Below are 71707 nucleotides of genomic sequence, written 5' to 3' on the forward strand. Positions count from 1 at the left end.
GACTAAATCTTGGTTTGCAGAGCCTCTAAGAATGACAAAACACTTCTCCCATGTGATAGAAAGCCTGGTGGTATTAATCAAGTGTCTGCATCTTCAATGATTAAGGTGTTAAGCTCACCCCCCAGCCACTCTCACTTGGATCTACTACATCTATTTTTTTTAATATATATATATTTATATAATGAAGGGATTACACTAGGCAGTTGGCCTACCTTGTTCACAGGTGTTCCACAAGCATCTTTTTAAACACATAGTTGATAGTCACTCCCAGACTAATATTAACCAGTGCCACTAGTGACTAAAAGTGTCAACATAACAACAACCATGAGGAGATACCTCCCAGCAGCAAAAAGGCTCTTTTGATGCCAGCAGTTTTTCAAACCTCTCCAGCTGCAGCTTTGAATTCTACACCTGCATAAAAGTTGCCAACAACTCCTTAGTAGAAGTCTTGAAGTACAGCATTATCATTGTGTTTCAATGCACTGTGGGCAAACCTCATCCTATTTACAAGAACAACAAAATAAAAAGTGTCTAAATGGATGCATAATAAAGCTGAGGGAAAGATTATTTCCAAATCAAGTCCACAGGTTGAAAAACCCAAACCAAACCAAACCAATCCTCACAGTGAAGTGTTGAGATGAATTTAAAACGAGAAATAAGTGCTTGATTAGCAGCTAAAGCTCAAATCCTGATGCCACACTCGGCCTTCCCTGAAACCATCGAGGCTCTGCATCATTGGTTTCTGCCAAAAGCAGAAATATTCCCTGGGAAGACAAAGGTTTGTTCAGCTCTGATTATTTGTACTCCAATATTCAAAGCCTGCAGAAGCACTTCCTCCCCCACCCCCCCAAGTGACAAGCTCCTATTTTCCTGCCAGCACCACAACAGGGATCTATCTCCTCCACAAACTGCTACCTCTATCAATTAAGAGAAGACTATTGAGGCAGCTCTGTGAGTGAACTGATTTCAGTTTTCTAACTCAAAATACATTCTTTCCAAAACCAAAAAGTGTCTGTGGCACTGTGAAACTGTCACTGAAGCCTGCCATGGCTTTTCACCTCTGCAGGCTTTCCAGGGTCAGTGATTCTACATCATGCTGCAAGTTACTTAGGGCAGCAGATGAGAGTAAGCAGCAAAAATAAGGACCACTTTGCTATGCTGGCCCTGCTTTTTAACTGTTTTCTTCATGCAAAGATGCTCCAAAGACTTAGAGGAAAGGAAGCACTTTAAGAAAAACAAACCCAAACCCAACCAAAGCCTCCTGTTCTCATTTTACTCTGAATGCATGAAGGAAACGTTTCCATTGAGCAGATGCCTTCTGTTGCTAGGATATGCTCCATTTGCATACGCTGCCTATTTACAAAGAGCTGCAAATATGAAAGGTTTTGCTGATTTCCAGATCTGTGAGACCAGCTTTCTCCTCCTCCCTCCACAGCTGCTCTATTTCTCTGGGAAGCTGGTAAGCAATCACAGCAGTTTTCTCGTCTCTAACATGTTTCTCACAATACTGTACCTTTGTCTGTACTGCTGGAAAGCCAGGCTGTCAACAGATAGAATTGAGTGTATTTTCCTGTCCTGGACTGTTAAATCCCTCAATCAAGTTTTTGTTACAGTCATCTAGGCTAATGGTATCACTGGACATCTTGGAGTAGGTAGCTTGGCCTGTGAAATCCAAGAGATCTTCAAGAGCCTTCGCGTTACTGGTCCCGTTTTGGTCCAAAGAAACCCCAGGCATGAGTTCATTCATGGGTGAATATTCAGGGATGGAGATAAGTTCTTCTTTTGAAACTGGGCTGTACAAAAGAGAAACAAAAGGAAGATGCAGAGTAAGAGCTGTGCCACTTCTCATTCAGCACAAACAATTTTCTCACTGGCCATAAACCACTACTACTGTGAAAGCCAGCTGCAACAAACCTTAGGGTATGTCCCAATGCAAACAGAGAGGTCATACCTAATTTATACTCTTTAAAGATACAGGTTTGTGGTAGCTGTGTGACGCGAGCACTCATCTCCTAAAAACAATATCTGAAAGCTTACTGCCAACTCAATGTCCCTCCACCACCCCCTTGCTTAAAAATCACACAATCGCAGAATGTTAGGGGTTGGAAGGGACCTCAAAAGATCATGGAGTCCAACCCTCCTGCCAGAGCAGGAGCACCCAGGACAGCTCACACAGGAACACATCCAGGTGGGTTTGGAATGTCTCCACAACCTCTCTGGGCAGCCTGTTCCAGGGCTCTGGCACCCTCACAGGGAAAAAGTTTTCCCTTCTATTCCTGGGGCACCTCCTCTGCTCCAGCTGGCACCCAGTGCCCCTAGTCCTGTCCTTGCACATCCCTGAGCAGAGCCTGGCTCCATCCTCCCCACACTGCCCCACACATCTTTATCCCCAGCAATGAGGGCAGCCCTCCTCTCCAAGCCCCAGCTCCCTCAGCCTGTCCTCACAGGCAGATGTTCCACTGCCTGCAGCAGCTTTGTAGCTCTGTGCTGGACTCTCTCAAGCAATTCCCAGAGCTCCTACTGGAACTGAGAAACTCTTGAAATATTTATTGTCTTGCAAATAAATTGTCCTGACCTTACAAACATTTACCCAAAGCACTTCACTATTCACAAGTAATAATAAAAAAAGCTATTTCTTACAACCTTATGCTATACTTTGAATATTAAGAAATCCTGGAATGAAGTTTAGGAAGTGCTGCTACCAGCTGACATTTTGCCAAGCCTAGCAATGCATTTCCAGTTTGCAGAAGAGAAGGCACAGGAAGGATTTCAGAAGGATTTCCTAAACCTACCAAAGAATGGCAAGGAAGTTGAGAACAAAGCTATTGTGCATCAAGTCCTGCAACACAAAACCGAGGGGGGTGCCCAGTGACCCTAGCAAGAGACTAATCACCCATCAAATAATGTCATTTGGACCTTGCTGCAAACATCAGCAGCAGGAAAATGGAGTTGGATAAAGTCTTGGGCAGCAGGTCCATCAGTGGTTGTATCAAAGGGCAAGGCAAAGTCCTGCCCTTCAGCATCCCTCATGGAACACTTCTGTGTTGTCTTGGATTGCACACAGTGGAGGGCTCAGGTGTCTCCCCTTACTAGGTTTTTTCTTATTGATATTCTCTGAGACCAAATAATGGTACTAGAAGGGCTTCTGGTCTGTCCCAGCAGGGCATTCCTTAGGGATTGGTGCAGATTTGCTGGAAATACTGAATCAGTGTGAGAGGTGAAGTTGTCTCGCTGATGAAAGCAGCACTGTGTGAAAAATTCCATGTTTCAAATCCAGAGCTAGCTTTCTCATAGCAGCTTTAAATTATCAACTTCCTTGTTTCCTGCAAGTTCTCCCATGAAAATCCAACAGTACTTAATCCACACTCAGTTATTTACCAATTTCTGTGTATTGGCTCCAGCTAAATACTTCAGGTCATGAATTCTTCTCTTTATTCTGTTGGTGTCCAGGGACAGAAGCTTGTGCAGTCTTGACACATGTTAAAAGGTGGAGGAACATCTACAGTAGCTACTTTCACACAACAGAATGAAAGGTTTGGGCAAACTTGTATGGAATCTCTACCTGAAGACCACAGAGGGATTTCAGAGCTCCCCCTCCCAGCCCCTGGCCAAATATTTGAGAGGGAGAAGAGATTCTGTTGACTCTTGTCTGAACTGAGCAGTCTGCAATATTGATAGGAGTGGAGTACAGCACAGTCTGCCCCACTGTGAGGAAGGTGAGAAGTAAAGCAGTGAAGTATCAACAAATGAGACAGAAAAACTTTGTGTCTCCAATATGAATCCCACAGAATTTCTCTTGGTGGACATGGTCCTTACCTCACATCCATGGACTGAACCTCATCTGCTGAATCTTCCATGCTGCTACATTTCCCATCAACAGCTTCTAGCTGAATAAGTCCTGGAACTGATTTTAGTCCATTAGCAACTACATCTTGGGAAGGGAATACAGAGGCAGCACCTTCTAAGCTTTTATTTTTCAGGCAGCTTGCCAATCCATTGATCTCTATAAAAGAAGGTCAGAAATTACCACAGCAGCAACTTCTGTATTGAAACAGTTTCCAAAAAATGCTTTTAAGTTACAGAGCAGGAAGAAGAAAGGAAGATGACAATGCAGTAGGACTGAGTTTTATCTCTGACTCATCATACTGTACTGTCAACCCTCTTTTCCACTCTAAAAGTGCTCTCTATGCTACACCTTTTTAAACCTGAAGAAAGAGGAAGAGAATCATAAATATCAGGTTGGAAGGGATCTCAAGGATCATTTGCTTCAACCTTTCCAATCCCACTCTGCTTCCCACCTCTCTGGGCCAGGCTCTGCCACAGATTCCTGAGAGCCCAGGACTAGGACAGGAACACCCTAGGCACTGGGAGACTGTCCTGCTAGTGGAATGATTGGTACCAAAACATACAGCCCAGGACACATCCACAGCCCCACCAGATCTGCTCTCCCCTTCCACAGCAGAGCAGAGTTGTTTGGAAAGACAGCACAGAACAACCACAGGGGCAGAGGAACATGGGAGCAAGGAGAGAGTGTCCCTCCCCTACAACCTGCTCAAGGCTTGTAGGGTCTGCAGCTCCTGCACTCAGAGCTTCTCTCCTACCCCTCTGGCCTCCATCAGCTCCAGCAGAAACACTTTAGTATGTTACAGAAAAGATAAAACCAAAGTAACCAAAGGAAGTAACCAAAACATAGCTAAATGGCAGCTATGTTTATTTGATTTAGTAAGTCTTTAACTACACTTTCTCTGTAAAAATGAGGGAAATGTAAGATTTAAAGCAATGCTAGAAAAAAAACTCACAAGCTTGCTTCTGTGCAAAAATGATCTACCTGCAAAACTCAAAGGTAGATTGCAGCAACCAACCCCACTGTCAGGTTGGGGCTTCTCATTTCCAGAAATGCTATGTCAGGTACTCCAGTGGAGGAGAAACTTCTGCTTCTGTGGCACCACAAAGCCAAGTCTCTGGTTTCTAACATTTCTGGCTGTGCTTTTTGAGATGAAAGTTAAATGTGTTATGGCCCAGAGTGCTCTGCCTTGAATTAAGAAGCTCTGAAGAGAACTAACCTGTGAAAACAGGTCAGAAGAACATAGAAGAGTTTGGGCTGGAAGGACCTCCAAGGCTCATCCAGGTCAACCCCCCTGCAGTCAGCAGGGACATCCTCCACTAGATCAGGTTGCCCAGAGCCTTATGCAGCCTCACCTTGAAGATCTCCAGGGATGGGACCCCAACTACCTCCCTGGGCAACCTGTTGCAGTGTTGCAGCACCCGCATGGTGCAGAACTTGTTCTTCACATCCAATCTAAATCTCTTTTTCTTTCATTTCTAACTGTTGCCCTTCATCCAATCCCTGCAGGCCTTTGCAAACAGTCTCTCTCCATCCTTCTTGTTGTCCCTCTTCAGGTACTGGAAAGCCTCTCTAAGGCCTCCCCAGAGCCTTCTCTTCTCCAGGCTGAACAAACCCAGCTCCCTCATGGCAATTTTTACCTGGCTGGTTAAGGACAAGGGCCTTTGGTTGCTTTTCCACATTCAAGGTTGATGGTACCTCCAGTTTTGGTTCTTCCTTCTGTAATTAAGTAATGTGTCAACTGCATTAGACAAAGAAATGTAACCTTCATGGAACCAATTATACTTCAAACTTGTAGGACTGCCCAGGGCCATGGAGTGGTCAAAGGATATCAAGAGCAAGACAGGATTTTGTTTTCCTGTATATTTAGGCATATGATGACTTATTTTACTTTGAAAAGAAACCATTCCCTGAAGGTAACTGAAGAAACACTTTCTTTAGTTGGAAACTAGAAGAGCAGAAGTGACAACTTGACTCTATCACTTCCTAGGTGGACACAACTGCATTGTTCTCATCCTGTATTAACATGGAGAGCTCAGGGACTGATTCAGTGCCTGATGCAAAGCAGAGGATTCATCACAGCAGCAAACACTACAGCTCCAGCATCCAGGAATAGGCTCTTACCACCTTGCTAGATACCTAGGCAGGCAAGTCTGTAACGGCTGCATAAAACTCTGTCTGTAGCAGTGGCACAGCAGTAACTGCAACACAGCAGCAGTCATTCTCAGATCCAGGTACACTCTACATCCAAATTTGAGTTGCATCTATAAGTAACCCTACTGACAGGAAACTACTCTAAAGTTTAATTTTCACATCTGGACACTAACCCAAAAAAGCCTTGCCCACCACACACTGGTTCATACCTTCATTTCTGGCGTTTCACTCCTCCTTGTTCTCTTCATTATTTCTTCTATTCTCTAGAAATCAAAACAAATTGGAAGATGAGAAGGCACCTAGAATATTTCATAGAATCAACAGGGTTGGAAAAGACCTCAGAGATCATCAGGCCCAACCTATTACCCAATACCTCCTGACAACTAAACCATGGCTCCAAGTGCCACATCCAAGCCTTTTTTTGAACACCTCCAGGGATGGTGACTCCACCACCTCCCTGGGCAGCACATTCCAATGGCCAATTACTCTTTCTAGGAAGAACTTTCTCCTCACCTCCAGCCTAAACCTTCCCTGGCACAGCTTGAGACTGTGTCCTCTTGTTCTGGTGCTGGTTGCCTGGAAGAAGAGACCAACCCCCACCTGGCTACAACCTCCTTTCAGGAAGCTGTAGAGCGCAAGAAGGTCTCCCCTGAGCATCCTATTCTCCAGGCTAAGCAACCCCAGCTCCCTCAGCCTCTCCTCACAAGGCTGTGCTTTGGACCTCTCCCCAGTCTTGTTGCCCTTCTCTGGACATGTGCAAGTATCTCAATGTCCTTCTTAAATTGAGGAGTCCAGAATTGGACGCAGGACCCAAGATGTGGCCGAACCAGTGCTGAGTACAGGGTAGAATGACTTCCTTGCTCCTGCTGGCCACATTTAAACACAAAGAGACTGAGAAAGGAGTAAAAAGGGATGAGAAGCTTCACTAGTGTCAAGATGTCAACTCTGCCTATCTTGGAAAAGGGACAACAAAGAAGAAAATCAAAGAAAACCAGTGGTAGGAAAGACTTGAGAGCTGGCTGTCCTGTATCAGAGCCCTCAGAACACAACCTTCCCCTTGGATACAATTCACAGACAAACACTTCAATATGAGGCATTTGCATTTATGAGATGTGCTCAGCTCTGGAACAAGATATTTATTTTAAACCAACAAGCATTATTTTCATCTTGTTGCTTTACCACCTACTTGACAATAACCCCTTTAAAAGCAGTTAAGCTTTTTGAAATGGAGGAGTTGTCAGGTGATGAAAAACTCCCCATGAGCATTATCTGCACTGCTGTGCTTATGCAAAGATTTCCTGAAGCTGAAATGTCACAGAATCAAAGAATGCTGGAGGTTGGAAAGGACCTCTACAGATCATCCAGTCCAACCACCCTGCCAGAGCAGGAGCAGGTCACACAGGAGCACATCCAGGTGGGTTTGGAATGCCTTCAGAGAAGGAGACTCCACAATCTCTCTGGGCACCCTGTTCCAGGGTCTGACACCCTCACAGGAAAAAAGTTTTTCTTTCTGTTCCCATGGCACCTCCTCTGCTCCAGCTTGCAACCCAGTGCCCCATCACTGGACATCACAAAGTATCACACAAACCACACAGATCAGGCTGCTTTCCCTTGCCTACATTAGGCAGAATGAGGGAGGTGATTCTGCCCCTCTGCTCTGCTCTCATGAGACCCCACCTGCAGCCTCCAGTTCTGGTTGCCTCAGCATAAGAGGGACATGGAGCTGCTGGAACAGGTACAGAGGAGGGCAAGATGATGATCAGAGGAGTGGAAAGCCTCCCCTGTGGTGACAGACTGAGAGAGTTGGGGCTCTTCAGCACGGAGGAAAAAAGACACTGGGGAGACCTTTAAGAGACCCTTCAGTACCTGAAGGGGGCTACAAGAAAACTGGAAAGGGACTTTTGACAAGGGCTTGTAGTGATAGGATGAGAGGGAATGGATTAAATCTTAAGGAGGGCAGATTGAGACTTGAGATTAGGAAGAAATTCTTTGGAGTGAGGGTGGCAAGACAGTGAAACAGCTTGCTCAGGGAGGTCATGGACGCCCCCTCCCTGGAGGTGTTCAAGGCCAGGATGGATGAGGCCTTGAGTGACCTGCTCCTAGTGGAAGGTGTCCCTGACCATGGCAGAGGCTTTGGAACCAGGTTAACTTTAAGGTCCACTACAACCTAAATCATTGTATGAACCTGAAGCTGTTCTTGAAGGAAATGTGTCAGGCATTGCTCTAAAATTATTTTTTTCTTGCGTTCATTAAAAAAACTTCTCCCAACAAATCTTGTCTCCTTGCACTGCTGTGAAACTAATTCAGATTTAAAGACACTTCTGTTTGCCATTCTAATCTGCAACATGCCTCCAGCTCTGTGGTAAGCAGTTAAAAATAACATGTTGGAATAGTAAACATGGCAAGACAACTTTTCAGAACCAGGCAGAGGCTCTGCAGCTGCTCTGTCTTTTCTGCCACAGAGCTGTGGAGAAAGCTAATTTATGCAGCTCCAGCCATTTCCTTGTGCAATAGTGTCCAGACAGCCCTGCTGCCACTGCATAATGCAGCCACAGGCAAGCCAGGTGGGAGAAAACCTGTATGGTAATGACTTTGACTTCCTTAATTAAGGACATGGAGCTTTTGTTGAGTAGATCTTAAAGTCACTCATGTTCATAGATTCATAGAATGGTTTAGGTTGGAAGGGACCTCAAACATTCTCTAGTTCCAAACCCCTGCCACTAGACCAGATTGCTCCAGGCCTCATCCAACCTGGCCTTGAACAATTCCAAGGAGGCGGCATCCACAGTCTCCACAGGCAACCTGTTTCAGTGTCTCACCATCCTCACTGGATGGTATCTCCAGTCTCAATCTGCCCTCCTCAAATTTCAATCCATTCCCTCTCATCCTATAACTCCCAGCCCTTGTCAAAAGTCCATTCCTAGCTTTTTTGTAGGCCCCTTCAGGTACTGGAAGACTGCCCTAAGCTCTCCCTCAAGCTTTCTCTTCTCCAGGCTGAACAGCCCCAACTCTCTTAGCCTGTCCCCACAGGCAAGCTAAGATCCCTGATTATCTTCATGGCCCTCCTGTGGACCCACTCCAGCATGTTCCTCAATAGTCTGTCATGTCCTAGGTTGGGCAGGTTGTATCCCTCACTAACCTGTGATGGTCATTCTGCCCCTGTACACTGCACTGGTTAGGCCGCACCTCGAGTACTGTGTCCAGTTCTGGGCCCCTCAGTTTAGGAAGGATGTTGACTTGCTGGAACGAGTCCAGAGAAGAGCAACAAAGTTGGTGAGGGGTTTGGAACATAAGCCCTACGAGGAGAGGCTGAGGGAGCTGGGGTTGCTTAGCCTGGAGAAGAGGAGACTCAGGGGTGACCTTATTACTCTCTACAACTACCTGAAGGGAGGTTGTAGACAGACGGATGTTGGTCTCTTCTCCCAGGCAAGCAGTACCAGAACAAGAGGACACAGTCTCAGGCTGCGCCAGGGGAGATACAGGCTGGATGTTAGAAAAAAGTTCTATACAGAAAGAGTGATTGCACATTGGAATGGGCTGCCTGGGGAGGTGGTGGAGTCACCATCACTGGAGGTTTTTAGGAGAAGACTTGACGGGGTACTTGGTGCTGTGGGTTAGTTGCTTGGGCGGAGTTGGATTGGTTGATGGGTTGGACGCGATGATCTTGAAGGTCTCTTCCAACCTGGTTTATTCTATGTATTCTATGTATTCTATTCTATGTCCTGGGTTGGGCAGGTTGTGTTCCTCACTAGCCCGTGATGTCCTGGGCTGGCCAGCAATTGATGTTTGTCTCAGGAGTTTAACTTAATGAGTAGAGGCTAATTCTGTGTTTGCTTGGTATGTAGTAGGAAGCTGTTTGTTTGCCTCAGGCAATTCCACCTCGTCACAAATTGTGAGGTCCGCATTCCTCTAGTGTGAGAGTAGCAGCTCCCCAGTTAGGCCTAAATATCCACCTGTAATCCCTCAAGATTATTATTTTGAGCTACTCCTAGAGTATTTCCTGGGTTATGTATGGGAACCAGACATGAAACCATGAGCTGCAGACACCAATACTCACCTTCTTCCGCTCCAGTCTTTCTTGCTCAATTTGCTGCATGATTTGCTCCCTTTCCAGGCGGAGTTGTTCAGCTGCCTCACGGGCTTTGATTTCTGCTTCTTCCCTCTAATTGAAATGTGTCAAATAGGATAGGATCAATTCTTTATCTCAGGTACATTACCAGGTACTATGAAGCATTTATTTATATGTATTACTTAGCTATACATATATATATATGGAATCAGAGAATGGTTTGGGTTGGAAGGGACCTTGAAGATCAAGCTCCAACCCCCCTGCCAAAGATCATCCACTTTCAACCCTCTCCTCTGCCATGGGCAGGGACACTTTCCACTAGCCCAGGTTGCTCAAGGCCTCATCCAGCCTAGCCTTGAACACCTCTAGGGAGGGGCCATCCACAACTTCCCTGGGCAACCTGTTCCAGTGTTTTACCACCCTCAGTGTAAAAAATTTCTTCCTAATCTCCACTCTGTATCTCCCCTCTTCCAGTTTCAATCCATTGTCCCTCATCCTATCCCAGCATCAGTTCTGGAAACATATCCTTGGCTCCAGGATCCAGAGATCCCTTTCTATTGGCTAGAACAGGTCAGGGTATGTGCATCTGGATCTATTCTATTCTGCAGCTGCTCTGTCTTTTCTGCCACAGAGCTGTGGAGAAAGCTAATTTATGCAGCTCCAGCCATTTCCTTGTGCAATAGTGGCCAGACAGCCCTGCTGCCACTGCATAATGCAGCCACAGGCAAGCCAGGTGGGACACTTTCATACTTGGAAATCATTCCATACCCTTCACTTTCTCTTTGCCTACAGAAGGATAACTATTGCCTGGGATTTGGTATCCACACACTACAATAAGGTTTATTATGGAGAACACAACACCACCATTACACTAAACACAGACTAAGCTGAATATTCATAATATATTTTATAGGAAGAAAAAAAAATAGCCACATCTTTTAGTTCAGAAGAAGTTCTCTGTGATTTTTATAAAGCTTTTTACCCATCAAGATTTAAGTTTCCCATCAGAGCACTACAAAAAAAACCAACCCAACCTTTAAATGCTGGTGGGATTTTGGTGGGTTCCCATTTGTCTTTGGCATGATACCTGCTTTTCAAGTTTAGCCTGGAGCTCTTTTTCTTGCTTTTCCTTCAGCATTTGTTCTTCCTCAGCTCTCCTCCTGACTTCCTCTTCTGCCTTTTTCCTAGCAGCTTCCTCTTCACGTTTTCTTTCCTCTTCCCTCTTACGAGCCTCTTCTTCTAGACGAAGCCTTTCTTCTTCAGCCTTTCTTTTCTGTTCTTCTCTTTCAAGCCTGCAGAAAAACCATCACAGAGTTTATACAGCCTGTATCCTGTTCAGTATGAACCCTATTGCATGCATGGCACACACTCAGCAGGAACTGATCACAGGTGCATCAGGGCATATTTTCATACACAGTTCTCCAAGATACAGCCAAGAGGTTGAGCACCTGCCCAGAATTCAGGTTGCTATCAAACTTCTCTTCCAAAGTTCAGTTTACTGCTTAAGCTATTACAGAGAAATTATAATGTCTGTTGAAAATAAAACAAGCAGGTGTGACCAACTCCCATGACCACTAAACCATATCCTGAAGCACCACAGCTACAGCTTCTTCCACACCTCCATGCATGGGGACTCTACCACCTCCCTGGGCAGCCTGTTCCAACCCCTCACCACTCACTCACTCAAGAAGTTTTTCTTCATCTCCAACCTAACCCTCCCCTGGCACAACTTCAACACATTTCCTCTTGTCCTGTTGCTGGCTACTTGGTAGAAGAGACCAACCCCAGCCTCACTCCAACCTCCTTTCAGGGAGCTGTAGAGAGCAATAAGCTCTCCCCTCAGCCTTCTTTTCTCCATACTAAACACCCCCAGCTGCACCTCATATGATGCCTCCAAACCCCTCCTCAGCTTTATTGCTCTTCTCTGGACACTCTGCAGCCCCTCAATGTCTTTCCTAAGCTGTGGCACCCAGAACTGAACCCAGTGCTCAAGCTGTGGCCTCACCAGTAACTAGTACAGGGGTACCATCACTGCCCTACTCCTGCTGGCCACACTGGTTTTGATCTAGGCCAGGATGCCCTTGGCCACCTGGGCCAAAATGAAAGAAATTAACACTTATATGTAAATTGTCACCTTGATTCTAAGACTCCTAATTTCCAGTACCTTTGGTGATACAGGTTCAGTTAGAAGGTAAGGATTTCCACAAATCAATACAGATACCTCTCCCGTTCTTCTCTCTCCTGCCTCTCCCTTTCTTCCTGTTCCTTCTGCAGGCGAGCCTGGCGTCTCTTTTCAGCCAGGATCTTTGAAGCTTCTTCCGCATCAGTTGTTCCTGCTGTGATCTTCCCTAGAAGGTGACCAAGGTTTGGAAAGTTAGGCAGGAAACAAAAAGAGTGCCCAGCACTTCCACACTCCCACAGAAGCTGAAATGGGCCCAGTTCAGACTGGGATGACATCTTTTGTTTTTCAAAAGCATATCTCAGCCTTTTTAGCAGAGTATAGGATAGACTTAGGAGAATCATTTCACTTGGAAAATGAGAATCATTTCATCTGGAAAAGACCTTTAAGATCAAATCCAACCACTATCCAACTCTACCAAGCTAAACCATGTCCCTTAGCACCATATCTATGCTAAAAACCTCCAGGGACAGGGATTCAACCACCTCCCTGGGCAGCACATTCCAGTGGCCAATCTCTCCTTCCTACCATCCAGCCTAAACCTCCCCTGGTACAGCTTGAGACTGTGTCCTTTTGTTCTGGTGCTGGGTGCCTGGGAGAAGAGACCAACCCCCACCTGGCAACAACCTCCCTTCAGGGAGTTGGAGAGAAGAAGATGGTCTCCCCTGAGCCTCCTCTTCTCCAGGCTAAGCAATACCAGCTCCCTCAGCCTCTCCTCACAGGGCTGTGCTCCAAACCCCTCCCCAGCTTTGTTGCCCTTCTCTGGACAAATTCAATTGTCTCAATGTCCTTCTTAAATTGAGGAGCCCAGAACTGGACACAGGACTTAAGGTGTGGCCTAACCAGTGCTGAGCACAGGGCAGAATGACTTCCCTGCTCCTGCTGGCCACACTGTTCCTGATGCAGGCCAGGAGGCCCTTGGCCTTCTTGGCTACCTAGGCACACTGCTGGCTCATGTTCAGCCTACTATCAACTGTTACTCCCAGGTCCCTCTCTGCCTGGCTGCTCTGCAGCCACTCTGTCCCCAGCCTGTAGCACTGCATGGGCTTTTTGTGGCTAAAGTGTAGAACCCTGCACTCAGCCTTATTCAATCTCCTGCCCTTGGACTCTGCCCAGCTATCCAGCCTGGCAAGGTCCCTCTGCAGAGCCCTCCTACCCTCTAACAGAGTGACACTTAACACAAGTGTGGAAGGGCAGGTCATCACTGTTCATGGCTCAGAGCCCCATGTCCTGCAATATACTCTCACAGCAGGGCTCACCTTCACTGCTTTCAGCCTTCCCTGCAGAGGACCCCTGCTTCTCAGGAGCCGGCTGGCTCGCCTCCTCGGTGCGTGCCCCTGCGGATTTCTGATGGCTGACGTTTTCTTTCTCCTTGTCTGCTTTCTTTTTAGGAGTCTCCTGGTTGAGATGAGAAGGGGCACGATGCTTCACTGGAGAAGCTGGATATTGTTTGGCATTTTTAGGAGACTGAGGATAAGTCTTTGCAACTGTCCTGATGAGGGGAAGGAAATCATAAGAAAAGAAAAGAAAAGAAAGACAATATCAAGAGAGGTCACATGACACAGCTTGGAATCTTCACAGATTGTGTTTCTCTTTCTTGTCTTGGCTGATTTGCACAACACTGCACAGATATCACCTGGATGCAAGACATCAGAACCTGAAAAGCAGGGAACTGGGATGCCAAGTGCAAATGACTACAGAAAAATCACATTTAAAAAGACCAGTCCCACTGCTCAGGTTGTAAGCAAGGGACAGGAACTCATGGACTACCTAAAGCAGTCATTTTAGCAGTGGCCATTTCATAACATTATTGTCACACTATCACAGAATGTTAGGGGTTGGAAGGGACCTCAAAAGATCACACAGTCCAATCCCCCTGCCAGAGCAGGAGCACCCAGGGCAGGTCACACAGGAACCCAGCCAGGTGGGGTTCGAATGTCTCCAGAAAAGGAGACTCCACAACCACTCTGGGTAGTCTGTTCCTCTGGGTAACCTGGCACCCTCACAGGGAAAAAGCTTTCCCTTCTGTTCCTTGGCACCTCCTCTGCTCCAGCTTGTACCCAGTGCCCCTTGTGCTGTCCTTGGACATCCCTGAGCAGAGTCTGGCTCCATCTTCCCCATACTGCCCTGCACTTCTTTATCAACAGGAATGAGGTCACCCCTCAGGCTCCTCTGCTCCAAGGCCCAGCTCCCTCAGCCTGTCTTCACAGGGAGATGTTCCGCATCTTTGTGGCTCTGTGCTGGACTCTCTCAAGCAGTTTCCTGAATTCATTCTTGAACTAAGGCCCCCACCCAACTGTTTGTTAGCATCATCAGCGCTGCAACCACCAATCCTTCTCAACATTTAAAGCACAGCCATGGTTGCTTTCTGTCTGCGGAAATAATAAGTTGTAGTGCACTGCTTTCATCTGCAAACCACATTACCAACTGCAGTCTTTTTCTGATGGAACCTGACTTTCCACAACAGCACCAAATATTACTAGGCATGAAGGCAAAGCTGAGTACCATAAAACAGACAGAAATGACCAAATTATTACAGAACCATAGAATCACTATGGTTGGAAAAGACCTTTAAGGTCATCAAGTCCAACCATAACCCAACTACCATGACCCAACTATATCCTGAAGCACCACAGCTATAGCTTCTTCAACACCTCCAGGCATGGGGACTCCACCACCTCCCTTGGCAGCCTGTTCCAACCCCTCACCACTCCCTCCATCAAGACCTTTTTCCTAATGTCCAGCCTAAACCTCCCCTGGCACAACTCAAACCCACTTCCTCTCATCCTGTCTCTGGTTACTTGGGAAAAGAGACCAACCCCAGCCTCATTCCAACCTCCTAATAAGATTCCCACTCAGCTTTCTCTTCTCCAGATTAAACATCCCCAGCTCCCTCAGCCACTCCTCATATGATGCCCTTCAAACCCCTCCCCAGCCTCGCTTCTCATCTCTGGACACTCCCCAGCCTCTCAATGTCTTTCCTGTCCTGTGGCACCCAGAACTGAGCCCAGCACAGTACTGCACAGTCAGCTCAGCTGTTTAAGGCAGTGGTTTAATCAATACCAACACAACAGATTCAAGGCTCAAAACACAACCCCTGCAACCTTTTACACAGCTGCAGTTGTGGTGGTTGTCAAGGCCAGGCTGGATGTGGCTGTGAGCAACCTGATCTAGTGTGAGGTGTCCCTGCCCATGGCAGGGGGGTTGGAACTGGATGCTCCTTGAGGTCCCTTTCAACCCTAACAACTCTATGATGGCAAATGCACAGCAGCAATGCAGCTGATTGCTCCTTTAGGTGCCATGATAACCTTGGAGTGAGTTCTGGGAAAGCAGAAGAGTAAAGATACTTGATCTACTCTGAAAACAGGTGGACATTAAAGAGAACAGATAACCAGGAAACATAAAACTACACCCCAACACCATTCATTATTTATGTAACACCAGTAACTAGCACTAAATACTTGTACCATTAAGAAAGGTTGGGCTGTATGGCATGGAAGAGATGACAATCTTAATCATCTGTGTGATCCTCATTGCAAATAAAATCCTACAGGAAAGTGGAAGTTACATGTCTGGTTTTATCCTTCCTTGTGAGGACAGGCTGAGGGAGCTGAAGACATTCAGCTTGGGGAAGAGAAGGCTCTGGGGAGACCTGAGAGCAGCCTTCCAGTACCTGAAGGGGCTACAAAAAGGCTGCAGAGGGACTGTTTCCAAAGGCCTGCAGGGACACGACCAGGGGCAACGGTTTGAAATGAGAGCAGAGCAGATTTAGATTGGATGTGAGGAACAAGTTCTGTACCAGGAGGGTGATGGAACACTGCAACAGGTTGCCAGAGACACAGTCGAGGCCCCATGCCTGGAGATCTTCAAGGTGAGGCTGGACAAGGCTGTGGGCAAGCTGACTTAGTGGAGGTGTCCCTGCTGACTGCAGGGATGGATGACAGGTGGAGGTCCCTTCCAACCCAAACCATTCTGTGATATGCAATTATGATATAAATGCACTTCCTCCTATCAGTTTCTACAGTCTCATACACTGTAAGGTGGCTTTTGGACTACACACTTATTCTAGCAGACCACAAACATGGACAACAGCTGAAAATTAATGGACTGGAGTGGCAACTTTTGGGTAGATTTAACCACAGTATTGTGAGGCCAGAGTCTATGACAGCCAGAACAACATCTGTATTACAGAGTAGACAATGAAAATTAAATGTCTTTCAGCTTCCTCCCCACCCCCAAATGCCTGAGGTCAGGAGAAGAAAGGATTCTCTTCCACCACATTATGTTGCATTTCAAAGAGGTCATCACCAGAAGGCAGGGAGCTCATTCAGAGCGCTCCAGTATGTGGGGAGGAAAAGACTGCAGAGTATTGCACCATCTGCACTTCCTTACTCCCACTGAAGAGCCATCACTGACTCCAAAAGCCCTTGGGCTGGTGGAACAACAGCACCCAGCTAAATCTGAAGTTTAGCTCAGGTAGCCTCTGCCTGCAGGCTCAGGAGCTCCTTGTAAACTCAGGTCCTCGCCTTAACTAAGCTGTAGGTAGGTCTGCTCCTGGCCTCCTAACCTTCTGATCCTGACCTGATATCCTGGCATGTCCTTGGATCTGCCTCACTGAGGCCTTAAATAACCTTGATCACAATCACCACAACTGCCCTGGTCACTTCTGCTGTGGGATAGGGTTCTGTGGGTGAGGCCTCTGTCCTTGCCTGCCCTGCTGCCACCCACAGCTCCTGGCTCACCCTGACTTGCAGGGCAGCCTACTCCTGCTGGTCTCTGACAGAAACAGGCTTTGGAGGATGTGGACAGGCAAGTTTGTTTCAAGCTCTTGGGAAAAAACAACAATGGAAGAAGCCAATGAGATTGGTTGGTGATGGCTAAATCTGATTTTCAATCATAGAAGGGCTCAAGTTGGAAGGGGCCTTAGAGACGATCTCCTCCAACCTCCCTACCATGGGCAGGGACACCTCTCAACTAGACTCAGCTGCTCAAGGCCTCATCCAACCTGGCCTTGAACATCCACAGGGAGGAGGCAGCCACAGCCTCCCTGAGCAGCCTATTCCAGAGTCTCATCACCCTCACGCTGAAGGACTTCTTCCTCAGTTCCAGTCTGCCTCTGCTTCCAAGCATTCCCTCTTGTTCTGTCTCTAGACACCCTCAGGAAAAGTCCCTCTGCAGCCTTCCTGCAGGATCCCTTCAGGTACTGGAAGGCAGCATAGTCTTTAGTTTTCTCCTTAGGATGTAGATGGATTCCCAGGCCCTCCTGAAGACAAAGGCAGAGATTTGAAGGTCCCACCTCCATTAGTGTGTCTTTTTCATGTCTCACCATTACAGTCATTTCCAACTACAACCCATAAAAATGTAACACAGACAAAAAAAGCAAACCACCTTTTCTTCTCATGTCTCTCTGCAACACAGAGGATGCCTTTTGCCAATTAAGACACTTCTTCAAAGCATAGTCCCCCTTCTTGCTGCCTTTGGTTTACATTTCCAACTTTACCACACGCTCCTTGCAATGCCTTTTATTTAACTTGTTGTGACAGGAGCAGTAAAACAGTCACATAACCAAGGCTGAATCACTTGCAGTGTTAGCACAGAAGTAATTGTTCTCTAATAAAGAGATGACAATCAAATCAAAGAGGTTGGTAGGAAGGAGTCTAGTCCTGAGAGTGACATACCTTGCACTGCATACCAATCAGAGAAGACTGGCTGCAGGACTTACCAGTTGGACTAGAAACTTGTGCTGGGTGGATTACTGAAGTAATGCAGCTTGACTAATTTAGACCTAGTGACATCTTGTTCTTACAGCCCTTTGGCCAGAAGAAGAAACAACTATGGCTTTGCTTCTTTTAAAGCCATTAAAAGAGGGAGAAGCATAGAAAAGAGTGACTACAGCTAGGATGACACCACTGCAGTCCAAGGAGTGAAAAGCTAAGAAAGACCATCAGGGGTATCAGCAATTTCTTGTATACCAGCAGTAAGTATGAAATGAGCACTGGGTTTGTTTAGCCAGATATGGTGATGACAGAGGTTCTTGGAATCAATACGGCTGACCAATATGATCGGGTATTGATCCTTTATTGTTCCAGTATTGCAGGCCTGTGGCTCAGGCCTATGGTGAAAGCATGGCACAGTAAAGCATGGAAGGAGAGGAGACAGGACAGGCAGGAAAAGAAGAAGTGTGTAGCAAGGAAACTGCTACAATTTATATAACCTTGGTGTGCCTTGTTGGCATGGACTCATTGGTCCCCTATGAGTGACCACACATCACACTACTATAGATTATTGGTCCAGCTATGGATGACACGCGAGGTTTGTTGATGCAGGTGCATGTCCTGTTGTCCCGAGATAACTCACTATGTTTCTAGCTACCAGCATCTTGTTTTAGTTACAGTGCTGCAGGCACAGCACTGTTCTGGCATTACTGGTAGCTGGCTCTGCACTTACGCTGAGCATGGCCTACCGCCATGTCAGGCTCTAGGCCTGCACTGCCAGATTGCTCACACCGCTCGTCACTGGTGTTCCCACAGGTTTGCCCTCGTATTTTTAAAACATCTTGTCAGCATCTTTAACACCACTACATGCAGGCAGAACTGTTACCAGGAAAAACACTCCTCCTGAAGAAAAGGCCTTTGTGGTGCTGGTGGATAAGCTCAACATGAGCCAGCAGTGAGCACTTGCAGCCCAGAGAACCAAGCAGAGCCTGGGCTGCAGCAAGAGAAGTGTGGCCAGCAGGGCCAGGGGGATTGTCCCCCTCTGCTCCACTCTGCTAAGACCCCACCCGGAGCACTTCTGGAGCCTCTATTACAGGAAGGAGGTGCTGGAAGGTGTCCAGAGAAGGGCCATGAGGATGAGCAGAGGGCTGGAGCTGCTCTGCTATGAGGACAGACTGAGGGAGTTAGGGTTACTCAGTCTGGAGAAGTGAAGGCTCCATGGAGACCTTCTTGTGGCCTTCCAGTATCTGAAGAGGACCTACAGGAAAGCTGGGGAGGGACTTTTGAGGGTGTAAGGGAATGATAGGACTTGGGGGAATGGAGCAAAACTAGAAGTGGGCAGATTCAGATTGGATGTTAGGAAGAAGTTCTTCCTTATGAGGGTGGAACTCTGGCACAGGTTGCCCATGGGAGTGGTGGAAACCTGATGCCTGGAGGTTTTTAAGGCCAGGCTGGATGTGGCTGTGAGCAACCTGATCTAGTGTGAAGTGTCCCAGGCCATGGCAGTGGGGTTGGAACTAGATGATCCTTGAAGTCCCTTCCAGCCCTGACAATTCTATGATTCTAAGATACTAGTACTTAAATGATGCTACTTTGCACGAGAAAGAGCCAAATTTGGTTCTGAAGACAGAAAAAAGGGATTATTAAAAGAAAACATAAGCATTTCCATGGGGTCTGCTTGGGTTTTTGCCTTGGGAGAAAAGGAAAGGGATGCAATATAACCATAGTGAGAATGTGGGAACACAGAAGTATGCCTGATGAGGATAAGAGACTCCAAAATGCAAGCAGTGGTAGCATGCTAGGTGTCTGAAAATTCCCTCATCTCAGTTAGTAGGTGTTACAGGGCAATACAGAAGTACAGGATCCATCTTTCCTTCCTCCAGGAGGTCTTTGTTTTCTCACCTCTCTATCCTGTGTCAACACGGAGCAACAGCTTGTAAGAAACTATTCTCATCATGACCCCTATCAGGGCTGCGGATGCACAGGCCCTTCAACTATGGTGTCTCTCATTTAAAAGAGAGATAGCCTATACTGCAGAAGAGCACCTCAGGAAGGGTTCAAGAGGATTTCTGAGCTTACTTTTGCTAAGCAGAGGAAATAAAGTACATGCAGCACATGAATCAGAGGTCACACTCAATTTTGTCCCTAAACAGCAAGGCAGAACACAGTATGGTCTCTTGAAAAGCCAGGCAGGTATGTGACAGGTCATAGTTTCAGCACCTCAAGAGGCTGACTACAAACCAGAGCCCTCAGAGCTGCCTTACTTTTTCCCCTATTTCCCTGAAAGTTCTGTGTGGTGGTTTTAGCTCTCTGCTATTGCTCCAATCCATTAACATGCTCCAATCCATTGAACTTCCATCTCTGTCAACTGATCAGCACTGGATTCAAAGTAATAGTTTTGAGTTTCTTTCTTGTTTGACATTTTTGTTGCATTTCAGGTTTTAAAGAAGGACACAGAGCTGTTGGAGCAAATCCAGAGGAGGCCACAAAGATGATCCAAGGGCTGGAGCACCTCTGATATGAGGACAGGCTGAAGGAGCTGGGTGTGTTCAGCCTGGAGAAGACTCCAGGAGCTGCTCCTTAGAGCTGCCTTCCAATATTCCCCTATCTCCCAACAAAAGCTCTGCTGAAACCATACCAAGGACTTGCACATTTCTCAAGCCTGCTTTCTGAGATTGCTGTCATCAAAAGCTATCCATGGGCTCTGACATTTTTGCTTTGCTGTCTGTGATACCTTCTCAGGAGCAGTTTTCTTTCACTGTTGGTTTTTGATCTTTGCTAGCCAGGGGGAGATTCATTTTGCTTTTCTAGTTCTCCAAATAGCAGCAGCTCAGCACAGGTCTGCAGAGGAGCTATTTTGCTGGCTGCATCATTACAGAGGTTCACAAACTCTTCAATGGTTCATTCTCTAGCTGGCCCTCAAAACCAGATTTGATCCAACATTCTACCCATTTTTTTTGCCTAATCTTTCCAAGGCATAAGAGCAAAATGCAGCACACATCAAATAAAATCTAAAACTAGGTCACTGCAGGACACAGAAGCTACTTTTGTGAGCAACTCACCACATGCAGACACCTTTCTAATAGGACACTTAAACCAAACCTTTACAGGCTTGGGCTTTTTTGTACTATTTTGGGCTCCTGTTTCATTATCATTCTGTAATTTGATTGAGCATTAGCACTTCTGATGTCACTGTGTCCTAATGGCTTGTGGGATGCTGGCCATAAGAACCACCAAGTTACAGGTTTTTAGTGAAACTGTGAACAAGGGACAGAGACATGGAGTGGGAAATGAAAATGAACCAGGAAGCACCACCCACCTGCAGGGCTGCAGTCCCTTTTTCCTTCCCCCTTTCTCCTTCTCATATGAGGTAATGCCTGGGCAAAACCTGAGCTTGCAGGGTGCCCAGGCAGCCATGAAGGCCAATGGCATCCTGGCCTGTATCAGGAACAGTGTGGCCAGCAGGAGCAGGGAGGTCATTCTGCCCCTGTACACTGCACTGGTTAGGCCACACCTTGAGTTCTGTGTCCAGTTCTAGGCTCCTCAGTTCAGGAAAGATGTTGAGTTGCTGGAAGGTGTGCAGAGAAGGGCAACAAAGCTGGGGAGGGGTCTGCAGCACAGCCCTGTGAGGAGAGGCTGAGGGAGCTGGGGTTGCTTAGCCTGGAGAAGAGGAGGCTCAGGGGAGACCTTCTTGCTGTCTACAACTACCTGAAGGGAGGTTGTAGCCAGGTAGGGGCTGGTCTCTTCTCCCAGGTAACCAGCAGCAGAACAAGAGGACACAGTCTCAAGCTACACCAGGGGAGATTTAGGCTGGATGTTAGGAAGAAATTCTTCATAGAGAGAGTGATTGCCCAATGTAATGTGCTGCCCGGGGAGGTGGTGGAGTCACCATCATTGATAGGGTGCTTGGTGCCATGGTTTTGTTGATGAGATGGTGTTGGATGATGCGTTGGATGTGATGATCTTGAAGGTCTCTTCCAACCTGGTTTATTCTATTCTATTCTAAAATAATTGCCATAGGGGCCTGTCAGACCTTTCAATTTTTCACTCACTGGCTTATGCTGAGGCTTATCTGAAGACACTTTAACTAAATCCTGCTTCCTTGATACAATCAGGTCCCATTGACTTCCAAGACAATATTTACCCAAAGACAGGTGAAGGACACAGGCTTTATTGCTTTGCTGATCTATAAGATATGACATTTAGCTATTCCCTGAGGGACACTGCAAGAATAAACCTATATATATGGTACATATATATAATGTATAGATCTCTGAAGATGAAGCATCAGAACTTAACCAAACCCCAGGTATCATTGATCTTGTGAAAGATCTGAAGAACAGGAGCACTTCACACAATCATTATCCACTAGCAATTGTAAAAATCAGAAATCATTTATCAATTAGCCCAGCTCCTATCCATTAAACTTTCATCTTTGTTAACTGATCAACACTGGATTCAAAGTAAGAGTTTTGGGTTTCTTTCCTGTTTGACATTTCTGTTGTATTTCAGGTTTTAAAGAAGGACACAGAGCAGTTGGAGTGAGTCCAGAAGAGGCCACAAAGATGATCCAAGGGCTGGAACACCTCTGCTATGAGGAGAGGCTGAGGGAGCTGGAGTTGTTCAGCCTAGAGAAGAGACAGCTCCTGGAGGACCTTAGAGCTGCCTTCCAATACCTGAAGGGATTCTACAGGAAGGCTGCAGAGAGACTTTTCCTGAGGGTGTCTAGAGACAGGACAAGGGGAAATGGTTTTAAGCTGAAGGACAGCAGCATTAGACTGAATCTAAGGAAAAAGTTCTTCAGTGTGAGGGTGGTGAGAATCTGGCACAGGCTGCCCAGGGAGGCCATGGATACCTCCTGCCTGGGGGTGTTGAAGGCCAGGCTGGATGAGGCCTTGAGCAGCTGAGTCTAGTTGAGAGGTGTCCCTGCCCACGGTGAGGAGGCTGGAGGAGATGAGCTCTGAGGTCCCTTCCAGCCATTCTTGGATTCTTACCTTGCTTTTAGTTATTGCTCAGTATACATTTTTCTCCCCTTTTCTTGTTTATGGGTCCATATTCGTCCACTCATCTTGCTTTGGACATGATGTTTTGGGCTGAACTTGGATTTCTCAGTAAAATTTTCACCTTCAAGCACAGTACTTTATGCAGTTACCACAAATCTATTCTGCCACTCACTCTCTTTTTCGGTTGAAGTTTCATTGTTTTGTTTCACTGTTTGAGTTACTTTATCATGATAAAAGGAGCTTTCTAATTAATAAGTAATGAAACAGCACACAAAGTGGACAAGCAACTACCACTTAACAAACCAGCATGATAAATGTGAGGAGCTAGTAAGCAGAACAATACCAAGGGAAACTTGAACATCAAGTGCCATATTTTAAAGAAAAAGCACTTAAATCACTAGCCATCCTTACAATCAGAGAATGGTTTGGGTTGGATGGCACCTCCAAAGGTCATCTAGACCAAACCCCCTGCAGTCAGCAGGGACATTCTCCACTAGATCAGGTTGTTCAGAGCCTTGAAGATCTCCAGGTCTGGGGCCTCAACTACCTCCCCCTGGGCAACCTGTTGCAGTGTTGCAGCAGCCTCATGGTGCAGAACTTGTTCCTAACATGCAATCTAATTCTGCTCTGCTCTCATTTCAAACCATTGCCCCTCATCCTATCACTGCAGGCCTTTGCAAACAGTCCCTCTGCAGCCTTCTTGTAGCCCCTTCAGGTACTGCAAGGCTGCTCTTAGGTCTGCCAGGAGCCTTCTCTTCTCCAGGCCGAACATCCCCAGCTCCCTCAGCCTGTCCTCATAGCAGAGCTGTTCACAACACCCTGATCATCTTTATGGCCCTCCTCTGGACCTGCTCTATCAGGTCCATATCCTTCCTGTGTTGAGGGCTCCAGAGCTGGATGCAGTACTCCAGGTGAGGTCTCCCCAGAGCAGAAGTGGCAGAATCTAAAGGAAGGTTCTGAAAGCCTGACTGCCTAAATTCAGATCCACTGACCAACCAGATTGCTCACTGGCATTTGAGTGGTATGAAGAAAGGAGAATCTTTATATCATAATACAATGTGCCCATCAGGGCACCTTTTTTTATTTTCAGTTTCTGAAGGGAAGCTTTGAGAGTGCTACAGCAGAATTGTTTTTCTGTGTAATAAACAAGGATTTTAAACTCTATTTACTGTATCTCTCATAAGGTCAAGGAGGGTGTTCTAATTGGGCCATGTTCAGATTAAATGCTCAGTAATACATTTCTAGCAGTAATCAGAATCAGATTCCCTTGAGAAAGAGAGGCAGGAAAAAACCCAAAGCAAAACAACCCACCACTAGAAAAACTGCTCACAAGGAGGATTCTTAATTCCTCCCTACAGCATCTGCTGCTTCTCTATGAACAGCATTTCCTGTTTCTCACAGACAGGAAAACATTTTACTATAGAAAGGTTCTCATAAATTGCACCTCTGGGTAAAGAAGTCTCCATTCTAGCCTAAGCTTTTATACAGTCATTAGAATATTAGAGGTTGGAAGGGACCTCCAGAGATCATCAAGTCCAATCCCCACTGCCAGAGGGGTGTCACCTAGGGCAGGTCTCACAAGAACACATCCAGAGGGGTTCTGAAAGTCTCCAGAGAAGGAAACTCCACAGCTTCTCTGGGCAGCCTATTCCAGTGCTCCATCACCCTCACCATAGAGAAGTGTCTCCTCACGTTGAGGTGGAACCTTCTGGGTTCCAGCTTGTACCTGTTGGTGCTTGTCCTGTCATTGGGCACCACAAAAACAAGCCTGGCACCTTCATCCTGACATTTATAGACATTGACAAGATCCCCTCTCAGCCTGCTCTTCTCCAGACTGGAGCAGCCCTCAGTCTTTCTTCATAGGAGAGACATTCAAGTCTCTTAATCATCCTCATAGAAATTAGTGCTAGAAAGTGACTTGGCATACATTTTTCCCCATGAAGCACTAAACATCTGCTTGTTTCACCAAAGCTTTTTCTCTCAGTTTTTTTTTCCTTTCCAGATGAGCTCTATCAACCCATTCAGTATCTGCCCATCAAGAAGTGCTTCCCTCTCAGCAGTTTATTTCCCACCAATCATTTTGCTTAACTATATCGTCTCTTGGAATGTCTTTTGTGCTGCCTGAGTGAACTGAATGGTGCCTTTGGAACAGGGAATACCAGCAACTAACAGAATGAGCTACATTTCTACAGCTCAAACCCTTCTCTGCATGTTTCGGAGAGCTACAACACAATGAGCTGTTCAAAACTCTAAAGAAAAAGAGCTGATGGTCATTAACTTCCTGTAAGTACATTCATGGAATGGTGTAGGTTGGAAGGGACCCCAAAGACCATCAAGTTCCAGCCCCACTGCCATGGGCAGGGACACCTTCCACTAGCCCAGGCTGCTCAAGGCTTCATCCAACCTGGCCTTCAACACCTCCTGAGAGGGGGTATCCACAGTCTCCCTGGGTAACCTGTTGCAGTGTCTCACCACCCTCACTGGAAAGAATTTCTTCCTAATCTCCAGTCTAAATTTGCCCTCCTCAAGCTTCAATCCATTCCCTCTTGTCCTATCACCACAAGCCCTTGCCAAAAGTCCCTTGTTAGCTTTCTCATAAGCCCACTACAGGTACTGGAAAGCTGCTCTAAGGTCTCCCTGGAGCCTTCTCTTCTCCAGGCTGAACATCCCCCCACTTTCTCCCTGTCCCTATAGGGGAGGTGTTGCCCTTACATATATACTATCTGTTGATCTCCATCTCTCTCTCCCTCTGTATATGCATAACTAAAATTAATCAGAATTTATACAACACTTCAAAAGGAAGTTCCTCAAGAACCTGTCTCCTTTGTAGGTAACAAGAAGCTCACAGCACATCAGACCATTAATAAGAAAGGCTTACTTAGGTGTTGCAGGTGATGCAGATCTTCTGGAGATGGCAGCAGGAGAATCAGACCTTCTTAGAGGAGATCCCACACCAGATGATGAAGCAGGTGTTGAGGATCGCTTCTCTTTCTTCACCTTCTCAGTCTAGAAGCACAGATCAGTTTAGCTTCCTTCATTACAACCAACACATCCAAAATGTATTTGCTTGTTTCATTAAGAAGACACAATCAGATGTGTGTAACACACAGGGAAGATAAAAGCTTTTTAAGCAGCAGCTCACAATCAGGTGCAGTAGTTTTCTCACTGTACATAGACATACTTCCTCCCTGCCACTGATGTCTTGTGTGGACATCCAGATAAGCAACACCACACCACAGCCTCTCCAGCTGTGCTTTGGAGAGGTGGTGGCACTGGGTGGGGTTCTCCAAATCATCTCCCTGCTCCTGCAGTACTTCTCAAGACATGATCAGCAGTGCACCCAGAAAGCTGCTGGATGTAACACTGTGAATCACACCAAAGACAGACGCCGCATTAACTCTAACTCCTAGTTTTCAGTCCTCTCACTTGCATGTGACTTAGCCAGCAAGAATTCTCCTACTAATAACTACTACAAGACACAGGACCTCAGCTGAATTTTACAGCCCTAGCATAGACCTGTTAAAACATGCCTTATATTGTGTAGACTCAGTGAAGGTGATGGACTTGCCTTTGCTTTTCTGGAAACCAGAGTGGATCAGTAATGCATTCTCTAAGCAAAGAGCATAAAAACTGCCCACAGGAGCAGGTAAACAATTGGTATAACCCAGAGGCACTGTCAACATACGAGGCTAGCTTCTGAAATCTGTGAAGCTTGCTCAGTAACCAGCAGGACTGCATAGTCATTATCATCAGTAGAGAGATGCTGCTCTTTGTCATCCCCATTCTCAGAAGTTACAGGCAAGTCCACACTTCAGTGCCAGAAACCTCAGTTCTCTGAAGAGAAAGGTGCTGCTGTTCCAAATCCCAACACTCTACAGTGCTCCTCAAGAAGAAGAAGATACTGAAGTGCTGCCACACAAGAGCAACAGAAGCATGCAAGGCTTACTTCCTACTGCTGTTTCTTACAGCACTTCATTTTCAATCATGTAAAGGGGACAGACAACCAGAAGCCACATCAGTGTGGCCAGAAAGGAAACCCAAACCACTGCAAACCCACCTGAGAACTTTCACCTGCAGCTGCCCCTTTCATGGCCTCGGCAGTGGAAGGTGAAGTGGCCTTCTTCCTGTCGGTGCTTCGGCTGGGGGAAGGCTTGTAGGGAGATTTAAGAGGACTAGCTGGGGCTACACGAGGACAGATATGGAATACTAAAGAGTTATAGTACAACAGCAAGAGCAAAAAGGGAGCAGAGGAAATGAAGGAGAGGAGAAAACAGCACACTTGTATGTTATCATGTTCAAAGGGAGTTTTCAAGATCACATTATAGAACACATTCAGCATGGGCAAATGTTCACTAAAAATGCTTCAACAAAAAGCAGTTTTACAGGTGTTCAGTTGTTTTAAGTTCTCTGAATTATTTCTCTCTTTCATTCTCTCCAAAACACTGCTCAATTTTTGGAGCAGCTGCCTATGAATGTAACTTAAGCTTCCTCTGCATATGATAAGAAGAGTAACAAAACAATTCAGTGGTTCATAGAATGGTTTAGGTTGGGAGGGACCTTGAAGATCATCTAGTTCCACCCCCCTGCCATGGGCAGGGACACCTTTCACTAGCCCAGGTTGCTCAAGGCCTCATCCAAAGTGGCCTTGAACACCTCCAGGGAGGGGACATCCACAACCTCCCTGGGCAACCTGTTCCAGAGTCTCACCACTTTCACTCTAACCTCACTCAGAAGCTCTTCCTAATCTCCAGTCCAAATCTGCCCTCAATCCATTCCCTCTCTCCCTATCACTACAAGTCCTTATAAAACATCCCTTCCCAGCCTTCTTTTCCTATCACTAGTTGGGTGACTTTGGAATAAATACTGCAAACCAGGAAAGGTGACAGAAGCTTAGGGATTTCTTTTTCAATGCCTGAACCTGGCAAAGAATCCTAAATTCCTTAACTGGTTTTCAAAATAATACTTCATTAAAAAAAACATAGTAACAAACCCAAACACATAGTCCCAAACCTAAACTATCTACTGCTGTAGATATTTCAGCTGCTGTTGTGGCTGACATCAGTTTGAGGGTGACACATGCATGACAGCACACAGGACAACTCTCTCTGGGTATTTCTGCAGTTGCAATATGAACAGAGGATTTTAGAAATGGGATGTTTTCCTCCCGGTGTTGTTCATACTGCCTTCAAAGATGAAGCTTTCACAGACATAGAGACCAACAGAGGACATGTATTTTAAATACTGCAGATGCCTTATTAGCAAGACAGATATTAATTGTACCCATGTGACCCTTCACTATGCTATTGTGAGACCCCAGCTTTAAATACTGCATTCAATTCTGGTGTCCCCAGCGTTAAGGACACTGGATTGAGTCCAGAGGAGGCCACAAAGATGACCCAAGGGCTGGAACACCTCTGTTATAAGAACAGGCTGAGGGAGCTGGGGGTGTTCAGCCTGGAGAAGAGAAGGCTCCAGGGAAACCTTAGAGCTACCTTCCAATACCTGAAGGGATCCTACAGGAAGGCTGCAGAGAGACTTTTGCCGAGGATGTCTAGAGACAGGACAAGGGGGAATGGTTTGAAGCTGAGAAAGAGCAGGGTTAGACTGGAGCTGAGGAAGAGGGTCTTCAGTGTGAGGGTGGTGAGACTCTGGCACAGGCTGCCTGGGGAGGCTGTGGCTGCCTCTTCCCTGGGGGTGCTGAAGGCCAGGTTGGAAGAGGCCTTGAGCAGCTAAATCTTGTTGAGAGGTGTCCCTGCCCATGATACAGAGGTTGGAGCAGATGCTGCTGAAATATTTCACTTCAAGGTTGAAAAAAAAAAAAAGATGTCCAAAGTGATGAGAGATGAGAAATGAGAGATATCCCTCAACCCTTTTCCTGGCAACTACTACCAAAAGCATCTAAGGCCCCTGAGTATCGATGCCTTCTGCAAGCTGTGCTAAGGCCTGATGGACTCCTGAGGAAATGAGTAGAGGACACTGGTTCACAGAGAGCTGTTCCCAGAATCAGCATTTCTGTTTCAGCTCAGGTCAAAAGTGGTTTGCAGGCCAAATTCTATACTTGTCACCCATGCCAGCATGCTGCTTTAAAGATCCTGCGGTGAAGAGAGATAAAGCTCAGAGTTTACAAAGAAAATGAGTTGGGAAGGACAATGATTCATAAAATGGTGTAGGTTGGAAGAGACCATAAAGATCATCAAGTTCCAACCCTCCTACCATGGGCAGGGACACCTTCCACTAGGAGCAGGTCACTCAAGGCCTCATCCAACCTGGCCTTGAACACCTCTAGAGAGGGGTCAGCCATGACCTCCCTGGGCGACCTGTTCCACTGTCTCACCACCCTCACTCTAAAGAATTTCTTCCTCATCTCCAGTCTAAATCTGCCCTCCTCAAGCTTCAATCCATTCCATCTCACCCTATCACTACAAGCCCTTGTGAAGAGTCCCTTCCTGGCTTTCTTGTAGCCCCCTTCAGGTACTGGAAGACTCCTCCAAGGTCTTCCTGGAGCCTTCTCTTCTCCAGGCTGAACAGCCCCAACTCTCCCAGCCTGTTCCCACAGAGGAGGTTCTCCAGCCCCCTGATGATCTTGGTGGCTTCATTTGGACTTGTTCCAGCAGCTCTATGTCTCTCTTCTGCTAGGGGCACCAGAACTGGAGGCAGTGCTGCATCTGGGGTCTCATGAGAACAGAGGGCCAGAATCCCCTCTCTGTGCTGCTGCTCTCACTGCTTTAGATGCAGCCCAGCACACAGCAGCCTGCTGGGCTGCCAGTGACCATTGCTGGCTCATGTTGAGTTTTTCCCCCATCAACTGACACCCCCAAGTCCTTCTACTCAGGAAGATGATGTGCCTATTGATTTCTTCTATAGTAAATACAATGTGGAACAACATCTGCAGGCAGCCCCAGCAATCCACCTCCAAATTTCAAGCAGAATATACTAATGTCATTTTGAGTTGGCTTTTGTTCAGTCTTCACAGTAGTTGATCCCCAAGCAGTAAGCAAACTGGGAATTTTCTCATGGGCCAAGAGACAACATTTCTCCTTCCAAGAGACACTGTTTTTAATGCAGGAACAAGGCAAGTAATTTTAGAGGCATTCAACATCAACGTCTCCATGAACTGCAATAAACAAAGGAGGCTTTGCAATGCACTTTTAAATAGCTTTGTATTAAAAGCACAGATGCCTGAGCCTATTTCAACCATGGTATGTTGAAATACTGATAAAGATGACCACTTCTTAATCATCTAATTTTATCCTGGAGAAGTGGTTCCTTTTACCAACAGGCATTTGGGTGTGGGGGGTCTGGGCTGTTTTGTTACTTGCTTAAGAATTAGGAGGACTAGAAACATTAACTTTTAATGATGTCTGCAAAAGAAGGTGTGGGTTATTGGACTGCCATTTCCAGACAGGAACAAGAACTACCATCCTGAATTTTTAGTTCCTTAAGGACCTGTAATTTTTGCAACTGACAGAGAATCACAGAATCATTAGGGCTGGAAAAGACCTCTGAGATTAGCATGTCCAACCATCAACCCAACAGCACCATGCCCACTAAACCATGTTCCAAAGTGCCACATCTACACCTCCAGGGATGGTGTTCACCACCTCCCTGGGCAGCCTGTTCCAATGCCTGACTACTCTTTGAGGAGAGAAAATTTTTCCTAATAGCCAATCTAAAGCTCCCTTGATGCAACCTGAGACCATTTTCTCTTCAGCAGTGTCTCTGCTTTCTCCTGAAGTTATCATTTTACAGCTACATACATATGTACACACACACACAAAAATACACCTACAGTAACTCAGGTGAAGGAAAAAGTAATTTAACAGCAAAGAACTGCAACCCTACTGCAATAATTAAGGCTCGAATGGTGCACTGGGATTTCTGTTCTACATACTGCCTGGCTATGAAAGGGGATGACATGAATAGATCAAATAAAGCCCCTGAGAGGTGTCACACAGTGGTATTAAAAAGAAAAAGAAAAAACAAAATATCACAGAATGTTAGGGGTTGGAAGGGGCCTCAAAAGATCATCCAGTCCAACGCCCTTGCCAGAGCAGGAGCACCTAGACCAGGTCACATCGCAATGCATGCAGGCAGGTTTTGCATGTCTCACAAGGAGGCTCCTCTCTGGGCAGCCTGTTCCAGGCCTCTGCCACCCTCACACTGAAAAAGTTTTCCTTCTGTTCCCTTGGCACCTCCTCTGCTCCAGCTGGCACCCAGTGCCCCTTGTGTGGTCCTTGGACATCCCTGAGCAGAACCTGGTTCTGTCCTCCACACACTGCCCTGCACATCTTTGTAAGCATGAATGAGGTCACCTCTCAGGCTCCTCTGCTCCAAGCTAAAGGGACCAAACCCAATCAGCCTTTCCTCCTAAGGGAGATGTTCCATTCCATCATCTTTGTGGCTCTCTCAGGCAGGTCTCTGAGGTCCTTCTTGAACTGAGGGGCCCAGAACGGGACATGACATTCCAGATGCAGCCTCACCAGGGCACAGTATGGTTTCTTAAATGAATATATTCCACTTTCCATTGGGTTAGGTTTTAGTAATGCTGTTAATACCAGTTTTTGTCTGCTTGGTTTGGACTTTTGTTTGTTTGTTGTGTTTTTTGTTTTTTAATAAAATATGTTCTCCTTAAAAACATTAAGAACAAGACCTGGAGTACTGCATCCAGTTCTGGAGCTCTTATTACAGGCAAGATCTGGACATACTGGAAGGTGTCCAGAAAAGGGTCACGAGGATGAGCAGAGGGCTGGAGCTGCTCTGCTATGAGGACAGAGTGAGAGAGTTGGGGTTGTTCAGTCTGGAGAAGAGAAGGCTCCCAGGAGACCTTCTTGTGGCCTTCCAGTATCTGAAGGGGGCTACAAGAAAACTGGGGAGGGACTTTTGAGGGTGTCAAGGAGTGATAGGACTGGGGGGGATGGAAAAAACCTAGAAATGGGTAGATTCAAATTGGATGTCAGGAAGCAGTTCTTCCCCATGAGGGTGGTGAGAAACTGGCACAGGTTGCCCAGGGAGGTGGTACAAGCCTCATCCCTGGAGGTTTTGAGGGCCAGGCTGGATGTGACTGTGAGCAACCTGCTGTAGTGTGAGGTGTACCTGCCCATGGCAGGGGGGTTGGAACTGGCTGATCCTTGAGGTCCCTTCCAACCCTGACAATTCTATGATTTTTTCCAAACACACTTCCAACACGAACAACTTCATTCCTACTTTTACTATCAAGTAAATTGACATTTCTTTCAGCATCTGTTCAAAGCCAACCAAAACCATCTGTGAGTAATTCACTTGCTTGTTGTTTTTTGTTTGTTTGTTTGTTTTTACCTGGATTATTGTACTGCTCAGAAAGCATTAATGTACTTCTGCTTCTGGCTAGAGATGACTGTGTGGGAGTCAGCAGCCGAGAAACAAGAAAGTTTTCCATGGGACTAAGATGCATGCGGTGAGCTGAAGGATGGGAGCAAATGAAATCAAATTTAAAATGCCAAGAAACAAACCAATGTTACATTACAAGAACTGAAAGAAAACAATGAAATGATTACATGAAAAGAAAACCAACACAAAACAACCCCAAAACTTTTAAGAGTTGAACTATTTCAAGATATTTTTCAGAGGGAATGAAAATAAGGTTTCCAATTTCTCCACCATTTTCATGTCCAGCAAGTACAGGAAGGTTATGACTGTGCTGCATTTTGCTCTTAATCAGAGGCACGTTCCAAATATAGCAAAGTTAGGGCTGTGCTGCACTTTGCTCTTAATCAGAGGCATGGCTCCACTCTGCGTAATGGTTGCTTTCATGACTCAGCATAAGGAAAAAAAAAGAAGCTTTGCCTTCAGTAGGAAAGGTGAAGCATTTGGTTGTAACAGCACAGCTGCTCACTAATGTGCCAACCCTACTGAGACCGCATTTAAAATCTGCTGTCTCACCACGTTATGTAAGTCTTATTTATACAATATACCTGCATTCCTTCCTAAGTCCATAACCGTGAGCATCAGTTAGGGAAGTTATTCATAGAAGCTCCTATTACACATACATAGAGCCATCTACCATCATAATGTCAGAGCTGTTGAGTTTTCATTAATTCAGAAATGAAAGCCAATTCACCTTTTCAGTCTGGAAACAAGCTTTCCCTGCTACTTATTTCAGTCAAGAAACTCTTCTAGAGTTTCAAAAAAAGGGTAGAGGAGAACAAAAAGGACACACTAAATCCAAAGAGTTCACAGTGGGATAAACCCTTTGGTCCTCTCTTGCAGTGTTTAGTAACCATTAATCCCACAAGATGATCATCTTTTGCTGAGCTTCTCATGGATCAGAGCCTCAAATCAAATTAAAGGGCTCTACAACCAAGGTTCTCAGATTGAAGTCTCCCAGGTGGCTCATCGGACATACTTCTGCCCACGGTACAGCCCAAGTCTATGGTAGAGCCACATGTTTGGCTTACTTGGTTTCCATTATTTAGCTAGAAGATCACAAGAAGCACAGTTTTAGGCAAGTGCAGCAGTCTCACTACGTACTTACAACCCTGTTTGCTGGAGTATCAAAAACTGAGAAAGAATCATTAATAAAAACCCCATGTATGGGGGGGATCTCCAAGACAGCAGCAGAGTCGTGGGATTTGCATTAACTTACTGAGTTATTTTGACTAACAGACATAAGGAAGTTACACAGCTACATGAAGAAGAAGTGCTTTAAGCAGAAGAAGAGCTTAGGCTGGTAGGAGAGCAGCATAGTCACTTGCCTCTGTCAGGGGAATGCGTTATAGCCGCTGTGGAGGAGGAGAGGCGCTTACTGATGGGCGAATCCATTTGCTTTGGCAGATTCATTGTAGAGGCTGAAAGTTTGTCACATGCTGCAGAGAGATGCATTGAAGATATTTGTATTCAACATCAGAGCCTTGATTAACTCCCTAAATTAACCTTGCATTTGTACTTGTTGGCCCTTGCCACTCGTCATAGCACTGAATAAGGCAATGCCAGGGAACAGCATTTTCTGAGACGTGCTTTGGGGTGCATTTTATTGAATTCCAGTTTTACAGCAGCCTGTCTTTTACACAGCCACAGGCAAATCATTATCTATCAGGTCTGTATGAGCTGCAGCCATTCTGACATGAGATATTCAGTAACAGCACAAGCAGAAAGTTAAAGAAAAGAAACTGCATACATAAGGCTGAACTCCTTATCTCTGTTCCCTTCTTCCCCTATTTTCAGTCTGGAGTGGACCTCAGGTATTAGACTAATATGAAAAATGAAATAACAAACATTTATGAGTTCACATGATGAGAACTCACTCCTTCCTTCAACAAATAATCTGGCAGCAACCATTTGGTTTTATCTTTTTTTTTGGCTTAAGAGCAACAGGGAAGCAAGCGAGAGAAGGGAAGAAAAGCAAGCGAGAGAAGGGAAGAAAAGCAAGCGAGAGAAGGGAAGAAAAGCAAGCGAGAGAAGGGAAGAAAAGCAAGCGAGAGAAGGGAAGAAAAGCAAGCGAGAGAAGGGAAGAAAAGCAAGCGAGAGAAGGGAAGAAAAGCAAGCGAGAGAAGGGAAGAAAAGCAAGCGAGAGAAGGGAAGAAAAGCAAGCGAGAGAAGGGAAGAAAAGCAAGCGAGAGAAGGGAAGAAAAGCAAGCGAGAGAAGGGAAGAAAAGCAAGCGAGAGAAGGGAAGAAAAGCAAGCGAGAGAAGGGAAGAAAAGCAAGCGAGAGAAGGGAAGAAAAGCAAGCGAGAGAAGGGAAGAAAAGCAAGCGAGAGAAGGGAAGAAAAGCAAGCGAGAGAAGGGAAGAAAAGCAAGCGAGAGAAGGGAAGAAAAGCAAGCGAGAGAAGGGAAGAAAAGCAAGCGAGAGAAGGGAAGAAAAGCAAGCGAGAGAAGGGAAGAAAAGCAAGCGAGAGAAGGGAAGAAAAGCAAGCGAGAGAAGGGAAGAAAAGCAAGCGAGAGAAGGGAAGAAAAGCAAGCGAGAGAAGGGAAGAAAGAAAGAAGCAGCAAGTTTTTCTTTTGTCCTACCCCAGGGGCTTTCATTTTTGTTCTGCACTACTGTTTGACAAAGTCTGTTTGAGCACACCACCTGACTTGCCATTTATTGTATGTATGTACAATGTATGACAGGAAAAAAATGTTATTCAGGTATTAAATGACAAATACCACTACAGTGTACCAGTATTGAGTGATCACTGCATGGACTGCTGAAGCTAAAACCATAGATGCCTTGCACCTTTACATTTTATTTAATTCAAAAACAAGGTGTTTTCAGCTAGGCAAATATAGTTGCCCATAATTCTGCAGCTCTTCAGTCACTACATTCCCTATAATATGCATTGAAATGCTGCCTCAGTGGGGTCTTCAAGATTTGCCTCAATCTACTACAGCAGGATTCTCTGTGTTTGCTTTTAAAATACAAGCAGGTGTAATGGTGGTACCCTGCAGAACATCAGCTGCACATCTAAATCTCTTTGTAGATGAGCAACAATCAGTACAAAAAAAAATCCAATCTGTTTGCACAGAACTAACAATTCTGTGGGACCATGGGCAGGACAACATGTCCTGTGCATTCTGCAAGAGCAATATCCAAGCCTAGCTCCTCCTTTGGGGAGAGAGAAAGACCTCAGTTCTTAAGAGCACAGGTAGAATTTTCAAAGGGCCAAATACATTTGCAATCAAAATCAGAAATGCTGCATGGAATTTTGGAGGACTCATCTACTTCACAGTCCTTTTCTGGGAAGAATAACTTAAAGAAAAGTAAAAACCAGAAACAAATAAACAAGCAATAAACAAAACCCAAACAAACCCAAAACCAGTATAAAAGAAAACAATATCAATTAAAACAAATACATACAACAATATAAACTAAAACAAATATAAATACATTGAGAAAGAAAACAATATAAAATAAATTTAAGTAATAAATTTTTAAAAATCAATAAAACAATATGAAAGGAAACAAAACACAGTTGCTCAGACAAAGTCAGGTACTTCAGTTTGTTACCAGCTGGGCCAAAAGCCACGTCAGGAAGCTGAAAGCACAGCATGGCTACTTAGACTGAATTTGCTTGCACTTAAATACTGCAGGAAAAGTCCTTTGTGATGGAAAAAAAACCACCACAAAAGGACTGTTTGGATGAAATAAGGTCTCCATAATACATTTTCTCTCAGTGAAGCTTCTTTTCAACAGCATCTGCACCTGTGCATGCCCCTTACATCTGTCAAACGTGTGCAATTATATTTACACACAGACACACAAACACAGAGCACAGGCAGAATTAACAGAGTGGGAATAGTCTACAGTGAGTGAGGAAAAAAATCACCATGAAATACCTCTAAGTGTGCTGGAATGAGAGGCATGCATTGCTCCACCATGGCAAAATTAAAAGGGAAATTAAAAAGACATTTGGTCCACATCTCCAAGGGTAATGCTGTAGAGAACTAGACTGAAATAATAAGGGGGGAAAAAAACCAAACCAAACCACAGTGGTTAGGAAGGAGGAGCTCAGTGGATGGATTACAGTGATTAGAACAGTTAGAAATGAGACAAGATGGGACTGTGGATTCTCTGAAATACCATTGAAGGAATCAGCAGGAGCAGTAGAGGTCACAGGGTCTGGAGGAAGGGTGTTGGCAGCTAAACCTAGAACAGGGGGTGGGGTATTTTCTGATTCACCTACACGGCAGAGAAATCAGAGCAAAAAAAGAGGTGAACGAAATTACTGAGTAAATTGAGGAAGCTAGAATCAAACATCAACTGCCTCAAAGACAAACTGGCTTCCTTCTCAAAGCATAAAATACTTCTTTTATTATCAGATATATTTAATTTCCTGGCTGCTTCTTTTTTGATGGCACACTACAAAAATCATGATGTGAAAGAGTTTGCCTTTTCAGACAAAGTCTATTTAAAAGACAGCAACTGTCACATTTTCACCACCACCCAAACATGAATCTTTTTCTCCCCCCATAACATCAGTTTAGAGAAAGCTGACACATTTAACCAAACGAGGATTTAAAAGCAGAAAACATGCACCTATCAGAAACATAAAAGCAGTACATGACTCATTACGTAATTCAAAGGATTTCTTCTGAAGCCAAATCAAAAAGGGCAGCAACAAAAGTATGTGAGGAGAAAAAAATAAAACCCCATAAAACAAATCCACCAAGCTCTTTTAAACTGCACGTGCTGCATAGCAATCTAGAATTTCCCCCTGGGTTTTTAGAAGCACCAAACAAAACCAGATCATCTTTAGAGAGGTTTAGACAACACTCAGCCCTTTGGTGAATACTCAATTTGCTAACTGTGTGCGTGGGATGAAAACGCAGAGGGAAAAGAATACAGAGAGAGAGAGAGCATCAATTTTAGTTTTAGCATCCTCCAAACAGATTCTGGTTACTCTGTTAACATCATCTGTGCTCCTCAAGTTAGGAGTGACCTTTCTGCCTAGAAAGTATTAAAGAGAGGAAGCCTGGCAAGCAATTACAAAGCACCGATTCACGCCCTAAGGCAGTAGCCCCATCAGTACCACCCTAAGCAGAAAATGCATCATCCTCACTATCTCCACAACCTCATGCATTTTGCACTTGGGAGATCTGCAATGCAGGCAGCCTGTTTCACTCACCATCTCTCCCTCCTGAGCCTGCAGCCAGTGCTCCTCCCCACGACCATCGCTTCTGCTTCTGTTCCAGCTGCTGGCTGCGTTCAAGGGACCGACGCATCATGGCTTCTAAACGTTCCTGGTGATATTGAGACAAAACCAGAAACCAACTCTGAATTAGTTGATTTTTTGGTGGCGTTTTTTCCCCCTCCCTCCTTCTGAAACCACGCTCAAAAATAACTAACTCACTCAAATCACCATTCCCCTGTTGCTCCATGCGAGATGATTACAAGAGCTTCTTTGCAGTAAAAGAGAAAAAAAAGAGTGAGTAAAGAAGGCATCAGCGTGCTACCTACCCCTAGATGTCTGTGTCCTTTGTCTGCAAGCCACTGAGGTCACCACAGAGGCCTAAGTAAATAACACAGGTTGCATCACTGCCTAGCATCTGCTCCTGCTGGTGAGGCTGCTGCTGTGCTCTGGACTTAATTTGTATAAGAATAATGCTCGGCAAGCATTAACTCTTTCTTGTCAAGGCAGCCCTCAGGATTTTTTCCTTTCCCTCTCCCCCATCCCTTTCTGAGCACAGCTCAATTGCTGCAATGCCAGTGGCTCCTCCTAGCCACGCAGATAAATGAGCACTTCAGACCCAAAGTAGGTTACTTTGCAGGATGCTCCATATATTTATTTATTTTCACTACCCCTCCCTCCTTTCTCCCCCTATGTTCTTTACAGGCTAAGCATTTAAGAGCTTATGATTTCTTTATTTTTTTCTCCCCTGTGTATTTTTTTAGTGCATGCCCAGATCATGCTGTTCTGAGTTTTTTTCCCCCTCCACACCCACATTCCTCTATGGCTTGATGAGTCAGGATTTTCAGATGGGGAAGAAAAGGGAGGAGACTTCATTCCCTCCCCAAATCCTGCGCTAACTTACAGTTCTGTATGGTCACTTTATTACCCTCTCCACCACCTCTTCTTACTCAGAGACCTCCAACTCAATTTTCTTCCCACCTCCACCCTCTGTTAGTTTCTCAGTGGTTTACCAGGACAATGATCTCTGCAATTTTTCCTCTTCCTCCTTTCAGGCAGATAAAACCTGGTGCTTCTCCAGCCACCAGCCCATCATCAACCATCCTCTTCCTTTCCTCCTGACATTCACATCTGGCAACCTCTTCATCCTTACATTTCTGCAGCCCAAACCCTCCTGTGAAAGACGAACCCCCTCTTGGTGCCTCCAACTCCTGCCACAATGGATTTTAGCCTTTGGATCCTCATAGTCATTTTGATCCTATTGATTACTACCTTTGCTACATCATTCTGGTCTAGTATGAAACTCCTGCTCTATCCACTCCCAACTCTTGATCCTGTAAGGCTTCTATGATTACATCATAGCCCTTTTTAGTTCTATTAATCCCCTGCTGTTCTCCAGTATCCTTTTGGTAGCTTAGCTCAACTGTGCAAAAACCTCTTCTGCATCTCTCGGCCACATGACTTTCTGCCACCGATTCATGACTTTGGCCTAGGTTTCCTATCCCCTTCCCTAAGGTATTTACCATCCATTTTCAGAACCTGTTCAAGGAGGTCTCCCTCTGCTGTTTCTGATGGGGCTCCTCTAGCAGATCACACCCTAACATCAGGCACCTGCAGTAACTACCTTGCCTGGAACTTTAATGCACACACCTCTACCCTTCATGTTACCTTCCTGGGCCTCTGTCTGTGGTCACTGGCTTTCTACAATGCCAAATGCACTCTCATCAGCATCTGCTCATCTGCAATATACTTGTCTCCTCTTCCATGTCTTTGAAGAATCTCTCCTAGTACCATGACTTCCATTCGTTTCTGACCTCATTTTTCCCACCTCATCCAAGCATGCTACCAATTATCCACCAATTTCAGCAGCAAGCCACTACCGTTTGTCTTTAAGTTCTCTTAATTTCATTACCCAGCACTGATACCAAAAAGAATTCCATTCTATTAGCCTCTACACAGAGAGTGATAAAAGCCAGTTCTCACACACCCTTTCTGCTGTTCTCAGCCCTCCTGTCCCTGTTGCTTTTGGCCAGGGGACCCACCCTGCTGTTAGAATTTCTACTGCCATGACCAGGAAGATGATCTTTCATGCAGTCATGTGGTTTAGCTTTCACTTCAGCTTTGTCTCCCCTTCCATGTCTTTAGCTCAGGGTCTGTCATGCAAAGCCCACTGAAAGAAGGCAGCTGCTTCCCCGCCCTCCCTCCTCTCTTTTTGTCTCCCTTCTGTCTAGTCAGTGCTATCAGTGTCCAAGCAGCAAATGCGTGCCCTGCCTCTTGCCTCCTCCTCCTCCTCCCTGCAGAGCAAAGGCAAGAAGCATCACAAAGCTCAAGCACAGCCTCTTCTGCAACAGCACATAAAAGCCCCACAGTTTTCAATACCCTCTCTCACTTCTTGTTTGTACTTTGGGTGTGAAAAGAAAGCAATATTCCAGCCTCTATAATTCAAAGTCACTCCCCTCAGGTTTAGTATGCTACAATTTAATTTGTCTCAATACTTGCAAATGCAATTTTCACATTTGAAACTTGTGTGAGGCATGCAACTTTCACGCTTTTTGCTTGTATACCTTCCACCTCCCCACGTGATTTTAATTCTGTTTGAATCCCTTTCTTGTATTTTAAGTCTTTCCAGTCCACACCTCCTATTTTGCCACCAGTCCTCTGCAGCCTGCTGATTTATTTTCATTCTTTTCTCCTACTGTGCATTTGGATTCAATACACCTTTCCAAGAATTTATCTGAGGGGAAATCACCCTCACATTTCTTTCTCATTAAAACAGACACTTGGACAGAATCTTTCTTTTGGGATCTAATGAACATTGTCACACATCAATCAAAAAAAAGCTAAGATGAAAGCAGTCAGGTTTCACTGATCCAGGTGATTTCTTGGATTTTTTTGTTTTAATGCTGCTTGGAGCAAGGAGCAGCAATATTTTGTAGTCTGCAAGCCACAGAGTACACTTCTACCACCTACCATGAGAGCACTGGTTTAAGAATAAAGCGCAAGATGGACTAGATGAGAGACATGAAATTAATTTTCATCCATATCTGAAAGCTCATCCTACCTACAATCTGAGGGTGAAATCTTCAATTACATGCTGTGGAGAGGTTCATTAATTTTCATTTGCAAAGAGCCTTTCATTAAAGCACTAAAGAGCATAATTATGAAACCCCCTGAAACCCTGCAGATGTAACTTAGATAAAGAACAATAAAAAGGCCTTTTTTTACCTCCCACCCACAAATAAAAATGTTGTTTAGCGTTTTCAAGTCAGAACAGAACTGAAAAGTCCAAGAAAAGAGTGGGCACACGTGGAAGCATAGCATGAACGACTCATACACTCAGAATTTGGTCTGTGATGAAAGTTAAAGACAAAGAAATCCTTTATCTTTTCTCTCTGAGCTGGAGAGATATGGACTTGATGGGTGGACTGTCCAGCAGCCAAGGAATTGGTTGGATGATCACATCCAAAGGGTAGTGGTCAATAGCTTGATGTCTAAATGGAGATAGGTGACAAGTGGTGTCCCTCAAGGGCATGTATTGGGACCTGTATCTCCATCAGTGATAAAGACAGATAGATTGAGGACACCCACAGCAAGTTTGCACCAAGCTGAGTGGTGCAGTTGACAAGACTGAAGAACAGGATGGGTGAAATCCAGAGGGCCCTGGACAGGTTGGAGAGGTTGTCTTATTGAACCTCTTGAGACTCTCCTCAGCCAAAGTGTAAGGTCCTGCACCTAAGTCAGGGCAATTCTAGATATCAACACAGGCTGTGGGGGATGATGGAATTGAGAGCAGCCCTGCAGAAAAGGACTTGGGGGTGCTGGTAGATGAGTAGCTGGACATGAGCCAACAGTATGTGCTTGCAGCCCAGAAGACCAATGGCAGCCTGGGCCGCACCAAAAGAAGCATGGCAGCAGGCTGAGGGAAGTGATTGCACCTGCCTGCTCTGCTCAGCTGAGACCTCACCTGCAGTACTGTGTCCAGCTCTGGGGCCACCAACACAAGAGAAACATGGACCCGATGGATCAGGTCCAGAGGAGGCCACAAAGATGATCAGAGGGTGGAAGAACATGTCCTATGAAGACAGGCTAAAGGAATTGGGGCTGTTCAGCCTGCAGAAGAGAAGGCTCTAAGGAGACCTTAGAGCTGCATTTCAGTATCTGAAGGGGACCTACCGGAAGGCTGGGGAGGGACTGTTTAGAAGGGCTTGGAATGATAGGATGAGGGGCAGTGGTTTGAAACCAGAACAGGGCAGATTTAGGTTGGACATAAGGAAGTTCTTTACAATGAGAATGGAGAAAAACTGGAACAGGCTGCCCAGGGATCTGGTTGAGGCCCTGTCCTTGGAGACATTCAAGATCAGACTGGAGGTGTCCCTGCACAGCCTGATCTGGTTGGAAGTGTCCCTGCTACCTGCAGGAGGGGTTAGACATGACCTTTGAGGGTCCCCTCCAACCCAATACAACCTGTGACTAGATGAGCAAACAATGTGCAGAAGCCTTCCTGTCTACTTCACAGACAAAGCAGCTCCTTAAAATCATATCAACCAATCCATGTGACCCTCATGTGGGAACTCTTAACAGCTGTAGATAAATACACCCTGCACAGTGAGCTGCCACAAAGAGCCCTGATGTACAAGCTCGAGTAAAACCATAAAAAGAGAGCCATCTACTGCTTGTATCCCAGATGTACATGTTACCTTCCAGTTACTCATCCAGGTTTTCCTCAGACTAAGCAACAGAACAAAGATTTGCACTTCTTGGTCTGGAAAAAACACACCACACAACCAAGAAGCAAAACAAACCCAAACCCCAGTAGTGAGAGTATAAATAGCTTGACTGAAGTACTCTGACTTTCTCTATGTGAAAAAAAATGACACAGATGTGGGGGAAAAAAAAGGATATTTTTCATTTTGAAAGTATTATGACTCAAAATAACTTGTGTAAGCAATTCTAAACCAATTTGGAATCATGGAAAATCAGAGAATGGTTTGGGTTAGAAGGGACCTCCTAAAGTCAGCCAGTCCAACCCCCCTGCAGTCAGCAAGGACATCCTCAAGCAGATCAGGTTGCTCAGAGCTTTGTCCAGGCTCACAGATCTCCAGGCACAGAGGCTCAGCTGCCTCCCTGGGCAACCTACTGCAGTGTTCCATCACCCTCATAGTACAGAACTTGCTCCTAACATCCGATCTGAATATGCTCTTCTCTCATTTCAAACCATTGCCCCTCATCCTGTCACCTGCAGACCTTTGCAAACAGTCCCTCTGCAGCCTTCTTGTGGCCCCCTTCAGGTACAACATAAACAGCTTAATAAACCCACAAAACCTCCTCCTCTTCATTTTATACATCCACTGGCACTGTAAGAATCACTGTAAGAAACTGCTTCCTGGTTATTATCAGCTGGCTTCATTCTTTGATTGGCTCTTCCACATAGCAACAACAGAGTTCTGTTATATTTAATTTGAGGAGCACATTAAGAAGTAAAGTGTGTCCTTGCAGCCCACAAGGCCAGTGGCATCCTGGGCTGCATCAAATGAAGTGTGGTTGAGAGGCTGAGAGAGGAGATTCTGCCACTTTCCTCTGCTCTGGTGAGTCCTCATCTGGAGTACTGCATCCAGGTGTGGAGCCCTCAGCACAGGAAGGACACGGACTTATGATTCTATGACCTAACGGAGCCCAGAGGAGAGCCACAAATATGCTCAAGGGTTTGGAACACTTCTCCCTCAAGGACAGGCTGAAGGAGCTGAGATTGTTCAGCCTGGAGAAGAGAAGGCTCCAGGGAGAGCCGAGAGCAGCCTCCCAGTACCTGAAGGGGGCTACAAGAAGCATGGAGAGAGACTGTTTGCAAAAGCCTTCAGGGGCAGGACGAGGGGCAATGGTTTGAAATGAGAGAAGAGCAGATTGAGACTGGATGTTAGGAACAAGTTCTGGACCCTGAGGGTGGTGGCACACTTCAGCAGATTACTCAGGGAGGTAGTTGAGGCCCCATATGGCCCTGTTGATATTCAAGGTGAGCCTTGCTCACAGCCTTGTCCAGCCTATCTAGTGGAGGATGTCCCTGCTGACTGAAGAGGGGGTTAGACTGGCTGACTTTGGAGGTCCCTTGCAAGCAAACCATTCTATGGTTCTGTTGTACACCACCACAGTTCCTTCCTCAAGGCTCAGAGACCTCTACTGAGAGAAGTGGGCAGCTTTAAACGTAACATGGAGGGAATGGCAGTGCCTCTCAAGACCTCCACAGATATGAAAGGCTCAGTGAATGAGGACAGAACGATTCTCAAGCATGTTTGAGTCCTGAGGAACTGAACAGATTTCCACTGTTCTCAGCAACAAGCTTCTCTAAGGAGAACTCAACCAAAACACCTCCATTCCCATCAACACAGACCTTTAAACTACCATCAATCACCTATAAAAAAGTAAGCAAAACTAAGCTTTAGCCATCTCCTCTTTGAGAAGTCCTTTGCATGAAAAACAGCCAAGCAGAGGATTCTCTGATGTGGGAAGCCAACAAGCCTCAGTTTAAGAGCCATTCACCTCTCTTAAACCCTTACAGATGCAAGAACAATGTTGTCTAGAAAGCTCTATCCAACCTGCTCCTATTACAGATCATAGAATCATAGAAGTGTTAGGGTTGGAAGGGACCTCAAGGATCATCTAGTTCACTGCCTTCTGCTGTGTTAAAAAGCAAGGAAAAAAAGACTTAAGGACAACCCTTAAGGCAGGCATCAAGGAAGAAAATCTCTCTTTGCTTGCTCACCATGCATCTGAAGTGCCAAATAATGGGTGCTCCAGTCCCTGCCCAGTGTAAGCCAGTATTCAAAAGAGAAACACTGAAGACCTGTTGCAGTATACTGGACAGGGCACACCCTGGCTTCAAACACAAGTGTGGGAAATGCAGGTTCAAAGCTCTTCCAGTGAAGAAGATCTCTAATGTCCAACATGACTCACCAGCACTGAGTAACTTGCAATGCTCAGGAAGCTGCAACTTCATCACCATCCTTACCTCTGCTGCTACTACACATACAGGGTTTGAAGAGCTCCAAGAGCTGGGGGGAGGGAGTTGGCAGATCCTTTAGTAGAGTTCAAGTGTAATTTGGGACATGAGGGAATGAAAAATAATTGAAAGGAAGCCAGGAGATGGTGGCATCTCATTTTCCAATTTCCTTCTTCCATCATCCTCTGTTCTACAAATTATTGCTCTATGTACCCTCCCCTTCCTTCACTGGCTCCTGAATGTTTCTTCCCACCAGGTCTAAAACACCCTCAAACAACCATCCTCTCCTGTCTTCCTGCCCACTTAGACTTCCCCCTGGTTCCTCAAAAGAACCAGGCCTGGACCTCCCTTAGCACCCAAAAGGTCTTGGACAGTTTAAGATTGAAGGCCCAGCTCAGTGAGCAGAGCCAGGAGTTGTACTCGTATTACGACCAAACACTTGGGAGGCAACAAGCCTCTTTCTCATCACTGAAGAAGTTTCCCATCACATGTACAGGGTGCTGGGGAGCTGTAACAGCCTTGCTGATGCTTGGGAGAAACATCACTGTGCTCAGTCTCTCCTTAATCCATCTCTGGACAAGTGCAGGAGGCTCTTTCAAGAGGTCCCCACTGAGTAGATCTTTGGCTCCAAACTAGCACAGCTTCACTTATGTCTGACCACCCTGCTCTTATTTCTCCAGTGCTGCAAAACCATGCAGGCAGAAAAAGCAGGCAGTTGCTCACTCTGCCCACACCTCTCCCACTCCCTGTCCCCCTCTTGGGTGCAAATTTTGAGTACAGGATTTAGGAAGTTTTTGTACCTACTGCTTTCCTTTACAACCCACATAAAGGCAATCAACTTTCGTTAGCTACAAAAGGTGATCACAGCAGGAAACCCCGGGGAAGAAGCAGATCAGGTCAACAGCAGAGGGAGATCTCCTACCCTTTGTGCCTGTTTCTGTTTTGTTAGCAAAATTTGAAACAAAACACATGATGAAAGATTGTAAAATGTATTATCAGCTGTTCTGCAGAAGCCACAATCAGAATGTTACAGCTGAAAGCAGAGCTGCAGCTTCCCAGAGCCTTTTTATCTAGGAACCAGGGAAACTACTTTTACTTTTTGGTTTTTTCAAACCCACTGCCCCATTTTCCCAACATCATTAATTCTTTATCAGTAGCAGTGGTACTGTCTTCTACAGAGTGTCATGCAGAGAAAGACACACACACAGAGCACTCAGAAATCTACATCAGAAATCAGACTCAAGATCAAAACCAGAATCTCCTCTGTGCTACTTTTAAACCAACTTAGATTCCTCACTTGTGATTTTATGTCACTGAGGAAAACCAAATTCATAAGCATTAGTTCAGTTTCATGGACTACTCAATACATTCATAATGACCTGGATGAGGGCACTGCCAGCAAGTTTGCTGATGACACCAAACTGGGAGGGGTAGCTGACACACCTGAAGGCTGTGCTGCCATTCAGCCAGACCTGGACAGGGTGGGGAGAAATGGAATGAAATCTGACAAGGACAAGGATAGAGTCTGGCATCTGAGAAAGAACAACCATATGGACCAGGATAGGTTGGGGACTGACCTGTTGGAGACCAGTGTAGGATAAAGGGAGTTGAGGGTCTTGGTGGACAGAAGAATGCCCCTGAGCCAGCAATATGCCCTTGTGGCCAAGGCGGCCAAGGGCATCCTGGGGTGGATTAGAAGGGCTGTGGTTAGGAAGCCAAAAGAGATTCTCCTGCCCCTCTACTCTGCCCTAGTGAAGCCACATCTGGAATATTGTGTCCAGTTCTGGGCCCCTCTCAGGCCAAGAAAAACCTCAGGGAACTGCTTGGCAGAGTCCAGCACAGAGCCACCAAGCTGCTGCATGCAGTAGGACATGCAAGGCCAAGCTGAGGGAGCTGGGGCTCTTTATCTTGGAGCAGAGGAGCCTGAGAGGTGACCTTATTGCTGCTGATAAAGATCTGCAGGCCAGTGTTAGGAGGACAGAGTCAGGGTCTGCTCAGGGATGTCCAAGGACAGCACAAGGGGCAATGGGGGCAAGTTAGAGCAGAGGAGGTGCCACAGGAACAGAAGGGAAAAACTTTTTCTTTATGAGGGTGCCAGAGCCCTGGAACAGGCTGCTCAGAGAGGTTGTGGAGTCTCCTTCTCTGGAGACATTCCAAACCTGCCTGGATGTGTTCCTGTGTGACGTGCTCTAGGTGCTCCTACTCTGGTAGGGGGGTTGGACTGAATGATCTTTCAAGGTGCCTTCCATCCACCACTCTGTGGTTTTATGACAGTAACAAAATCCTTGCCATTTTGTGGAAAGACTCATCTTTAAGAGCTGCTTTCTGGAAAGCTGATGCTTTATCATTTCACACAGTCCCAGATATGTGAACACAAGAAGATGACTACTCTGAGAGAGCAGACAGAAAAACCCAAGAGACGAAAAAGAGCTCTGGACAATGTTTTCCATGTACAAGTAGTAGTAGAGTTTGTATAGCTGTGAAGATGTGTGGTTGCAGCTCCAATAGTAACCCCCACATGTCTCTGGGCCATGTCAGTGTTCAGCTATGTTTGATGCTATCACACAGAGTTCCTCTGCCATGCATCTCAGAGTGGACCTTACCTCCTCCTCTTTAAGCTTTTGTCTCCGTTTTTCTTCAACAGCTGCTCTCTTCTGCTCCTCCCTCTGCCTCTGTTCCTCCAGCCTTCTCCATCGCTCCTCCATTTGCTTTTCATATTGAAGCTTGGCTCTTCTCTCCTTCTCCAGTATCTGCTGTTCCCTAGCAGCTTAAGGCAGAGGGGGGAAAAAAAAGAAAGTACATTTCACTTCAGGCAGTTTTTCTCCTGCTTTAAAGTGATTTGCTAATGTGACACAATAGAGTCAGTACTGGGACCAGTGCAATTTAACATCTTTGTCAGCAACATGAGCAGTAGGATTGAGGCACCCTCAGCAAGTTTACAAGTGACACCAAGCTGTGTGGTCTGGCTGACACACAGTGGGATCCACCCAGTGGGACTTGGCCAGGCTAGAGAGGTGGACCCAAGCCAACCTCATGAAGTTCAACAAGGCCAAGTGAAAGGTTCTACATGTGGGTCAGGGCAATCCCAAGCACAAAGAGAGGCTGGGGGAGGAATGGCTGGAGAGCAGCCTGGAGGAGGAGGACTTGGGAATGTCAGTTGGTGGAAAACTCCCCAGGAGCCAGCAATGGTCACTGGCAGCCTGGAAGGCCAACCATGAAATCCAAAAGCATATTGATTAATTCCATATATATATGAAATTGTGTATATACATCCCTTATGTGTCTGTGTGTAATTATTTATATAGTTATACATATATACACACATATGTTTAATTTTTATATATATATATATATATATATATTTATACATACATTGAAATTTCCTCAACATTTCCCTGGAGGTATTATAAGACTAAAACCAACTAGTTTAAAAATCTCTGAAATCAATGCTTCCTGTTATCCAGGAAATTAATTAATCACAGGATGTTAGGGGTTGAAAGGGACCTCAAAAGATCATCAGATCCATCCCCGCTGCCAGAGCAGGAACATCTAGAGTAGGTCACACAGGAACACATCCAGGTGGGTTTGGAATGTCTCCAGAGAAGGAGACTCCACAACCTCTCTGGGCAGCCTGCTCCAGTGCTCTGTGACCCTTGCAGTAAAGAAATTCTTCTTCATGTTGAGGTGGAACCTCCTGTGCTGCAGCTTCCATCCACTGCCCCTATCACAGGCTGCAACTGAGCAGAGCCTGTCCCTTCCTTCCTGACCCCCAGCCCTCAGCTATTGATAGACATTGATCAGATCCCTGCTCAGGCTTCTTCTCCCCAGACTAACCAGCCCCAGGTCCCTCAGCCTCTCCTCACAAGGCAGTGCTCATGTTCCTTCATCATCCCTGTAGCTTCCATTGGACTCTCTTCAAGTAGATCCCTGTCCCTCTTGAACTGGGGAGAAACACCTGCTTTACACCACCCTCAAAACCCCAAAATCCTAATCAGTCAATACCTTGAATAGAAATCGAGATTAAAGACAAAAGAAGTGAAAAAGAGTCATAAATCGAAGGAGAAAGTCAACTATATAGCATTAAACATTTAAATGGCAAAGAAAACATTAATTATTAAGTCACAATCCAAGCAATAAAGATTAGGAACAGACTGAATCCCATTTAAAATTCAGATGAGAAAAAAGTCATATTAGTAGCTAAAGCCTATTAATATGTATACATATATAATATACATACATCTCCTGGTAGCTTACCAAGGTATTTATCCCTTTCTTCTCTTCTCTCCTTTGCCAGTCTCTGTCTTTCATCAGTTTTTAGAAATCCATCAAAAGCTGTAGTCAGAGGGAGAAGAAAAAAAATAGTGTTAGGAAAACTGAAGTAGCATCTAAAAAATAAATGAATTAAAGAGTAATAATAATAACAAACAACTTTCCATCAAAACTAAACCACATCTGCCGAGTTTAACAACTCCAGCAACAAAAAAGATCTTGCACTTCTATTTGGGCAGCTTAACAAGCTGGGATTTGGATATCTCTTTGGCACAGCCTCCTACCTACTGCTGAAGTCCTCAGCCTAAGTGCCCGACTCTTCTTCTCAGAGCGAACAAGCATCCTGTTAGTGCTTGGTTTAAAACTTCAAACCTTCTTGGTGGGAAAAAAACCCAACAACCCAGAAGGATGCAATTAACAAGTATCCATCTTGGTTAATAACCTCATTTTAATGTGTTTTTTTTTTTTGGCTAAAAAAAATCCCAGAAAATAAAGGTAGCTCAGGAGTAAAAGCAGCATGCAGCTCTTGGTGTAATGCTCTGTGGAGTCCCAGCCTTCGTTTTTATGGCTTAAGACAGCCCCACAGCTCCCTTGCCTACAGGAAACATCCTGCACCAGCTCCTTTCAACACCCAGCAATTAGCAGTAGAACAGGGTAAGGAGGCAGCAGCCCTCCTATCCTCTTTTCCAGGTAGGAAACACTTTGTTTCCTCCTCAAGCTGGCATCTGAAAGGAGGTTATTTGTCTGGGAGGAGAGGTGCTGGAGGGTGGTTTGTACCTGGAGCCAGACACTCCAGTTCTTCGCACAGCAGGCACCACTGCAAAGCTCAGTTTAGGAAGGCATGCAAGCAGGCATGAGGTGCCTCAGGGTTGCCTGTCTGCTTGCCCTAGAACAGGCAGCTAGGTGGACCTTAGATGGACCTTCTGCAATACCAAGGGTAAGCTCACCAGCTAGTGACTGGACAGACCAGTTAGAGGATGGTGTCTTTTACAGCAGCTGGCAGGGTCTCCAGTGCCCTTTCTCTGTTTTCAAGATCTCCTGGGGTCTGCAGTGCAGACACCCTGTCTCACAGCACACTTTACATCCTTTGCTCCCTTCTGAGTTACTGAATTGTATTTGAGCCTCCCTCCCTCTTGCTCTAAGAGCTGCAGTTGTTCATTTTATCAGGCAAACTTTTGACTGTAACCTCCACTCCCCTCTTGCAACATCACATTTGCAGCTCCTCTCCGAGGGCAGCCTGTCTGGGGGAGCAAAGATTTTGCGTTCTGTAAAATGCAGAGCTCTGTAGGAAGGCTGAGGATCCCTCTCACCTTGTGACTGGTGAAAAAGGCAGGTCTCAGCCGTCCCACATTGAAATAACACCTTGCTTTTTCCCCAAGCAGCACCTTCAAACACCATCTCTAATCCTCTGCACACAGACAGCAGCTTCCCAGTGGCAGCCAGGCCTCTGGAAAATTGTGATTATAGCTCCCAGCTGGCTAATTACAACTAGAATTTGTGGGCTTGTGACAGAGATTCACAGAATATCTATTTATTATCCAAGACTCATTCTACTTCCATACTAGTCCCTGTTTATTGTTCACTTGACTGCCATTTTTGGTCAAATGTGACAAGCAGTGAGGACAGAAGAGGAGGTGGCTCAGTAAAGCAACCAGGGCAAAGATTGGCAGCTGCTTTGAAGGGAAATCCTGTAGTCATCATGATTAAATTACAGCTCCACTGGAAAGTTTTTCAGTGATCTGGAAGTCAAAACAGCACAAAACAGGCTAGAAGCAACAGAAGAAGTTAAATCAAAACTGTGTCAAAGAGCCAAGACTGAGCTGGGCAGCAAGTAGAGGCTGGGGAAAGAGAAAGAAGGAAGTTGATGCAGGAGTTAAGGTCTTCTGCAGCATGGGATGAGGTGAAACTTGGTGTATGGAAATCAGGATGAGTACAAGCTGGAAGGATGGGAAGAGGAACAGCAAGACAGTTCACATCCATGGGTTTATCATCACAAAATCCTGCAGTGTTTCTCATCACTCTCCCACATTCAACAGCTATGAAACCTACTGCCAAAATGATGCCTGTCAGTAAAATTACAGCAGGCTCCGCCTTGCTTCCCAAATGCAAGCGGCAGAAGAAGCTCCAAAAGCTCCAGCCATGCTTATAACTGCCACAGCCATCCAAGCTGACATGAAAAGTTTCAGGTTGGCTTGCTCAAGAGTTTGGGTGCCTTGACCCCACTTGGGTAACACTAAAAGAAGATGGAAGCTGATGGCAGATACTTAAGAAACGAGGATGTATCAGAATTGAAGCAGTTTGTATAATTCTTTCCTTAGCCAGCACACAGGATGAACCTTCTCAAGAGGCAAAGCAAGTTCAAAAGTTGATTAGTGCTTCTGGTTTCATTTCTTTCTGAAACTGGAAAGTAGAACAAACTACAATCTGAGGACTTTCCTTGGGAGAAGAAAAAAACAAAACGAGACTGGGTTATGTCAGAAAAATCACTGAATGGGTTGGACTGGAATAGACCTCTAAAGGTCATCTAGTCCAACCCCCTCTGCAGTCAGCAGGGACATCCTCCAATAGATCAGGCTGCTCACAGCCTTGGCCAGCCTGACCTTGAAGATTTCCAGGGATGGGGCCTCAACCTCCCTGGGCAGCCTGTTGCAGTGTTTCACCACCCTCATGGTGCAGAACTTGTTCCTAACATCCAATCTACATCTCCTATAATTTCAAACTATTGTCACTGCAGGCCTTCACAAACAGTCCCTCTTGTTGCCCTCCCTTCAGGTACTGGAAGACTGCTCTTAGATCTGCCCGGAATCTTCTCTTCTCCAGACTGAACAATCCCATCAGGTCCAAGTTCTTCCTGTGTTGAGGGCTCCAGAGCTGGATGCAGTACTCCAGGAGAGGTCTCACCAGATCAAAGTGTCAGAATCACCTCTCTGTACCTGCTGGCCACTCTGCTTTTGATGTAGTCCAGGCTGCCATTGGCCTTCTGGGCTGCAAGTGCACATTGTTGGCTCATGTCCAGCTTCTCACTCACCAGAACTCCCAAGTCCTTTTCCACAGGGCTGCTTTTTATCACCTCAGCCCCTAGGTTGTATCAATTTTTCCTTCCCAGGTGCAGGACCCTGCACTTGGTCTTGAACCTCATGGGGTTCACCCGCACCCACTTCTCCTGCTGTCCAGGTCCTTCTGCATACCATCACAGATGAAAGCAGAAATACATCACACCACTAGGCTAAAAACTGTGCGGAGGAAACTGGTATACAGTCTAACATGTACAGGTATCAAGTGCATATGCAGCTAAAGCAGCACAGGCATCCTCACCACTACCATTTCTTAACTCAAGTGCTTGACTTCATGAATCAGCACACCTGCCAGAAGTCAGAAATCTGCTTGCCTTCAGAAAGTAAATATAGTATTGAAGGACACAATAACTATTGCCTGGTTCAAATCTTGTAGCAAGGGATTATTTTTTTAAGGCCAAAACAGCTTATTTACTACTACGCAGGTTCGTGTAATATACCTTGTAACCATAATGGGCACAGCAGCTACCTCTGGTGAGAAATTTGATTAATGACAGGATTTCAAACTCTGTTTGGTAAAGCTGACTGCAAAGAGCAAGTTGGCACAGGCAGCTCTGCTATTAGAATAAAATATGAGCCAGCAGTGTGCCCAGGTGGCCAAGAAAGCCAGTGCATTCCTGGCTGGGATCAGAAATGCTGTGTCCAGCAGGAGCAGGGAGGGAATTGTCCCCTGGGACTCAGCTCTGGTGAGGCCACACCTTGAGTGTTGTGTCCAGTTTTGGGCACCTCAAGACAAGAGAGATGTGGAGGTGCTGGAGCCAGGGCAGAGGAGGGCAAGGAAGCTGTGAAGGGCCTGGAGAATAAATCGGACAGAGAGAGACTGAAGGAGCTGGGGATGGTTAGTTTGAAGAAGGCTGAGGGGAGACCTCATTGATGTCTGCAACTACCTGAAAGGACCTTGTGGAGAGGCTGCTGCTGGTCTCTTCTCACAGGTAATTACTGATAAAACAAGAGGGAACAGCCCCAAGCTGCACCAGGGGAGGTTTAGTTTGGACATTAGGAAACATTTCTTCCCTGCAAGAGTGGTCAGACATCGGCACAGGCTGCCCAGGGAAGGTGGTGGGGTCCCCAAGCCTGGATGTGTTTAAAGGTGGTTTGGATGTGGTGCGTGGGGATCTGGTTTAAGGGTGAACCTTGTAGAGTAGGATTAATGGTTGGACTTGATGATCTCAAGGGTCTTTTCCAACCGGAATGATTCTGTGGTTTCAGATCTCCAGCTGCCAGCAGAGGGCAGACGAAAGTTTGAAAGAAAAAGAAAAGCCCTCAGCAAAAAGCTTTCACTGTTCGACGTGAGCTCAGGTTAACAAGCCTGCACACTCAGCTCGATCCTCAGCCTTCTGCATATTTACAGCCTCTGATCCCTCGCAAAAGCACAGGACACGGCCAAGAGTCGGACGTAAACACCGGCTGGTTGTGCTTTCTGCCAGAGTAATGACTGCAGAGACATTGCTATAAAATTCTCTAATAACCCTTTATTCCCAGACTTACAGAAGAATAAGGAAACTCTCCAACTAACAACAACCTCAAAGACTTTAAGGACACGTGCACACACATGGCTGCTACTTTGGCTCCCTATCCACCCCAAAAGCCTCTTTTACAGAACATCTCCACTGTCAAAGGCTTTCATCTAATCACTGGACTCAAAGAATCACAGAATGTTAGGGATTGGAAGGGACCTTGAAAGATCATCCAGTCCAGACCACCCTGCCAGAGCAGGAGCACACGCAGGAGCGTTTGGAATGTCTCCAGAGAAAGAGACTCCACAACCTCTCTGGGCAGCCTGCTCCAGGGCTGTGGCACCCTCACAAGTAAAAAGTTTTTCCTTCTGTTCCCTTGTAAACTCCTCTGCTCCAGCTGGCACCCACTACTCCTTGTCCTATCATTGGACATCCCTGAGCAGAGCCTGGCTCTGTCCTCCCAACACTGCCCTGCACGTCTTGATCCCCAGCAATGAGGGCAGCCCTCAGGCTCCTCTGCTCCAAGCCCCAAGCCACAGCTCCCTCAGCCTGGCCTGCAGCATCTTTGTGGCTCTGTGCTGGACTCTGTCAAGCAGTTCCCTGAGGTCCTTCTTGAACTGAGGGTCCCCGAACTGGGCACAATATTCCAGATGTGGCCTCTCCCCACTACTCCCTGTAGTGAGGGAGAACCTCTCTTGACCTCCTAACCACAGCCCTTCTAATCCACCCCAAGATTCCTTGAGATTGTGCCTAGTCTTTCAACTGAAGAAAGTCAGCTGCTCCTCAGGGACTTTGTTACAAGAAGTATCTTTAAAGACAAATGCCAGAACTCAAAAACAAGTCAGCAGCAGTCCTGCAGCATTCATTTCCCAGCTAATGCTGGAAGACTCCTTCAAGACTAAGGTTACTTGGAAATAACTATTCAAAGGAGCAAAAGCTGATGTGATAATCACTGCTCCAACCCTTTCTATTCAGAGTGATGAAATAACACCAGAACATGTCTACACTCTGCTCCACATACCACTTGCATAAGTCTCTTTACAGTTGCTCAGAACAGAAGAAGAAGGTTGTCCTGTCCTGATGAGACACAAGGGAAGGTTTGTCTTTTGAAAACCATATCCTCCTTCTGGTTGAGAAAACAATTATTCCAGAAGGACAATCAGGTTACTGGAAGCTAAGAGTACACTTCAGAAGACCAAACAGGCTGCTTGGACATTTCCTCTCCTGAAATTTGCACCTGAGTAACTCCCAGCAGTTAAGGGCTCTTTTTTTTTTCCCTAGCCTGTTGCTGAACCCACATACACTTCTGTCCTCTTCAACACCCCATGGCCTTTGGTTTTGCAATCACAGAATCACAAAACTGTAGAGGTTGCAAAGGACCTTCAGAGATCATCAGGTCCAATCCCCTTGTCAAGAGCAGGAGCACCCAGAGTAGTCTGCACAGGAATGCATCCAGGTGGGTTTGGAAAGTCTCCAGAGAAGGAGACTCCACAACTTCTCTGGGCTGCCTGATCCAGGGCTCTGGCACCCTCACTGTAAAGAAGTTTCTCCTCACGTTGAGGTGAAATCTTCAAGCTTGAACTTGTTGTTTCTTGTCTTATGACTGCACACTACCCAATAGAGCTTGGCCCCCTCCACTTGACACCCACTCCTCAGATATTGATAGGCATTGATCAGATCCCCTCTCAGCCTTCTCTTCTCCACACTAAACAGCCCCAGGGCTCTCAGTCTCTCTTCACAGGGGCGATGCTAATCCCCTAACCATCCTGCATGACCACGTTCTACACATTTAGACCTTGGTCCATTCAACAATAGGTCAGCCAACATGATCAGACCTTTGCTACAGGTAAGTCATCTACACTGGCATTACTGGGTTGATGAAATTCCCACTTTGGAGTCAGTTTGGTCAGTGGGTGACCTTGCCACGGATGTGGTGAGCTGGTCTATGTAGCAGCAGCCCAGCCCTACCTGAGATATCACTGCACTTAAGACTCATTCTTCTGCCAGCAAACTCTGTTGTTTCAAATAATACAACCTCAGTCTAGAAACCCAAGGTTTTGCTCCCTAAAAATCTGCTTTTTCTCCCTTGAGACAATAAAGAACAGACTTCTCCACCTGCCACTACTTCGCTCCAGGTCCTACTGAACAAAGACATGTTCAAGTTTCCAGTTGTTAACTATACTCTGGAGTGGGGCAGGGGGAGAAAGCATAGAAGGTGACTGTACCTGAATGACACTTTGTATAGGCTAAAGGCACTCTCCCTCTGGTGCCCCCATCATAAGGAGGACACAGAGCTGTTGGAGTGAGTCCAGAGGAGGCCACAAAGATGATCCAAGGCCTGGAACACCTCTGCTATGAGGATAGGCTGAGGGAGCTGGGGGTGTTCAGCCTAGCAAAGAGAACACTCCTGGGGGAAAGCTGCAGAAGGACTCTTCATAAGGGTGTCTAGAAATAGGCCAAGAGGGAATGGTTGGAAGCTGAGGCACAACAGGGTTAGACTGGAGCTCAGGAAGTTCTTCAGTGTGAGAGTGGTGAGACTCTGGAACAGGCTGCCCAGAGAGGCTGTGGACACCTCCTTCCTGGGGGTGTTCAAGGCCTGGTTGGGTGTGGCCTTGAGCAGCCTGGGCTAGTGGAAGGTGTCCCTGCCCATGGCAGAGGGGTTGGAACTAGATGAGCTTTCAGGTCCTTTCCAACCTAAACCATTCTATGAATCTGCAGATGTTATATATGTATTATTAGGTATTAGATAACCAGAGCTCAGTCAAAACTAGCCCTTCACTGAGAGACACAGATATTCTTAGCATCAGGAAATGAGATGGAAACTACATATAGTCACTTCTCTCACCTCCAGCTAGCCAGTAATCCCTAACAGCACATTAAACCCCACTTCCCTGCTGAAGTTAATTGGCTTTGCTGGTGTATGGCACTGAAGAGTGATCCTTTCCTTTGATGGTTTTACAGATTTCACTGCTCTGTGTTGCACTCTGAAAAGGTAGCTAAAGTGCATGAAGAAATCAAAAGTTAAAGGAGAGCACAGAATTGCTTTTCCAGATGCCAGTATTGTGTCCAGCTCTGGGGCTCCCAACACAAGAGAGACCTGATAGAGCAGGTCCAGAGTGGGGCCACAAATGATGATCAGAGGGCTGGAGCACTTCTGCTACAAAGACACAATGAAAGAAGTGAGGCTGTTCAGCCTGGAGAAGAGAAGGCTCCACAGAGAGCTTAGAGTTACATTTCAATATCTGAAGGGGACCTACAGGAAAGCTGGGGAGAGACTGTTTAGAAGGGCTTGGAGTGATAGGACCAGGGGCAGTGTTTCGAAACTGGAGCTGGAGAAATTTAGGTGGGACATCAGGAGGAAGTTCTTTACAATGAGAATGGTGAAATACTGGAACAGGGTGCCCAGGGATGTGGTTGAGGAGACATTCAAGATCAGACTGGATGTGGCCTGCACAACCTGATCTGGTTGGAGGCGTCCCTGCTGGCTGCAGGGGGTTTGGACAAGATGACCTTTGAGGGGCCCTTCCATCCCAATGCAATCTGTGAACTTAACGAGGAAAAGCTTTAGTGAAAGCCTTTACAACCACTGCCATCTTGCACAGCCCTCAGGTGGGCAAGGAGATGACCTGCACCTGATCTGCACAGCTACTCTCCTTTCCTTGTGATTTGCTTTCTCTTCTGACAGTGAGGAACACTTGCTCAAACCTTCACAGCAACATCCTATGCTGCAACTTAAAACCAGGGGTGCAGGAGTCAGTATTTGCAAAGATGATCATCTGATGAAAACAGAAAGGTTACCTGAGAGACATTATAGGGTGTCAGGGAGTGATAGGACTGGGGGAAAGGAAAGAAAATAGAAATGGGTAGATTCAGATTGGATGTTAGGAAGAAGTTCTTCCCCATGAGGGCGGTGAGATGCTGGAACAGGTTGCCCAAGGAGGTGGTGGAAGCCTCATGCCTGGAGGTTTTGAAGGCCAGGCTGGATGTGGCTCTGAGCAACCTACTGTAGTGTGAGGTGTCCCTGCCCATGGCAGGGGGGTTGGGACTGGCTAATCCTTGAGGTCCTTTCCAACCCAGACAATTCTGTGATTCTATGTGAGCACTCAGAAAAGCTGCAGTGCATGAGGCAGAGCTCCTGCCTTTATGCTTCAGTGTCATTGGCCTTGTGAATCCGGTAACACTCGTGGGCAGCAGGCAGTCATGCTGCCTCTCTGTGCAAGCCAGACAGCCCTACAGCCCATCATGCCAGCAGCCAGGACCCCTCATTACAGTTCTGCTTCTCAGCAGAAAGGGAAGTTGGGATGATTTTTCCAGCAAGGCAGTAGCCTGGAGCGTGTGTCAAGCTGCCCGGCTGAAGGCACCGAAGCGCACTGCTTAAGTCCTTTATTTTGCTGCCAGAGCTCTTTTCATCCAAAAGGTAACTTTCACAGCACTGAGACACAGTAGCTGCCAATCTCCAATTTCAGGTAATGTGGGGTCACAGGACAGAATTTTGGAGGAAGCCCTGTCAGCCTCTGTACAACCTCTCTTCTCTGGTCTCTGCCTGCAGGGCTGGAAGGCAAAGCAGATGGCCATGGGGCTCCACAACACAGCAACTGCAAGTGGGCCAACTGGTAGAGAAAAATAAGTCCTGTAATCAAATTCTTAATTAATCTCCATGTCAAAGTACCCATATAAAACAGGGTGACATGCCAGAACCACAGCTTGCTTCAAAAGCAATTGCTGCCAGAAAGCATTCTTCTGGAGCCCTGAGTCAAAATGACAACAGAGATTCAAAGAGTCATAGACTGGTTTAGTTTGGAAGGGACCTTAAAGATCATCTAGTTCTAACCCGCCAGGGGCAGGGACACCTTCCAGTAGACCAGCTTGCCCACAACCTCATCCAACCTGGCCTTAACACCCCAAGAGAGAAAATATCCACAGCCTCCCTGGGCAGCCTATTCTAGAGTCTCACCATGCTCACACTGAAGATCTTCCTAAGCTCCAGTCTAACACTGATCTCCCTCAGCTCCCTTGTCCTATTGCTAGGCACCCTTATGAAAAGTTCCTCTGCAGCCTTCCTGTAGGATCCCTTCAGGTATTGAAAGGCAGCTCTCAGGTCACCCTGGACTCTCTTCTCCAGGCTGAACAGCCCCAACTCTCAGCCTGTCCCCACAGCAAAGGTTCTCCAGCCCTCTGATCACCTTCATGACCACTTCTGGGTAGCTCCATGTCCATCTTATGCTAGGGGCACCAGAACTGGAGGCAGGGCTCCAGGCAGGCTCTCATATGAGCAGAGAAGAGGGGCAGAATCCCCTCCCTGTGCTGCTGCTCTCCCTGCTTTGGATGCCACCTGCACATGGCTGCTTTCTGGACTACCAGCAACCATTACTGCCTCATGGGAAGTTTGTCACCAACTGACACCCCCAAGCCCTTCTCCTCAAGACTTGGGGTATCACCTATTTTTACCATCCTTGCAGGAATACAGCATCCTTTAGCCTGTAACTTCTGCCAAATTTAGTTGAAGCTGAGTGATGGATGGATGGCAGAATGGACAGCAGCAAGGTGTGACCCTTTATGCTTCACTTCATAGAATCACAGAATCAATAGGGTTGGAAAAGACCTCAAAGATCATCAAGTCTAACCTGTCACCCAAGACCTCATGACTACTAAACCATGGCACCAAGTGCCATGTCCAATCCCTTTTGAACACCTCCAGGGATGGTGACTCCACCACCTCCCTGGGCAGCACATTCCAATAACTAACAACTCTCCCTGTGAAGAACTTTCTCCTCACCTTCAGCCTAAACTTTTCTTGGCACAGCTTGAGACTGTGTCCTCTTGTTCTGGTGCTGGTTGCCTGGGAGAAGAGACCAACCCCCAGCTGCCTACAACTTCCCTTCAGGGAGCTGTAGAGAGCAAGAAGCTCTCCCCTGAGCCTCCTCTTCTCCAAGCTAAACACCCCCAGCTCCCTCAGCCTCTCCTCACAGGGCTGTGCTCCAGACCCCTCCCCAGCCTTGTTGCCCTTCTCTAGACACGTTCAAGAGTCTTCATGTCTTTCTTAAATTGAGGGGCCCAGAACTAGACACAGTACTCAAGGTGTGACCTAACCAGTGCTGAGTACAGGGAAACTGGAGCCAGATACTTAAAATCCATATCAAAGTCCTTATTCACTTGCATGCAGCACACTGAGTGTAAGATCATCATTAAGGGTTTTCTTTCTTAAAAGCCTCAGCTACTCACAGCAGGATGGGGGGGAAAAAAAGACCAAACCAAACAAAACACAGCTTAAGAAAAAAGTCTATCAAAAATCATGGAAGTTGATAAACATACAGAAATTTATATGGTTGGGGTTTTAATAACCTAATAGTTCATAGGGAAAAAAAAAAAAAAAATCAATGCCTCCTCTGCTCATTTTTTTTCTGAATAACTCATATAAACACAACTTAATGAAGACATAAATTAGCCCAAAAGTATTTTAAATGATTTAGGAAACAACCATATAAGCGGAGCCAGCAGGTTGAGGGAGGTGATTCTCCCCCTCTATTCCTCTACTGGTGAGATCCCACACAGAGTACTGCATCCAGTTCTGGAGCCTCTATTACAAGAAAGATCTGGAGGTGCTCAAGCGTGTCCAGAGAAGGGCCACAAGAATCATCAGAGGGCTGGAGCTCCTTTCCTGTGAAGACAGACTGAGAGAAGAAGGGCTATTTGGTCTGGAGAAGAAAAAGCTCTGAGGAGACCTTATTGTGGCCTTCCAGGGGGCCTGCAAGAAAGCTGGGGAAGGGCTTTTGAGGGTGTCAGGGAGTGATAGGACTGGAGGGAACAGAGCAAAACTAGAAATGGAGAGATTCAGATAAGACGTTAGGAAGAAGTTCTTCACCATGAGGGTAGTGAGACACTGGAACAGGCTGCCCTGGGTGGTGGTGGAAACCTCATCCCTGGGGGTTTTTAAGGCCAGGCTGGATGTGGCTCTGAGAAACCTGATCTAGTGTGCGGTGTCCCTGCCCGTGGCAGTGCGGCTGGAAGTGGATGATCCTTAAGGTCCTGTCCAACCCTAACAATTCTGTGATATGATGTTATGCTGTACTGGACCTAATTATTTACCCAACATTTAAACTGAGAAGCTTCAAGAAAAGCAGGGACCACATATAAAATGAGGACTTTACAAGCAGCTTCGCCCAGCCTCGTGACATTAAACTGCCAAGACAAACTGATTAATCTCAATGGGATAATAATTTTCAGTGGTTATGTGTATAAAGCAGGGTGAGAAACTCTGAGTGCTTGCAGCTGAACAAAACAGCACTGTCCAGCTTAAAAAAAAAATGATGATAAGAGAGGAGCACAAAGATGTTTGCATGGAACACAACAAACTCTAAAAGGAAACCAAGATAATTTTTGGCGTGAGTGAACAGCGGCAGAATTGTCCTGAGGTTGATGATGATTGCTGAATTCACACTCACAATCTTCCCTTGTGGGAGATGCCACACAGAATGCACCCAATCTAACCACACAGCCAGCTATTTTTTTTTTCCCCTGGCATGCAGATTTATTTAATTGTATGACATAACCCAGGGACACGTGGTATGGATTTGTACACTGGAATAAAAAGAAAGCTCCTCAACAGAGAGATAAAAGGCACGGAAAAGGCTGGCAATGAAGGCCACATATGCTTGGCAGGCAATACTTCATTCTAATTGATTTGGAAACACTTGAATGAGGATTTTGCAATTAAATTATCTACTTACAATACAATGTAATTGTACATTTTGGAAGGTGAAGGCCAGCTACCTTAAGTTTCTTCTAATATGCGTTCAGACTTCCTAAGTCTACAATCTGCCTGTACATGGGTCAGGAGAGACTTTGTTTGATGTTTACTCTTTTAATTTGCTCTTGGTCATTGTTCTTTCCTGGTGTGTCACAGCTGTGGGTTTGATAACAACTTATTTGCAGAAAAGTTAACCCAGGAGAAGGGGAAGCTGTTGTGCTCTGCAATGTGCATCCCAAACCAGCAGCCACTCCTCCACAAGGAGTAGGATGGGATCAGAGGAAAGAAAACATCAGATACCTACACAGCAGCATTTTGCTTTCCACACCCCAGAGATCCCTGCCCTGTATTAACCCCTCTTGCTCTTCTGAAGTTTTAGGATGCAATGCTCATTAATATTTTCCCAGAGTACAGGCTGAGGTGTCATTGAGAGTCACCAGGTTTTGAGGACTGAAAGAGAAGCATTTTTATTTTGCCACCTTGTAAAGCAAGTCTTAACAGGAAGGGCATCTCAAACATACACTTGCTGAAGGGCAAACTTCATAGAATCACAGAATGGTTTGGGTTGGAAGGGACCTCCAAAGGTCATTTAGTCCAAACCCCCTGCAGCCAGCAGGGACATCCTCCACTAGATCAGCATTGTCCAGTCTGACTTCAAGTATCTCCAGGGATGGGGCCTCAACCACCTCCCTGGGCAACCTGTTACAGTGTTCCAGCACCCTCATGGTGCAGAACTTGTTCCTAACATCCAATCTGAATTTGCTCTCCTCTCATTTCAAACCATTGTCCTCATCCCATCACTGCAGGTCTTTGCAAACAGTCCCTCTGCAGCCTTATTGTAGCCCCTCCAGGTACTGGAAAGCTGCTCTCAGGTCTCCCTGGAGCCTCCTCTTCTCCAGGCTGAACACCTCCAGCTCCCTCAGCTTATCCTTGTGGGAAAAGTGTTCTAGTCCTCTGATCATTTTTGATCACTTCCACCCTATGTCCATCAGGGCATTTCAACTGAAATGGAGGGCTCCTTGCCTATTAAAACCTGAAGCTCAGAAAATTCAAGGTGTTATCTACCAAAGCTGAATGAAAGAAGGTTCACACCAAAACAAAACCAAGATGCCATACATGCATGCAACACAACCACAGCCAATTCTGAAGCTGATAAAGGTAGACCCAGGAGGAAAGTTCCAACATTTCAGTTTGCAAATAGGAAATACTCAAGATGAAGATGCAAAAGGCGTGTTTTGCAAAGAACCCTAATTAGTAATACCATGGAGATCCAGCCAGATGGGAGACAATATTCTGTACAGCACAGCCGAGAAAAACAACAGGGAAACAAACTGATTATTCTTTTCAGCTGGAACACCACAGCTAGTGCTAAAAGCTATTTGCAGAAAACATTCTATGGGGGGTTGTGGGGGATGTGTGTGTGTGTTAAATAATACAAAAAAATAATGAAGTGGAGCTTCCTAAGAATTTGGCTTCCAACTGTCACTACAGCAGACTGAAGCCACAGTGATTCCTTTCTCTATGTCAAAGAGGGAGCTCCCAACAATGTTTTTGACAACTCATTAAGAAGACATCATCTCAAAAACAACATTTCTAACCACTCTTTGAAGAGATCATAGCTGTTTCCCTCCTCTCTGAAATATAAAGTCTATGTATATAGGCCATTCATTTTCTTTTGACAAAGACATCTCCAGCTAGTGAACTTCCTTCCTCTCACTGGAAGTGGATCAACCATTTCCTATTCGCTTTCCATCTTTTGACCCTATGAAAAAAATTAATAGGCTGATTATTGGGATTTATACAAAGAGGACTTCTACAAAGCATTCAGTGAGTTGGTGCTTTGTAAATATTGTCCTAGGCAAAAATATCTATATTGGACCCACATAGCAGAGCTCAGTTGGAACTGGTGTCCATTATATGAAAGGCTAAAGACAAGATTAGCTCTTACATTTATTCTGTGTCAGATATTTCAGATTTATTTATGGCATTAGGAGTTGACAGTAAGATAGGAGGAAATTCTACACATTGCCCATTGGAATGGGCTGCCTGGGGAGGTGGTGGAGTCACCATCATTGGAGGTGTTTAAGAAGAGACTGGATGGGGTGCTTGGTGGCATGGTTTAGTTGATTAGGTGGTGTTGGATGATAGGTTGGACATGATGATCTTGAAGGTCTCTTCCAACCTGGTTTATTCTATTCTATTAGAAAAGGATTTTATGTATGCTCTGGTGAGACCTCATCTGGAGTACTGTGTCCAGCTCTTGGGCCCTCAGCACAGGAAGCACGTGGATCTCATGGAATGGGTCCAGAGGAGGGCCACAAAAATGATCAGGGGGTTGGAGCACCTCTGCTACGAGGACAGGCTAAGAGAACTGGGGTTTTACAGCCTGGAGAAGAGAAGGCTCTGAGGAGACCTAAGAGCAGTCTTCCAGGACCTGAAGGGCACTACAAGAAGGCTGCAAAGCCTTACAACAGCCTGCACTGACAGGACAAGGGTTTGAAATGAGAGAAAAGAAGATGTAGATTGGGTGTTAGGAACAAGTTCTTTAGCATGAGGGTGGTGCAACACTGCACTCGGACTTGCTCCAACAGTTCTAGGTCCTTCTTATGATGGGGACACCAGAACTGGATGCAGTATTCAAGGTGAGGTCTCACCAGAGGGCACAATCCCCTCTCTTGCCCTGCTGGCCATATTCCTCTTGCTGCAGCCCAGGACACAATTTGCCTTCTGGGCTGCATAAGAACTATGACCTTGTCCTCAACTGGATCCTCCCAGTTTTGCTCATCACCTCCACTGACAGAGTTAATTCCCTGCTTTGTTTCTACTTACACAGTCAGCAATTCCAATCTGTATTTTTTCCTGTAGTGTTTCCTCAGTGTATTTCTTTTAACAGAAAAAACATGGCTAACAATTTCTAGTATAAATGACCCAAATTCAGAAATACTTGAACAATAACAAATCAATAAGCTTACAACTACAAAATACTGCAAAATCAGCTCACTTTCTCATCCTTGGCTAAAGCTGTTTTGGCTTAATAATCTCTGAACCTCCTTTAAGGAATATTTATAGAATCATAGAACTGTCAGGGTTGGAAGGGAGCATCCAGTTCCAAACCCCCTACCATGGGCAGGGACACCTCACACTACAGCAGGTTGCTCACAGCCACATCCAGCCTGGCTGCAAAAACCTCCAGGGATGAGGCTTCCACCACCTCCCTGGGCAACCTGTGCCAGTGTCTCACCACCCTCATGGGGAACAACTTCTTCCTGACATCCAAGCCACTTCTAGTTTTTCCATTCCCCCTAGTCCTATCACTCCCTGACACCATCAGAAGTCCCTCCCCAGCTTTCTTGTAGCCCCCTTCAGACACTGGAAGACCACAAGAAGGTCTCCCCAGAGCCTTCTCTTCTCCAGACTGAACAGCCCCAACTCCCTCAGTCTGTCCTCATAGCAGAGCAGCTCCATCCCTCTGCTCATCCTCATGGCCCTTCTCAGGACATATTCCACCACATCCATATCCTTCCTGTTTGGTCTGTCCTTTTTCTGTCATTAACCTTGTCTGCAAAGACATCTAATTCTATAAAGCTCCCATTTTTGACTCCCCAGAAAAATCTCTCTGCTTTAAAGACTTATGTGCCACCTTTTAAATGGCATGCTGTCACCCTACACAGACATAACAAGCCACATTTCTTTTTTGGTATGACCAGCAAGCCTTTGGTAGCACAGAAATGCTCACAAAGTAAGGGCAACAGGCTTGAGTACAAAAGCTTTGGAAAGATCTAAAAGAAACAGCAAAGTAAAAATATCTTTCCACTGATAAATTATTGGGAGCAGGAGAGGGGAATGGCTTACAAGTCCTCATGGGTAGGCTGCAGGCATTGCAAGGTCTCCTTGTCAGCTGTGAGAATCGAGCAAGCAGAACAATTTAGGAAGCTTATTACTGGTTCAGCGATCAAAAGGAGCTACACACACAGAGGAGAGCCCAAGTTACAAGCCAATTAAAAGCACCACACCACTGGAAGCAGTAAGAAGGAACACAGATAACTCTGCACATCTGCTCCCTCTTCATAAAAGAGACCAAAGCAAAACTAAGAAAATTAAACAAACAAAAAAGCCACAGAAGGCTTCACACACCCAGTAGTCCCACAGGCATCATTTTGACACAAATTAAGACCCCTGATCACCTCTATGTAAAACACACACCTGGAGAGTTGGGTGGGGAGAAACTGAATGAAATCCAACAAGGCCAAGTGTTGTCTTGCACCTGGGAAAAAACAACTCCATGGACCAGGGTAGGTTGGGGGCTGACCTGTTGCAGAGCAGCATAAGGATTAAAGAATTGGGGGTGCTGGTGGACAATAGGATGCCCATGAGGCAGCAATGTGTCATCGTGGCCAAGAAGGCCAATGGCATCCTGGGGTGGATTAGAAGGGCTGTGGTGAGTAGGTCAAGAAAGGTGCTCCTCTCCCTCTACTGTGCCCTGCTGAGGCCACATCTGGAATATTGTGCCCAGTTCTGGGTCCATTAGTTCAAGAAGGCCCTCAGAAAACTGCTTAAGTGAGTCCAGCACAGAGCCACAAAGCTGCTGCAGATAGTGGAACATCTTCCTGCTGAAGACAGGCTGAGGAACTGGGGCTTGGAGCAGAGGAGCCTGAGGGCTGCCCTCATTGCTGGGGATAAAGATGTTCAGGGCAGTGTGGGGAGGACAGAGCCAGGCTCTGCTCAGGGATGTCCAAGGACAGCACAAGGGGCACTGGGTGCCAGCTAGAGCAGAGGAGGTGCCACAGGAACAGAAGGAAAAACTTTTACCCTGTGAGGGTGCCAGACTCTGGAACAGGCTGCCCAGAGAGGCTGTGGAGTCTCTGTCTCTGGAGGCATTCCAAACCCTCCTGGCTGTGTTCCTGTGTGATCTGCTCTAGGTGCTCCTGCTCTGGCAGGGGGGTTGGGCTGGATGATCCTTTGAGGTCCCTTCCAACCCTTAACATTCTGTGATTACCTTAGTGCAGTTAATTTGCCAGGAGTCTGTACACAGCCCTTTAAAAAGAATCCCCCTGTCTTTGCTAAGGAATATTTTGACAGCACCACGTAGCCAATTCCTGAGAAAATTCCCTTTTCCACTGAGTAGTGCCAGGCTCTCATCTATTATACATAATGGTAGCAGAAGAAATCATTTGGGTGCTACTGCTCCTACACTACAGCAGCTCCAAAAATCAGTAACAAAAATAACCATCCAACATCCTTGGGGCATTGCTTTCCTGGGGGGTAAGGCAAAACCATGCACATCGAAGCAGTGCTAATCTGCACAGCTACATAGCTGGGTAGAACCACAGCAAGGTGCAAAGTAACTCTGTGACTTTCATTTCAAGAGGAGCCAAGTCAAGGGAGAGGAACTGGGCCAGCTTACAGCAGCTGAGCATGGTGGTATTTTTGAGAACTGCCTTCTGGTGCTCAGAATCCAATTTCTGTGCAAAAATACCGAATTTGTTGCAAATGGAAGAGATTTCCAGAATTTTCTATCTATGCCTCAGTCAGTGTGGGTCACTCCTATTTGTCTCTCAAAGTGTTAAGATCCAGATTTGGGCAACAGGAACTTACCTTAGATTTGATAATTACTATTTATTACCAGGTGGATCGAATTATGCAACTTAAAAATAAGACCAAAACCACTACAAAATGTCCTCTAATTCTGCCATTACTAATTCAGAAATAAGCAGCTTGACAGAAGGCATTCAAGCTGTTGTAAAATTCATTTGTAAATGACAAGTGTAGCTCCTCCTCAGAACAGCTTTTCCTGGGGAGTCAATTTGTTTAAAAGAAATTAAGACAGTATCATACCAAGACACCTCCCACACTCAGGAAGCATCTGTGCAGGTGGAGAAATCCCTTAATGGCCACCTGCAAGGCTGTGTCACAGAGGACTGGCTTGCAGCCTGTGACAGCTCTACATCACTGCAGCAATGCTCACATTAAGAATGCCTCTGTGAATCGTACTTATAGGACTTACAGGCTGAGGGAGCTGGGGGTAGAGCTTGGAGCAGAGCAGCCTGAGGGGTGCCCGCATTGCTGCTGTTAAACATGTGCAGGGTAGTGTCAGGAGGACAGAGCCAGGCTCTGCTCAGTGATGTCCAATGACAGGACAAGGGGCACTGGGGGCAAGCTGGAGCAGAGGAGGTTCCAAGGGAACAGAAGGAAAAACTTTTCCCCTGTGAGGGTGCCAGAGCCCTGGCTCAGGATGCCCAGAGAGGTTGTGGAGTCTCTTTCTCTGGAGACATTCCAAACCCAACTGGATGTGTTCCTGTGCGACCTGCCCTGGGTACTCCTGCTCTGGCAGGGAGGCTGGACTGATTGATGTTTCAAGGTCCCTTCCAACCCTTAACATTCTAAGATTCTATGAATTCTCCTATTCAATACAACATATTATCAGTGTGCATCTGCACTGCAAGTCTGCTTAGCACCCCAGAACAGAAAGACATGACAGTCCCTACAACAAGGTCCATCAATCTAAACCCTCTATGATACCAAAGGTGAAGAGCTTTCTGTGGATATCTGAAGTAGATTACTCACCCAGCAAGTCTGCCACACACTCAAGTGTGGTATTTGAAAATACTCAGGTTTATTCTAATTACTTTAAGGCTCACAAAGAAATTTTTCCTCCCACTCACTGTACCAAAATAGCCTTCAGTAGAATTATTTGGCCTTGGGAGAAGAGTTACTAAATTGTATGCACACATGGGTAGACACAACCCAGGAACCACAGAGCACAGCTAACCACAACAGCTCAAACCTCAGCCCAAAATTCAATGTGGGAGTGCCTGCACACAGGCACAGCAGATCACTCACCTTCTGTGCCTGACCTGCAAAAGCTGTACACTGGCTTGGCAAGGCAGAGCAGAGGGGCAGTGGGAGGAAAGTGAAGGAGCAAGCAGCACACTCAGCTCTGCAGCTCTTCTTCATCATCACCTCGCCCATACCCTGACCAGCAAATCTCATACAGGGGTTGGGCAGATTACAGCTGAAGCAGGCAGCTATGTCTGACACATGGGAGGGAGGTGACAGCACAGCTCTGGAAAGCAAAGAGGAAGGTGTGGACCTACCTAAATTAAGACATCTCACACTTAAGCCACACAACCCAACAGGCTTGATTTAAGATGTTGTTTAATGCTTGAATTCATTGTAAATCCAACTCTACACCTGAGCATACAATTACCTCCTTTCAAACTATGTTGCAGTGGATCAGCTTTACTCACCTCAATGTATACTCTTGGTTAAGAACATTACTGGGTAAATCCAAATCAAAGGCTCAGATGACTTTACAAGGCAAGGAGCAAGGGCTTTTATACAGGGCAGCTGAGATTCATGTTGTTTACACATTTATCTTATTTGCAAAGATAATGCCAGTGATGGCTGAGAACACTGAGTGCAAGGTCCTGAATCTGGGTCAGGCTAGCCCCAGGAACAAATCAAGGCTGGGTGCAAAGTGGGTTGAGAGCAGCCTTGAAGAAAGAGACTTGGGGATGTTGGTTACTGAGAAGCTCCCCAGGAGCCAGCAGTGCCCTCATGCAGCCCAGCAGGCAGCTGTGTGCTGGGCTGAGCCAGGGGAGCGTGGGCAGCAGGGCAGGAGAGGGGATTCTGCCTCCTTATTCTGTTCTTGAGAGACCTCACCTCCAATACTGCCTTCAGTTCTGGTGTCCCCATTACAAGAAGGATGTAGAGCTGTTAGAGCAAACACTGAGGAGGGCCACAAAGATGATCCAAGGGCTGGAACACCTCTGCTATGAGGACAGGCTGAGGGAGCTGGGGGTGTTCAGTCTGGAGAAGAGAAGGCTCCAGGGAAACCTTAAGGCTGCCTTCCAATAGCCGAAGGGATCCTGCAGGAAGGCTGCAGAGGGACTTTTCATGAGGATGTCTAGACACAGGTCAAGGGGGAATGGTTTGAAGCTGAGGGAGAACAGGGTTAGACTGGATCTTAGGAAGAAGTTCTTCAGGACAAGGGTGATGAGACTCTGGAATAGGCTTCCCAGGGAGGCTGTGGCTGCCTCCTGCCTGGGGGTGTTGAAGGCCAGGCTCAATGAGGCTGCGAGCAGCTGAGTCCAGTTGAGAGGTGTCCCTGCCCATTGTGGGGATGTTGAAGTAGATGATCATTAAGGTCCCTTCCAACTCAAGTCATTCTATGATTCAATGATCTCTGAAGTCCCTCCCAACCTAAGCCATTTTGTGATGATAATAAAGCGTACAGCAGCAGCCTCTGTTATTTGCACACACAAAAAGCCAAACCAAGCTAAATATTTTGGCATATGGAACCTAGAGAAGAAAGGGCATCACTTTGATCATCTCCAGAGGCAAAAAAAGCTATTAGTAAGAAAAACATCAGCAAGCAGTGTATGTGAGAAGACCAAGTAAAGGCATTATGAAGGTTTAACTACATGCTCTTGAAATTCTAGCTTTTGTTCTCTGCAATCACTTGAGCCTTAGTTCAAAATACTTGACAAAGCCAGTCAATCTTTTAGAGCAATCCAGTGAAAATTTCTTTGCTCCACACATCCCAGAGCCCTGGAGGGCTTCAGAGCATTGTGCCCCTTCTAAGGATCAAAACTTCAGGCCTTGGATATTGCTGGATATTTAACTGTGTTGTTAACAACAATTCTTTGGTACATTTAAAAACAACAAGAGAAGAAAAAAAAACCAACAAAACAAAACCCAAACAAACTCAATCACACAAACAAACCACAAAATCTACATCATGAAATAAGCCAGACCTAGAACAGACAGAGCAGACTGTACAGCTCTAGCCTAAGGTCAGTCAAAACAGGCATAAAATAGTCCTACTCAGGAAACCAGGGCCAGGCAGGCTTTTTCAGAGCTGCACAAGACAAATGGGATACACCACAAGGAGAGTGCCAAGTGCTATTGTCCGGGATATGGCAAGGCAGGGAAGGGATTGCCCTTTCATTTGTCATGCTGGAACAGGTATTCACAAAGCAATGAAGAAATGTAGTCAGGGACAGCAGCTTTTCAGACTGCATCTTCCAATTCATCTAACTGACAGAAGAATTAGAAGATAACTTCTGTACATCTGCCCTGGTGAGGTCGCATCTGGAATATTGCGTCCAATTCTGGGTCCCTCAGTTCAAGAAGGACCTCAGAGAACTGTTTGACAGAGTCCAGTGCAGAGCCACAAAGATGAAGGCAGTGGAACATTTCCCTGTGAGGACAGGCTGTGGGAGCTGGTGCTCTTGAGCTTGGAGCAGAGGAACCTGAGGGGTGCCTTCTTTCTTGTTGATAAAGATGTGCAAGGCAGTGTAGGGAAGACAGAGCCAGGCTCTGCTCAGGGATGTCCAACGACAGGACAAGGGCACTGGGTGCAAGCTGGAGCAGAGGAGGTGCCACAGGAACAGAAGGAAATTTTTTCCAGTGTGAGGGTGCTAGAGCCCTGGAGCAGGGTGCCCAGAGAGACTGTGGAGTCTCCTTCTCTGGGGACATTCCAAACCCCTGTGGATGTGTTCCTGTGTGAGGTGCTCTAGGTGATCCTGCTCTGGCCGGGGGGGGGGGGATTGGACTGGATGATCATCCCTTCCAACCCCTAACACTGTGATTCTTTGATGTATGAATCCAATCTGAAACGGTTTGCCTTATTTGATTTATAAAGCCACCACAGCCAGAATAGTCTTCTAAAGCAAGGAGAGTTGTCAGAGGACTTGTCTTAGGGAGCAGAGGGTTTTTTTGTGTTCACACTACTACATGTAATGAGGTCACAGCGAGAGCCCAAATGACATACTAGCCAGCTCAGAAAGATGAGACAATGTCTCTTCTAGAAACAGCATTACTGTAGATGTTTTGAGATAGACTATTAATAAGAACAACATCATCTTCTTCAAAAATCAAACAACTTCTGGAAGGAGGTAATTTAAATACTTCTCTTGATTAAATCCCCCCCCCTCCATTTTAAAAAGGACAACTTAAGAAGTCCCTTTGAACACAAGCTAGCAGAAGAAATTATTTTGCTATGGAGGATTTCATTGCTATCTGATTAAATCAGAAGATACTGAATAAGGGAAAAGAGAACAGTCTCTCTGAGACTACATTTTAATTCTCCAAATGACTTCTAGTTGTAAAGGGAGAATTTCAAATCTCTGCAGATCTACACAATGGTTATGTATCTATGAATAATGTGTACTAGGAGATAAGCACAAATTACACAGTAGACCTGGAGATTTTAGAGCAGACAGTAGGCTTAACATATTTTTTCCTTGCTGCTTTTATTCTGCAGAAAGTTACATTCCAAACAGGTTTGGGACTTCACAGTGCAAATAATGGCTAAAGGCATTTCTAAATAGGAAAGCTTTTTACATAATGCCAAATTCTGGAGAGAGTTGAGATCTTTACATCTGAAGTTATCATCAATAATTCTAACACAGCCAATAAAGTTGCTCTCTAAAAATAAAATTATGTATAATATCTATGAATTGGTACAGCCTACAGAAAAGGAGGCTTAGGAGAGACCTTTTCACCATGTTGCAGTATTTAAAGGGTGGCTACAGAGAAGATTGGAGGCACCCTTTCTGCAGACTCACACAGAAAAGTTGAGGGCAAATGGGTACAAGTTACCCATGGGAAGATTCTGACT

At 46.0% G+C, this 71707-nt stretch overlaps 1 protein-coding gene across 1 annotated transcript; it reads right to left on the minus strand.

Moving 5' to 3' along the window:
- Positions 1–646: 646 nt before the first annotated feature.
- Positions 647–49147, minus strand: MAP7D2 (MAP7 domain containing 2). Its single transcript, XM_054166152.1, has 17 exons — positions 49090–49147; positions 48791–48868; positions 47140–47303; positions 37543–37657; positions 36498–36596; positions 33694–33804; positions 32279–32401; positions 27021–27169; positions 25842–25969; positions 13506–13738; positions 12289–12415; positions 11155–11359; positions 10056–10160; positions 6208–6261; positions 5485–5563; positions 3817–4003; positions 647–1793 (listed from the first exon to the last, which is right to left on the minus strand). Exons 1-17 carry the CDS (start codon positions 49145–49147, stop codon positions 1544–1546), a joined length of 2265 nt encoding a protein of 754 aa, XP_054022127.1. The 3' UTR covers positions 647–1543.
- Between the last annotated feature and the right edge of the window lie 22560 nt (positions 49148–71707).

Source organism: Dryobates pubescens, chromosome 12 (genome assembly GCF_014839835.1).
Source record: "Dryobates pubescens isolate bDryPub1 chromosome 12, bDryPub1.pri, whole genome shotgun sequence".
Taxonomy (NCBI): domain Eukaryota; kingdom Metazoa; phylum Chordata; class Aves; order Piciformes; family Picidae; genus Dryobates; species Dryobates pubescens.

Bases quoted from the DNA above. Each gene is read 5' to 3' on its own strand.
- MAP7D2 (XM_054166152.1), bottom strand. From the start codon at position 49,147: ATGCTTGTTCGCTCTGAGAAGAAGAGTCGGGCACTTAGGCTGAGGACT. The intron at 47,304-48,790 runs GTAAGCTACCAG...CTCTGCCTTAAG, and splicing joins AGAAAGGGATAAATACCTTG to CTGCTAGGGAACAGCAGATA. The intron at 10,161-11,154 runs GTATCATGCCAA...CATTTCAATTAG, and splicing joins AGGCTAAACTTGAAAAGCAG to AGGGAAGAAGCAGAAATCAA.